General features: G+C 37.3%; 2 protein-coding genes across 6 annotated transcripts in view; one reads left to right on the top strand and one right to left on the bottom strand.

Moving 5' to 3' along the window:
• The window catches only part of Hibch (3-hydroxyisobutyryl-CoA hydrolase), a 77,095-nt gene extending 70,307 nt beyond the window's left edge, over nt 1-6,788 (bottom strand). Inside the window, exon 1 of the mRNA XM_048808976.1 lies at nt 6,597-6,788. Coding sequence (XP_048664933.1) covers nt 6,597-6,631 — 35 coding nt within the window. The 5' untranslated portion in view covers nt 6,632-6,788. The remainder of the gene's footprint in view (nt 1-6,596) is intronic.
• Nucleotides 6,789-17,141: 10,353 nt separating this feature from the next.
• Inpp1 (inositol polyphosphate-1-phosphatase) lies at nt 17,142-50,345 on the top strand. Of its 5 annotated transcripts, none has more exons than XM_015481153.2 (6): nt 17,142-17,358; nt 39,157-39,424; nt 42,179-42,239; nt 45,223-45,423; nt 47,374-47,548; nt 49,541-50,345. In XM_015481153.2, exons 2-6 carry the CDS (start codon nt 39,221-39,223, stop codon nt 50,097-50,099), a joined length of 1,200 nt encoding a protein of 399 aa, XP_015336639.1. In that variant the 5' UTR covers nt 17,142-17,358; nt 39,157-39,220; the 3' UTR covers nt 50,100-50,345. The 5 variants fall into 5 exon arrangements, with proteins under 5 accessions (XP_015336639.1, XP_048664137.1, XP_015336640.1 ...); XM_048808180.1 differs by lacking the exon at nt 17,142-17,358 and adding an exon at nt 24,369-24,807; XM_015481154.2 differs by lacking the exon at nt 17,142-17,358 and adding an exon at nt 24,371-24,811.
• The last annotated feature ends 21,744 nt before the right edge of the window (nt 50,346-72,089 follow it).

Raw genomic sequence — 72,089 nt, forward strand, 5'->3', positions numbered from 1 at the left:
AGGTGGGGGAAGCTGGAAAGGTGCACGAAGAAACATGTAAAGTTGAAAACTATATCCAGAGGATGATTAGAGAACGACCTACACACATAAAAGTTCACCAAGCTATATACTTCAGAATGGTGCATTTAAGCACCTTATTTAAATCATGATTAAGAAAATATAAAGCAACATGGGGGGAAGGTAGTGACTAGAAGGGCCATGAGACGGGCTTCCAGGATGATGTTGTTAGCTTGTCTCCTGATCCAGGCACCAGGGATTTTTAGAAATGTTTAGTTTGTGAAGATCTCATCAAACTGTATCTTTATCCTTTGGGCCCTTTAAAAAAGTTTCCCCCAAATCACATCTCTTGCCCTTGAAAAACTCACAATGTAGTGACAGTACATATAAAAATACTGAAGTTAGAATGTATTGAGATACATGCTTCTTGTTTAATAAGTTAAATTTAAGATATATGGAGAGAAGTCAAAGCTGGAATCAGCCACAGCAGACTAAGAAGGGTATACGTGCAGATACATACACTATCTAGTGGAATTAATAATTTTCCAGTTTAGTTTTTCAAGGATACTTCGAGATTATAGGAGGAGCAATAGCAATATCCTGAGACTTAAAAAAAAAAGATAATATGATAATTGTTTCCACCTATAACCACATCTGAAGATGCCTGAATATATAAAAAATATTTATAATCTAAATGACTATTCAAAATTTATATTTACTTTCCCTTTATATTATATTCAGTTCAATCAAACCAAAACAGGGGAAACTGCCTATTTGCTCAAATCAGTTACACTTCATACTCCTGGAGTAGCATATTTTGAATTTGCCTTATCACAAATATTCTTATCCTAGTCCAGTGACTCCAGTCTGCTTTCACATTAGAATTTACCTAAAGACTCTTATTCCAAAAAAAAAAAAAAAAAAGTCAGACCAAAAACCACTTAATCAAACTTGAGAGGTGGGTTATAGGTATAGATATGACAACAACATGCAGACAAATTGTCATTAAAATGAACACTTGAGAAAAATTAAACTGAAGTGACAGATCCTAGCTTATTTTTTAAATAGGGTTTTCATACAGACTTAAAATCTGAACCACACTTAGACTAACATAAGCTTTTTTAAATTTGAATCAATTTTATCTTTTTGGAAGTTTTAAATACTAAAAAGTTGAAGAGCTGAATGTACCTAAGCATGCTCAAGGCCTTAGGTTCAATTCCCAGAATCAAAGGAAAATGAAGAGCTATTTTTTTTTCAATGCAGAATGACCTTGAATTCCTTAATGAGGTCAGCACCCAAAGTCAGCTCAAAGTTAAAGAAGGAGTTTCCATAGCAAATCTAAGTAACAGTTTAAATATTACCTGTGACAAAAGAAGAAATAGGTAAACACAGGCCCATCTTCAAGTCTCAGTTTTATTTGAGATAGAATCTTATTTCACTCATAGAAAAGTTAATCTAAACCTACCAAATCCAAGTGCAAAAGCACTCTGTACAGCATTTATGGGTCACAAAAATCCCTGGACCAATTATTACAGGAAATCAACAAAAAACTAAGTATTACTAAATTCCATGCCAGATTATTTTTAATCATATTGTTTCCATCTAGTCCAATTTATATTCAAAATACTTAAAATCTGGTTTTGGGACTGGGGATGTAGTTCAGTGGTACAGCACTTGCCTAGCATGAGTGAGACCTTGGGTTCAATCCCCAGCGCTGCAAAAACATAAAATAAAATTTGGTATTAGCTTTTATATCTCAAAGTAAGTACTTGAAAAGTTAGAGTCTCCAAGTAATTCTGAATTTATGGTTTTCTCTTTTCCTTCTATTGGTTCCCAAACTGCCATCTGGTGGATAGGAAGAGGCCATGCACATCTCAGAGACTGCTAATTTAATTCTATGAACAGGTGTATTTCAATTCTTTCAGGTGATGTCAAATTGTGTCACTCTACACTGGTAATTTATTAGAAATGCAAAATATCTGTCCCAATACAGACCTATTGAATAAGAAATTGTGGGAGTGGGACCCAGAAATCTGCTTAATAAACTCTTCAGGTGATTATGTTGCATGCTAAAGTATAAAAACGATTGTCTTAGAAGAACGGGAACTTAATCATTCACATGATTAAGCCAATGAATCAAAAATAGGTTTACAAAATTAAACAACACCACATGAAACTATCCAAACAAGAATATCATTATATAAGTAATTACACCAGAATTAAGATTATTACACCAGAAGTAGGCAAGATGTAAATAGGGCAGAAAATCAGGTCCAGAAGACCAAGTAATTCAAGCAGTAGCTGATGAAGGAGAGCAGCTGTAGAAATAGAAAGGAATGATTTACTGAGTTATGAAGTAAAAACACAGTGAAAAATAAAAGACTTATTTCAAAAATGACTCCAAGATTTCAAATAAAGATAGTTAGAAGAATATATTGAAAAGATTGGAAAGGAAAACAACTGGTTTGTAGGATAAAATGTGAACTTGATTTTTTTATTTCAATTTGTACTGATAATAAGTAGAAACATTCAAAATCAAATGGAGAAAAGAGACTGGAGCCTCAAAGAAAAGTTAAGACTAGAGGCAGGAACTCACATATACAGACAATTGTGGAAGTATCAAGTTTTGGTAAGAAATAAAAAGAGAGCTGCAATTGGAAATTAGTGGCCAGAAGTTGCTACCTAGGTCTGAAAATGTGCTTCTTTGTCATTATCATTGTTGTTGTTTTTCCATTCAGCAGTGTTTCAAAATTATGCATATTTAAAAACCAAAAGATTTCACATAAACATGCAGTTTCCAGCTTTTTCAGAAAAACCAAAAGTAGATATAGAAACACTGTATCTAAATTCTGGAATGACAACAATGTCGGGGGCTAAGGAACTGCCTCCTTTAGACAGAGCATTCTCCCTAGCTTACCAGCCCCCAACTGCTATCATCTAGAATCACTAAACACATATTTTCAGCCTCTGCACTTGGACATGTGCCTCCTAGAACACTGGGGTGGGGAGAGATGGAACACATAATTGAGCTTCTGGACACCTAAGTAGAAGAAAAAAGAAAAGAAGCAGCCAAAGAGCAAGAACCCAAACAATTTAATTAAGCAGAACAGATGGAAAAAAAAACAATGAGTTCTATTAACAACTTAAAGATCAATCCATTTAAGAGACTGACTTTGACTTCCTCTATCTAAATCTGGCTCTTTCATATCTGAGCCTTTCCTTTAAGATGCTTACCAGATTTGGTAACTAAATACCACTTTTGTCCAATTATCTGTCTCATATATGCTATTCTTACAGACTTTAAGGGACTTGGATAAGGAACAGTAAGAATACCAAGTAGTCCAGATAGCTATAGGATAATAGAATTGCCTAGAACAGTATCTCCCTGCAGCTAGAATCACTGTAAAATATTGTATTCGTGAAATAAATTGAAGCCAAATCCTTGCAATCCAGGCCAGTAAATTTTATTCAAGTCCATGAACACAAGGGTACCTCTGAGAGCTTTTGAGCAGAAGAATGGCAGGCACTAAAGTAAAATTTAGTAAGATGACTCTAACAGTCTTGTATGAACCTACTCAAACTGGGATGAGGGTAAATTCATCAATCAACTCTTTGCAAAATTAGCAAGTGATAATTAAATTTGAGTCAGCAGGAAGAGATAAGGTTTGGAAGTATGGGAGAACTTACATAATTTTAGATATCTAGAAGACTGACAGTGCCAAGAGAAACAAATGAGTTGTAAAGGTTGCAATTATGAGCAAACATATTCGAAGGGCAATCAAAACATTCAGATAGTTGTAACTAGCACAAGAGCTCAGGAAAAATCAGGTTAAACAAATGTAAGTTATTGTTAAAGATGATTTGGAGACGAAAAAATGTACAAGGAACTGACACTGAATCAAGAAAAGTAGTGGAAGAGTGGTAGCAGGAACATAAGACAATGCTAGAGAAGCCAAAGGAGGCCATAGTTCAAGTAGGATTGCCCAACAATATCAACCATGGCACACAGGCCCTTTTTTTTTTTTTTTTTTTTTAACATATTTTACCTTTTTATTTTTATTTTATTTTTTATTGGTTGTTCAAAACATTATAAAGCTCTTGACATATCATATTTCATACATTAGATTCAAGTTGGTTATGAACTCCCAATTTTACCCCAAATACAGATTGCAGAATCACATCGGTTACACATCCACATTTTTACATAATGCCCTATTAGTAACTGTTGTATTCTGCTACCTTTCCTATCCTCTACCATCCCCCCTCCCTCCCCTCCCATCTTCTCTCTCTACCCCATCCACTGTAATTCATATTTCTCCTTGTTTATTTTCCCATTCCCCTCACAACCTCTTATATGTAATTTTGTATAACAATGAGGGTCTCCCTCCATTACCATGCAATTTCCCTTTTCTCTCCCTTTCCATCCCACCTCATGTATCTGTTTAATGTTAATCTTTTCTTCCTGCTCTTCCTCCCTGCTCCGTTCTTAGTTGCTCTCATTATATCAAAGAAGACATTTGGTATTTGTTTTTTAGGGATTGGCTAGCTTCACTAAGCATAATCTGCTCTAGTGCCATCCATTTCCCTGCAAATTCTATGATTTTGTCATTTTTTAGTGCTGCGTAATACTCCATGGTGTATAAATGCCACATTTTTTTTATCCATTCATCTATTGAAGGGCATCTGGGTTGGTTCCACAGTCTAGCAATTGTGAATTGTGCTGCTATGAACATCGATGTAGCAGTATCCCTGTAGTACGCTCTTTTAAGGTCTTCAGGGAAAAGTCCAAGAAGGGCAATAGCTGGGTCAAATGGTGGTTCCATTCCCAGCTTTCCCAGGAATCTCCATACTGCTTTCCAGATTGGCCGCACCAGTTTGCAGTCCCACCAGCAATGTACAAGAGTACCCTTTTCCCCACATCCTCTCCAGCACTTGTTGTTGTTTGACTTCATAATGGCTGCCAATCTTACTGGAGTGAGATGGTATCTTAGGGTGGTTTTGATTTGCATTTCTCTGACTGCTAGAGATGGTGAGCATTTTTTCATGTACTTGTTGATTGATCGTATGTCCTCCTCTGAGAAGTGTCTGTTCAGGTCTTTGGCCCATTTGTTGATTGGGTTATTTGTTTTCTTATTGTTTAATTTTTTGAGTTCTTTGTATACTCTGGATATTAGGGCTCTATCTGAAGTGTGAGGAGTAAAAATTTGTTCCCATGATGTAGGCTCCCTATTTACCTCTTTTATTGTTTCTCTTGCTGAGAGAAAACTTTTCAGTTTAAGTAAGTCCCATTTGTTGATTTTTGTTATCAACTTTTGTGCTATGGGTGTCCTATTAAGGAATTTGCACACAGGCCCTTTTTACCTCTCAAAAACACTCTGGGGCATCCTATTCCCTTATACATTTGTGGATTAGGCAACCTTAGACTGGATGACCCAACCTCAGGTCCTGTTTTGTTAGTATAATACCCACTTCAGAGCTGGATCTGGAAAAGGCATATCTAAACAAAATCTCCCTGGCTTCCCCTAATCCAGTCTGCATCTTGAAATGTGGGGGGAATAAACCCAAGATGAACAGTGGGAATATATTCTTACCCAACTAAGTTAATGTCAATAAACGTGTGTTTATCAAATAATTTGGTATTTGCTGACATCAAAAAAGCAGAGGCAATGAGATATGTACTGATATTCTTAGTATTTACTAAGTTTCTCCATGAGGTGATTAGAAGTACAGGGAGGAATTTTAAGATACCAAGAAAACAAAATGTAGCCCTTCAAAGTGTAACAAACATTTGAGAATCAGGTCAATGGATACAATGTCAGACCAAAAGACACTTTTTACTGAAACAATAACTATTCTTCAAAGAAACGCTATGAATCCCTTAGCAGAAAACCCCTAAAGCAAATCCTTAAGCAGAAATAACTTGTGGAGGAAATAATAAATCCCCCTTCAAGGAGGCACAGCTGCTACGTGGTATTATTTAAGGGCAGGCAGTAGGCCTTAAAACTGATGCAGCCTAATTTCCTATCATTAAAATGATTGCTACCACAGTTGCTGTGCTGAGCCCAACCTGCAGTGAAGAGCACTTTTAAAAAGTTAACGTCTTCACACATTCCCCACTAAGTCACGTCAAATATCCTCAACACTATTCCCTAAGTTCCAGGCCCCTGTAACAACGCTGGAATCATCTAATAAAGCCAACCAAGGCACACACCACCAGCACAGGTGCAACAACTAGCAAAGCACGTCTGTTAGCTGCATAAAACGTGACACATGTTAATTTACTCTAACTTGAATCCCTACATGACCCAAAACTGTACCCCACCTTTAATAAATGAAAGAAATAGATGCCAAAAGGAAAAAACGCCGTGGCTTATGATTAGGAGCCAGTGACAGAAAATGGAGGTAATGCTGCAAAGATGTTGCTGAAGGAAGAGAAGCGGAAAGCTGGGCAGAGGGAGTGGGGGCATCAGAGCATGCAAGCCGGGTTTGAAGGCTGTGCCTACAAGTGGGACTCGAAACTTGGAAGCCAAACAGTCGGCCACCCAGGACCATTTTCTCACCTGGGCGAGAGTAGGTGATGAGCTGCCCTTGGCACTTACCTCGACATTAGCCTCCACACGTTCTGATATCCCATCGCCAAAAAACATCCGGAGCTAAAGCAGCTAGAAAGACGTACCGGACTTGCACCTCACGACAGACCGGAACAACCCCACGCCGCCCGACACAGAGGACAAGTCCTCCAAGATGCCAGAGCGGCCCACGGCGTCTTTTCCTCTACGCTACGCTAAGGGGCGGGGCAAGAGCAATCACAGGAGGAAATGGATTGAGCTACAGGCTGGGGCGGGGCCAGGGTCGTGGGCGGGGCCAAAGCGAGAGCAGAGAGAAAGAGCTGAGGTCCGGCCGCGGGAGAGGGTGGAGTTGACTCTGTCGGATTAGCAGGAAAGAAGATTGCCCTCCAGAGGCGGTTTTGGGAAAAGCCCAAACAGTCTTGGCCAGTTGGGATTGATGTCAATGACTTTTCTGAAATTTTAATGATTTTAAATTTAAAATGTTATTTAATATTCTTTGAGAATAAAGCAGATGAAATATCGATATAGTTTATTTGTAACCCAATATAGTTGAAATCCTTTCATGCTAGAATTGGAACATTTGCAATTTTCTTGGAATAAATTATACATCCCCCAATCTTTCTCAATGACAGACAAGAATATCTGATTCAGAGGTGATAGGTCAGGAGCGGTGGCACGCCCATGTAACCCCAGCGGATGGAAAGGCTGAGTCTGGAGGATAAAGAATTCAAAGCCAGACTCAGCAACTTAATGAGGCCCTAAGAAACTTTGAAAGGCGAGGGACGCTATGGATGTGTCTTGGTGGTTAAGAGCCTCTGGGTTCAATCCCTGGTACAAAAAAAAAAAAAAAAAAGGATATTTATGTCCTCATTAACTAAACTAAAAATTACTGCTATCAGTGAAAGAGTAAATTATATTCCAAAAGTAACTTAAAACAAGATTTAACTAAACCACTAAAATACACTGTAGAGTTGCTCTCAGATCCACCCAAAAGTCTAGCAGCCAACATTTCATCACCAATCAAGTATTTGTATTTATGAGAAATAAAAAATTCAGTGAAGAGTTTAAGAGGGGAAATTAAAGGAGTTTTGTTTCTTCAGTGCTGGGGATTGAAGCCTCGGCAAACTCTACTACTCCCACGTTCTCCGCAAACTCTACTACTGAGCTGTACCCCCCAGCCCTAAAGGAGTTATTTTTAGCTCCTCTGTATTTAAGGAGATACACTATCAAATCTTTTAAAAAAAATTACCTTCTGACCTATGTCAAATATAATAACTAAATTCCCACTAAACAAAGGAAAAACAACAGACAACAAATTCCTGAACTGCGATTCAGTCTCTAGCTACAGGCAATCACCATCATCTTGCTTCCTTACTTGGTCACAAAAATGAATGGATCATCTTATCCAGCATAGTATACTGGCAAGACATGGATTTCCTGTTATGACCTGAGATTCAAAGTTTTCTTGTCCCTCTAGCTTCTGTGTCTCACAATGCTACCTGTGTCTCACAAGGTCCCTTGCTTGGTTTAATGTTCTGCTGTTAATTTTTTAATAAAGGACCCCACATTTTCATTTTGCACTAGGCCAGCAAACTATGTAATCAGTCCTGGCTCTAGCATCACTATGAATTTCAAAATATTTTTATTATTCCACAAAGAAAGTCTGTAATTTTAGCTGTCACCCTCTAGTCTTCCATCTCCTGGGCAACCCCTGGTGTGCTTTCTGTCTACATATTTGCTTATATAGACACTCATATAAATGGAATCATATAATATGTGGTCTTTGTGACCAGCTTCTTCCACTCAGCATTACTCATTCATGTGGTAACACATATCAGTACTTCATTTCTTTTTCTTGTTCAATAATACTTCATTGTATGGATGTACAACTTTTTTTAAAATATCTCTTTGTCAGTGCATGGACAAGATTGTTTCCACTCTCTGGCTATTAAAAATAGTGATGCTGTGATTATCCATGTACAAGTTTTTATGTGGGCTCTGTTTTCCTTTCTCTTAGGCATATGCCTATGAGTGGCATTGTTGGGCCAGATGGAAACTGTTTTACCATTTGAGAAAGAGTGCTAGTGACGGGACTGATTACACTTAACAGTATACTTTAAATGGATGAATTATATGGTATGTTAATTATATCTGCTTTTTAAAAAAAGAATTCAGGTTTCTCCATATACTCATCATCATTTTGTGATTTTTTTTTAGTTGTAGATGGAAAGATTACCTTTATTTTGTTTATTTTTATATGGTACTGAGGATCAAACCCAGTGCCTCACACATGCCAGGCAAGTGCTTTACCACTGAGCCACAACCCCAGCCCCTTTGAAATCTTTTTAATTTTAGTCATGCTAGTATATGTGGAGTGCTGTCAAGTTGTGGTTTTCATTTCATTTTCCTAGTGTCTAAGATGTTGAGCACTTTTTCATGTTTACTACTTTATTTTGTAAAAATACCTATTCAATTTTATTGCCTATTTTTAGGTTTGATTTTCTTTTTACTATTGTTTGATATGCAATCATCAATTACTGTAACACATTACCTCCAAATTTATAAATCAATAAACATTATCTCCACAGGTTGTGTAAGCCAGGGAGAGGCTTAGCCAGGTGTTCTGGCTCAGCTTCTCATGAGGTTGCAAAGTGGTAGCTGGGACTGCAGTTATCTAAATATTCACCTGGGAAGGGAGGGACCACTTCCAAACTCATGACACTGGCAAGCCTCAAGTCCTCGCCACCTGGGCCTTTCCAGAGGACTGCTTACAGTTTAACTCCTGGCTTCCTCCAGAGCTAGGGATCCTAGAGAGAGAACCAACAATGCAGAAGCCACAGTGTCTTTTATAACCTAATCTTGGAAGTGACGTGCCATAACTACTGCTTATTTCATTAACCACACACACACAAAAAAAAATCACCCCTGGGTTAGCATGGAAGGGAATGAATACCAGGAGGCAAAGATCTTTAAGGATTGTTTGAAGGCTGGCTATCACACTTGATTTCTTTTTAATTGCCAATTAATCATCAAAGCATATCTATTTTTTCTTTGACATATTTCTCAGATTTGCCCTATTCTTTCAACTCCCCACTGCTACCATTCTAGTACCCATGTTGAACTCATTCCAGATCTAACTTATCTTCTCCCCCAACCATGACACCTTTAAATTCATTCCTATATTACGGACAACAAATCTTCCTAAGGTACCATTTTTTATTATTCTGAAAATAAACAATCTCACATTTATCGATAGCTATGCTGTTCAATGCTTATACAAGGCTATTGAGTTATTGAAATGCAGCTATTATAATTGAAGAACTGAAGTTCTTAAAAATTTTTTTTTGACAGTGATCAATTTTATTTTATTTTATTTTTTAATTTTTTATTGTTGGCTGTTCAAAACATTACATAGAAAATTTAAATTAAAACACTAGAGTAGTCTAAAATTTTATGTTTAATATATGATAAAATTACAGTATTTTGAATACTCTGAATTAGAAAAACTACATTGTTAAAAATTAACTTCACCTGTTTCTTTTCACATTTTAAGTGGCCACTGGAAATTTTTAAATTATACACATGACTTACATTGCATCTACATTAGACAACAGTTGTCTATAACATTCAGTTCAAACTGACTGAATTTTGAGGTAACAAAACCTTACAACTTTCCAACCTTTTTTTCCTGTTTACTTGCTCCAATTACAGTCACACATATCCTGTATGTCACTGAGAACATGATATTAATGTTCTGCCTTTGTGCCTTAACTCATGTTATTCTTCATACCACAAAGCCATTCATTCTCTTTTTATCTTCTTCTAAACTTTCTTCATTCCAAAGGCTTAAGTCTAATCTTCCTGCAATAATCTTTTATTCAACTTGTATTGAACTTGCCTTTCCTGAATTCAAACTACACTTCAAATCAATACTATAATTCATCACTTATTTCTTCCCTAATTATTTGCTGAATGCTAATTTTCTCATACAAGCAAACTGTGCATTCCTTGAGGATAGGAACTCTTAATATTTTGTCTGAATCTTTTAAAAACCTATCACTGGGATATGGTAAGTAGTCTTGCAAATTTGGTATTCTAATTAACCACAAAGGAAATTTTATATATAAATAACTCTAATATTTTGTATGGTATGGAAATAACTCTCATATGCTGGCATTGGTATTAAAAATAAGGTTGCAAATTTTATTTGTCAAAATGCAAGTACTCTTTGGGGCTGGGGATGTGGCTCAAGCGGTAGCGCGCTCGCCTGGCATGCGTGCGGCCTGGGTTCGATCCTCAGCACCACATACAAACAAAGATGTTGTGTCCGCCAAGAACTAAAAAAATAAATAAATAAATACTAAAGTTTCTCTCTCTCTCTCTCTCTCTCTCTCTTAAAAAAAATGCAAGTACTCCTTGAATTAATTCTACAACATGTCAAATATTATCCAGAACCAACTCTAGGACTGAAGGTCAGAAAAGGGGTTCTCTCCTACTTTCCCCCATTGGAAATCAGTGATTGGAAACCAATGAAGAGCCCTGGAGAGCCTGCCAGTCACCATCATTGAATTAGGCATCCTCAACACACCCATCCCTGCCCTTTCCCTCAAGCTCCTCTGCAGATCAAGGATGTCTGCCAAAGCCAGAAATGAGATGCTTATTCTGTCATAAAAACCCACTCTTTTTAAAATTTTTTTTAGTTGCAAACAGATACAACCCCTTCATTTTTTTATTTATTTGTTTTTATGTGGTGCTGAGGATCAAACCCAATGCCTCACACATGCTAGGCAAGCACTCTACCACTAAGCTACAACCGCAGCCCCACCAAAACCCACTTCTGAAAGAAGCTTCAGGGCCTACCCTTTCTTAACTGTAACCTGCCTGGGGTTGTCTTACCTGCTCAGCTCTATCTTGATTTCTTACTCATAGTTTAAGTAGGAAGTCTCAATTGTTTACCTTCTATCCCTTTCTAAAAAACTTTTGTAAATGTACTGAAACCTGATTTTTCCCCTTTCTTTTCACTGTTTCCCAAAATTTGCAAAGTGGTCATTTGGGAAAACAGCATTTTTTATTTTTATTTATTTATTTATTTATTTTGCGTGGATGGAGGTGGGGTGCTGGGGATTAAACTCAGGGGCACTTGACCACTGAGCCACACCCCCAGCCCTATTTTATATTTTATTTAGAGACAGAGTCTCACTGAGTTACTTAGCACCAGCATTGCTAATGCTGGCTTTGAATTCACTATCCTCCTCCCTCTACCTCCCCAGTCACTGAAATTACAGGCATATGCCAGCACACTTAGCTGGAAACAGCATTTTTGATTACAATGTTCTTTGCCAAGCCACAGGGCAAATTCCTGACCTATAATGATCATTAATTCTAACTCAAGGCTGTGAGTGTGATGGTCTCAGTGTACCTCTTAGGCCAAGGCTGACCACAGGATGCCCAGATGGGAATACCTGCATGAAATTTCATGTGTCTTTAAACAAGGGGATCTGGGTCATTTGATTAGAGTCCAAGAAGTAAGGACATTTTACAGCTCTTAAAGACAAGAATTATAGAAAAGATACCTTGTTTCAGTGACTAGACAACAATGTTGATTTCAACTTATTGATATAACCCTCTTATATGTCACAGGATGAGTGGTATGGAATACTGTGGTACCTGTGACACACCACTCCTCTTGAGGTACCTGTTATTTTCTGTCTTATACCATTAGCATGGATTGTCACTTAATGGATTCCAAGGTTTTAGTGCTAAGTGAGGTTGAGTAAGGAAATCTTCTGATCTCTTTCCTCTTGCTCAGTATCCAAAGAAAGTTAAATATTCCTTTCTGCAGGGCTCATATTTACCAAGTAAGCATCAGTATAGCCATATGATTATCAATACATTGAAATGCTTTTCACACTGATTAATAAAGAGTTAGTGCCAACTGCCAGGCAATTCAGTCACCCTGGCTCCAAGAAGCCTCAAAGTGGCCATGGCTGAAGAAACCATGTGGCATCTGCTAGCTGGCCGGATACAACTGTCTATTCTCGATCCCATCTCTGTGTACTCAAAGTAGACCCAGATTCCTTGGGGGGAGATGGCACCCCTGGCAGTGGTACATGGTGTACCAGAAGGTCTGGGTGTGTGCTCATCTTTCCAAGGCTGAGACTGCCTGCTGCAGGCCAGCATGCACAGAGTTGTTGTCAAGGCAATAACTTGAATATTTTGAAGATCACTCTGGCTCTTATATATGCCCTTTTATTTTGTATAACACAAGGACCAGGACCAGATCATATGCACTGTGGTGGAGCTATTGAAAGGATCACATAGACCAAAACTGTATGAAAACTTCAGATGGAGTGCCCCTCTGGAGGGCCTCTGATCTATACTTCCTTCTCTCCTTGGCAGTACAGGTTCTTATCCAAACTTGTGGAATGTTTCTCTTTTAATGCTCTGTCTAGTCATAAAAGGACTATTACAATCCAGCTGTTATGTTAGGAGCTGGTCCCTGGAGTTTACATGGTGCTATGGAAGCACATAGTAGGCTTACTTGTCATAAGCTAAGAATCAGAGAAAACTTCCCAGAACAAGTGAGTGTTTTACATGGAGAAACTCTTTACTACTGGAGCATAACAGGTAGCTCCAACATTCTGACAGTGACGCTGGAGATATTTCTTTTGGGGAGGAGAAATAAAGAGATGGAGTAGGTCACCAAGGATCTGTGAGCCACCATAAGAGAATTTGAGCAGAAATATGACACAACCAGATTTTAATTCTATTCTATCAGTATCACTTTGAAGCATGTCCAGTGGATCAGAGGAAACACATCTGGCTCTCCAAACTCCTCCCTGTATGTTTTCTTTACCTTCATATGAATTTGACTTGCAAAGGATTTTGACTTGCTTTGCTTTGTCTGATTTTAACTCTACCTTATTACATTATCCCATAAATTACTTTTAAATAGCTACTCATTTACATATTTTTGTCATACCTGATAACTGGCCAATCTGTTTCCCATTTTTTGGACTTAGCAAAATGATCTTAAAATTTTTTGAGCTATGAATGGGCCACATTGGGTCAAAAGGCCTTGAGATTTAATTGTCTGTTTGGATCATGGTTTCCAAGATTGTGGGAGTGCAACAGGCAATGATGGCTTATTTCTCAGATCATCAATCAATATTCATGCTCCTAACAGCGATTCAAATAGCAGCTCTAAGATAGAGACATTAATAAAGTGGGAAGTTTTTTTAAAAAAATAAGATTGTTTCTATTAGGTGAAATGTGTGTGTAAGTATGCAGAAATATTCTAGAGAAAGCATACTCGAAATGTCAACAGTGGTTATTGTTGGGTGGTGGTGGAAATATGTATGACTCACTTCTTATCTTGAGTCATTTCTATTTCCTATTGTTTTACATGAGAATAGATAGCTGTTTTGTAACAAAAATAAATGTGATTTTTTTTAAAGGATATAGGGTGATTACATGTAATATGATGTATTTTTCATTATGGGTAATTCCCCAAATAACTTTGGGTACATTTTTTTATTTCCTATATGTACTTGATTGCCACTGAGTTGCTGGCAAGAGGTAAATATGTCAAATAAAAGAAGACTGAAATGCTTGTCTTTTTCCTGCAAGATAGTCCCTCCAAATCAGATTTCTTAGGAAAAAACATTAATACTTCACTTGATTTTGATATATGACATTCCAGGTACGGTGGCTGATGACTGTAATCCCAGTGGCTCAGTAGGCTGAAACAGGAAGATGGCAAATTCAAGGCCAGCCTCAGCAATTTAGTGAGGCCCTATACAACTTTTATGTCTCAAAATAAAAAATAAAAATAATTTTTAAAGTGTCTGGAATGTTGCTCAATGGTTAAGCATCCCTGGGTTCAATTCCTTCCTGGTACTAAAAAAAAAAAAAAAAAGACAATTTGATTATATGACATGCCATATTATTCCCCTTATAATTAAAACTAAAACATACATAATACATTTACAACATAAGATCAATACTGACATTTGCATTGTAATATTAAAGAACATAAGCCTTGGTATAAAATAACAGTATAATATCTATTTGTAGATTTTTAATAATTTGCATGTTATATCAACTCATCTTCAATATTACAAATATATATTATACAGATACAGTTTTGAGAATTTCAATTTAGCAATAAATATTTAAAATTACCACTAAGACATACTCAAGTAAGTAAATAAACTGACTTGTTCTACAAGTTTGTTAAGTTCATTTACAAATTCTGTAATGTTAGCCGGTCCCACAGGGAACTGGGAAAATAAGAAGATCCTCTGTAATAATTATGGCACTAAGATCTTCTGATTCCCTGGACTTATTTGTAGGTGTGTATACACAACAATAGTACATAAGTAGCATAATATATTTTTATAGTATGCATATACTTCCCTCTGATAAATATTAGATTTCCAAATATTTGATATTTCTTTTGGGGAGGAGAAATAACATCAAATGAGTGTTGAAACGATATGCTTTTCCACTCATGAGAAAGTTTCTTTTCAGAGTGTCTTTTATTTTGTTCTGCTATTGGGTATTTGAAGACCTTCTACTATTCATAATAATACTTTATTCTTCTTCCCTATTGAAAATAAAGAAAGAGGCAAGCAAAGAGAAAATTGTTAATATTAATATTATGTTTCTGATATTCAGCTACTGTGCTCAGAAACTCTCGACTGAAACTCTTCAAATCCTAAGTTAAAACATAAAAATTGACTAAAACCACAATACTAATAGTAAATTTTATTTAAATGTATATAGATACATACAGATATCCATGTACATATATATGTAATTTCTGCCTGTGTTTAGGAAAAAAAGAGTCACTGAGAGAAAAAAATGAAAGGCAGGACAGCTATGTTTGGTATGTATTTTTAAGATTCAGAATGGGGGGCTGGAGTTGTGTGGCTCAGTGGTAGAGCACTTGCCTAGCATGCATGAGGCACCGAGTTCAATCCCTGGCATCACATAAAAATAAATAAAATAAAGGTATTGTGTCCATCTACATCTAAAAGAATTTTTAAAAGTTCAGAATGGATGGAGTAGAAAATAATTTGCAACTAGTAAGAGATTTATGGTAAATGATAACATCAAAGTTTTTCTTCAAGTTTTGAGTTTTGACTTTGATAATTATGACAAGGTAGAGACGGTTATTTCTGTACACAGATCTCCTTCTATAGTATATTAAGGTAAAAACTCATCTAAAGGGATGGGGATTAGGACCCCAGAGATGGCAACAGAGAAGTAAGTGGTGGCTGGGTATCAGCTTTTTCTTTTTTCTTTTCTTTTCTTTTTTTTTTTTTTTTTAGATCATATGGTAGTTTTATTTTTCATTTTTTGAGGAACCTCCACACTGCTTTCCATATGACTATACTGTTATCTCTTTTCTTTTTTTATTATTATTAGTCGTTCAAAACATTACATAGCTTTTTCTGATTATGGTGTCAAGAAATGATCTGCAACTTTCATTTAATCCACTGGTCCTCACAGAAACATCTAATGACTGTATTTGTTGTATTTCCAAGACAAAATTTACTGCATATAACAAGTAATATATTTAATTTTTCTTTACAAGTTTGTGGAAAGAGTAAAGAAAGGAAAAAATATGAAGAGGAGGAAAAGTGTTTAGGAAAAAAGGAACTATGTGAAGTAAGTTCAAAAATAACAGGAGTCGAATGTGTGTTCTTTCTGATTTTCCAATGTTTTCTTTCTATTTATAACAGTTAATTTGTGGAAACACTAGGTTATTCACACTGAGCAAACATTTCAGTGTCAGTACTATTGAAAGACTTGCAAAAAAGCATTTAGGATCAAATAGTCAATATGTGTGAAAGCATTTTGAAAATTAAAATTATTTTTAAGTTGTGAGGTGTTAGAAGTAATAGTGCAGGACCCAGATATTTACTATTTCTTCAACAATGATCTAAATAATGAGGCACTTCAGATCACAGAAGGAGTTATTACAAACACATTTAAGAGTATAATTAGCATATAATTCTTGTCTCCTCTTGCCTTTCCAGTTTCTTCTTGGCTTAGGTTTTTAGCAGAATGATTTGGTAACAAGAGGTGTGGAGGAGATATGATGGTGTGGTATAGGAAAAGAATTTGACTATATGCACTAGACTTTTTAAAGAAGTTTCTTAAAGTTCTGTTTTTAATGGTTAAGAAATGTAATTATTTTAATGCATTCTTCTCTAAGAAGTAAATTTATATTCAGACTTCCCACAAAATATCAAAAGATAGGTTACCAAACTACTTACAGTTCTAAAAATAAAATCAAGCAAACCTGTTCAAAGCCAAATGCACAAAGAGATAACCAGTGAGGATGTAAATATTCAAGATAACAAAGTATGCAGTAAACTGATTTTATGAACTAAAGTGCATTAGGAAGGATAGAACAATGAGTTCATCTTAGAGTCATTTGTGAAAAGCTAAAGTAAACTAGAAAATATCCAGGGAAATTTAAGAATTGAAGGAAATGAATGGCCGATATGTGTGTGCTCCAGAGGATAACCTTTGTACTGGATAGCAGAGAACTCTTCACCTAATCAGCAGAGGCTGGGCTTGGTGGTTTAGTAAGCATGTTCAGATGGAGCAAAAGGAAGGGAAATACAATGTCCCTTTCCTGAGTTTTTACTCTCAGGTTCCAGCCATTAATTCCCTGAGAAAGGAAGAAACTCAAATCCTAAGGATCCATATACTTCAAAGTTTTAGCATGTACTGTATTTTACATCTGGGGATTCAGTAAGCAACTCTTCTGTGTAAGGTAAGTGGTGGGGGAAAAAAGAGTTTTTATTAAATAACTTCCTTCTGTGATCTAATGTGCCTCATTATTTAGGTAATAATTGGAGGCATAGTAAATATATTTGGGCACTGTACTATTATTTTGAACCTCACAATTTTAAAAAATAAATACTCAAGGCCCAGTGAAACATTGCTAGATAGAGGCCTATATTCCTGTGTATTGAAAAGTAACTATAAATATATCTACCATGACTTATTCTAGAAATTTATTCTGTTTTTGATATCTTGGCTACTTGTAGCTTAATATCATGTTTGATTGCCTGTAGTTTATATAGTTTAGCAAACTTGCACTGTATTTGAAAAAAACAACTCAGACTTTTAAGTATTCTATCACAAATATTAAAGGTAACTCTGAAATCTTTTAACAATCATAGATATACTTTGCTTTCATGAGAGTTAGTCAATCTTTCCTAAGAATTTGAGAGTTATTTAATCTCTTCTAAGGTTGAATAACTAAGATTGATTTATATTAGTTAATGATTTAAAGGGAACACAAAAATAAGATTGTGCAATATGAAGCTAAGGATCTCTTACAACCAAACAAATTCTAGCCTGTTCCTTGTTGTAACTCACATTTTATTAGCTACCTAACATCCTGTGATTGAGTCACTTTGACATAAAAGAGATGCAGGTGGCAAATACTGAAAAACTCATTATGATACAGTAAACTACAGCCAAAAACCAATTTCAAGTTTACAGCAGCTGATTTCAAGTTACGAGGTGCAGCAGTGGCAAGCACACAATGCTGATCTGTGTAACAACAATTGGTAACATCAGTGCTAGTTCAAGTAAAAGAGATGACTGAGTCCAGAAAGGCTAAGAGTTTTACTGACACTGCTTCTATTGACTCTTATCAAAATTGGCTAATGTGCCATTGAAGATCATATTTCAAAAGAATATTTAATGACATGGCGAAATACTTGTATGTGATTAAAGAACCATTTATAAAACAATATTTGGTAATATTTGTAAAAATAATATATACCTACATGCACAGAGGACTAGAAAGTTATACTCCAAAATGTCAATAGTTATAGGGAAGTGGGGTTTTTGGTTTCCTTTTACTCTTTCACGTTTTCCCACAAACTTTTCTTCATAATGCATTACTTCTATAACAGAGAAAGTCATTCAAAACAATAAACAAGTTTCACCTGAAAGTATAAATATTAAGAATATTTTTTTAAAAAATGAATTATAGCATAGTTACCTTATCACTATTACAAAGCTAAGCCATGAGCACAATATTCCAAAGGAGGAAGGATGAAGCAAAATAGAACAAAATTTTGCATAAAAGAACAATATTTTGTTCATCATGATTGAATGAAAAGGGGATGTTTATCCAATAACAATGTCAGGAAATTTGGTGAACTATTTGGGGGCAGGGGATCAGTTTGAGTTCCTAAAAAAACAAAAAAATTCAAGATTATTAAAAACTTAAACTTTAATGATAAAATAGTATAAAAATTAGAGGAAATATAAATGAACACCGATCTGATCTTTGGTTTAAAGTGAATTCTAATCGTATAAACAAAGAAAATATTCATAAATTGAGTAAAATTTTTTGGCATTGTGTATTTATTGATAGAAGCAGCATTGAGATAGGGAACATCATTCACTGTGACTAGGGTCTTAAAGGGTAATTGGTAAAATCCTATTGTTGATCATGTAATACTAGAAATTTAATCAAAAGAAATACAATAGACACTTGACATTTATAAATCATGTATCTTCTAGCTTCTGGTACTCTCCAAATCTGTTTTCAAACTGTGTTATAAGGTCCCCTGAGGTTTTTCAGAGGTTCCTAAGGTGTGCTTCAAAGGTAGGGAAAATGTTACTCCCAACCGTGTCTCCTGGAGCAATTCAATTTTGATCTAATCTATATGTTAGGAAATTTTTTTTCTTGTTGTAACTCACATTTTATTAGCTACCTAACATCCTGTGATTGAGTCACTTTGACATAAAAGAGATGCAGGTGGCAAATGCTGCACTGAAAATATCAAAATGTGAATACCACCATACTTAGTATATGATTTCTTCACTAAAATGCAAGTGTTACTTTTCAAAAACTACTGGAGAAGTGAGGAATGATAGTGTTACATTCACACACACTGGCCTCACAGTAGTGATTCAAATTCCTGCTCAGGAAACATATAAATCATTCTATAATTACCTTGGATGTAAAATCTGAGAATTTCCAGGGCTTGTTGCAATAAAGAATAAAAGATTTGTGTTCTGTGATGATCAACAGAGTTCCTTAATATATGTCAGCCTGTCATAACAGGAACTGACTTCCGCTCAGATGTTTCAACCAAAGAGATTTTATTGTACAGACTATTTACAGAAGTTATATTAGATTTAGGGTTAGTGTTGGGGGAAAAGGAAACAAGGGTCATAGAGTACTCAGGCACTTGCAAGAGTAAGAAGCTGTTAGGCTTGGCCTGAGTGTCTAGGGGTAGGAAATCACATTGGCAGAGCCCAGTGGAAGCTGGGAATTTGGGGAAGAGAGATATAGAGAAGGTATAAATCTAGTCCATTTCTTACTAGGAGGGGGTTCTGCCTTTGTGGGAGCCTTAGAATTTCAAAGCCTTGCAGAACCCCTCCAGAAGCAGGAAAAGAGATGAGAAGCAATACCCCCAATGTTTCTCCTTTTCTGTACTTTAATCTACGTGGTATCTCATTGGTGTCACCCATCAGTGAATACCAGCTGGTAAGACAGCCCAGAGGAAATAGTTAATGAAAGTTTGTCTTTAAAAGCACAGAGTCCAGCAGAGAGAGGTAAGTGGACCAGGCACAGAACAAGTGGGAGAATCATCAGCATACTTTTAAAAAATAGAAGAGTATTTGGAACTCCAATGCCTAAGAACAGAGAAAAGCTTAACTAGATGACGGTATTAACCATTCTGCAATTAAGTAAATAATGGTGCTCAAAAGACCATTATGTAATCAAGGAACATAGAAGAGAGCAACCAGCTTCATCTGGAGGAGTGGATTTGGGAAAGTTGTTCTCAAATTGACACCTGAGGTGCTTTGTTGTCCCACAAGCAAACTTTCTTATAGTTTGTTTATTATAAAAACAGTACACATTCACTAGGGGAAACACACTCATAAAACAAAAAACTAGCTGGGCTCAGTGGCATATGCCTGGTATTCCAGCAGCTTTTGGGAGGCTGAGGTAGGAGGATCACAAGTTCAAAGCTAGCCTCAGCAAAAGTGAGGTGCTAAGCAATTCAGCAATACCCTGTCCCTAAATAAAATACAAAATAGGGCTGGAAATATGGTTCAGTGGTCAAGTGCCCCTGAGTTCAATCCCTCTAACCCCAAAAAACCTAAATAGTATATATACGATTCCATCCTTCCTCCCAGACCACTGCAAACATATTAATGTGTTTCGATCTTTCCTGATCTTTTTCCATGCAAATATATACATATGATTATTTTGTATTGGGATACATATTCTTTTGTATACTATAATTTCCACTTAAATCATAAATACTATTTCACACAATAGATACCATTTTGCAACATTTTAAACTTGTAAAACCTTGTCCAAATTGTCTGTTTGTATCTGATTATAACAACTACATAAACATTCACAGACATTTAGTTTGGTTTCTCTTGTGGCTGTTACCAAATACACATGACAAACTTTCCTGTAGGTTACTTTTTTCACATACTACTTTTCTCATGGTGATTTCAAGCCACTACTGGTTTTTCTACAACTCTCAAACTAATAGCTTGTACATTTTTAGATTGTTTTTTAGAAGCGTGTGTGTGAAAGAAAAATAATGGAGGCAAATGCAGCCTTCAAAGTTTGAAGTACTTACAGTCTGACCTTTTACAGAAAATGTTTGCAAACCTCCGTTATAGAGTATTTCTTTATTAGAAATTCCCAGAAATGTAATTTTGTAGTCAAAGGGTGTGAACATTTTGAGGCTTTTTAACTACATTCTGCCAAACTTACCCTCAGAATATTTGAGCTGATTCACGTACTTCTTCTCAGAAATTCATGAGCTTGGTCATTTGCCACCCATTCTGCCCCAAGGGTTGCTGGCTCAAATCAATAGCTATGAGTATTATTTTATTCTCAGCTAAATTGACGGTGCATCGTTTTAAGTTTTCAATTTCCTTAAAAATGTTTCACCATTATTCATATTTTTCTTTCACAATTTAACTGATTTGCATATTTGTTCATTTTTCTTTGAATAGGATATTTTTATTTTGCTTATAAGACATCTTTGTTTAATAAAAGATGCTATTTCCTTATTGTTCACATATATTACATATTTTGATAATTTTTATTTGTCTTTTAATTTTATTCTATGGATATTTTAGATGAAAGAAATTAAAGTTCAGTAGTCAACTCTGTCACTTTACCTTTGTAATTTCAATATTTGCTCCATACTTACTTTGAGGTTAAAGCAATTCACTCATATATTCTCCTTGCCCTTTTAAGACTTTTTAAATCTTTCAATCCTGCCCAAATTTAGTACCTAAAAAACAGTTTTAAAGGGATAAGTAGGTAATATTATGTGAATCCTGGAGTCAAATTGCTGGGTTCAGATTTAGCTTCAACACATACCACATATTTTAGTAAATTACTTAACCTCTCTAAGTTTCAGTTTTCTTGTTTATAAAATGGAGATAACAACAATACCTACCATAGGACTGATGCAAAAATTAACAGCTATAAAACATGCCAAGCACTTAGCACAGTGTCATTAGTACTTACTGTAGCAGCAAGAGAATGCTTTAAGGTAAAAGCAATAACGTGTATAAATGTGCAAAGGTATGGAATCAATTTGTGGGTTTAGGAAACTAGATGAGTTATGGTAAAATAGGGCATGAAATGTGAGGGGCAGGATGGACAGATGAGAGGAGAAAATGGGCCTTGAATGCCATGTCCACAGAAGCTTTTTGTTTGTTTGTTTGTTTGGTTGGTTGGTTTTTGAGATGGGGATTCTTACTTAAGTGGTGCATTCTGGCCTGGAACTTACTATCCTCCTGTATCAGCCTGCTGATTAGCTGAGATTACAGCAATGTGTCACTGTGCCTGGGAAGAAGTTTGATACAACCAGAGATGGGGAGGAGGGCAATGAAAGCTTTTAAACAAGCAAGAAACTGCATTGAGATGTGTGGTATAAAATGATCACTGCAGTAGCCAGGGGAGAAATGGACTAGATTTATGTCCCTCCTCCGCTCTCTCCTGCCCAAATCTTACTCCCTAGAGGTAAATTCTTTCCACTTCTAACTACTTCTTCAGGTACTTATCTCTTTACTTCTAAATATGGTGCTTAAACTATTTCTTGATTTTTGCCATCAGGGATATAATTAATAAACAGTAGCAGCAGGGATGGATCTAGGGGTCCCTAAGAGATGCATCTGAGAAAGTAAAATCAACTGAATCTGCTAGTGAGTGAAAGTGTTATGGGCCAGACAAATAAAAATTATCAAAACAGACTCCATTTTGCCCTGAGATTCCACCTCATGTAAGAAATGCTTCTCCAGGAGAAAGCCCACCTCTGTAACCATCAACAGTTGCTTAACATAGCATGTTTGCCAACACAAAATGGCAATTCTTTTACAATGTAAAAGTGTCCTCTCTTTGGTTCCATTTTTTTGGACATTGTACCCTGTCAGAGATTGATTGCCTAGATGTTAGTAACCATTCTTTTAACTTGTATACAACTAGGGATGTTTTGGCCCACTCCCTTTTCTGTTTTTAGATATGATGACGTTTGTTTATGGTTTTGAATCATAGCAACAGACACTTATGCTTTAATATGGTTTTGGACTATAAAAGATGTACTCAAACCTCAGGAGGGGGTCGAAGGGTGTAGACTTGCAGCCTACCCCTTGGCCTGCTGGCTGGTGGATCCAGACCACCAGCTGGTGAATCAAGATTCCATCTCCTGCTTTAAGATTGATTCAGTGATTTATTGCAATCTCACCTTTACAAAAGTTGGGGAGTGGATGGATGAGAGAAAAGCTGTTTCACAAACTACAGGAGCAGAGAAATGAGTTATTTGAGAGATGTATAAGTTTTAAGCACCATTTTCTGGAGTATGTCAGCATTGCCCCAGGCTCTTGTCTGGTTGTTCCTGACTGTTCTGAGGACCAAGTGGTGACAACATAGTGAGGTAGTCTTGAGTGGTTGGGAAAGTGTAGAAAAGAAACCATGCTAGCTACAACTTTAAAACAGAGTTTCCCCAATTTTTGCTATGGACTGAGTTACAGATATATGGATGCTGGTCTTCTCAGCCCTCTAGGTGGAAGGGCCTAGGCACCTCCTGCAAGAGCAACCTCTTCTAATGACCCATTTGGGACTTTGCAATATTATCCTTTCCTAGTTTTCTCATGAAGTATAAGCACTGCTTTAGGAAGCTCAATGCACTCAGAAACATCAGCCTCTGTGAGGCCCCTTATACTCAAAAGTGTTATGTTGCCCTTTTAAAATTTCTACCCTGGTCTCCCTCTGCCACCCATTCCTATTCCAACCTACCATTCAAAAAAGCCTTCCTTAAGGTACACTAACTACCACAGTTTACAGGATTGAAGGTGAGTTCTCTGCCCATGATACTTTTGGCATAGGTGGCCCTGGGCCCAAACTTCAAGAGGCATGCGCCCACAACAGACTGCTATGGCTTCAAGAACATCCAGATCATCCTGACATTGCTATTAGAAGAATGAGACCTGAATACCACGGGCAGGAAGTCCATCTTCACAGCTGCTAACCCATCTGTCAAACCCATCATCCCCCAAGAGAATGAATGATGAAAGGGGAAGATTTTTAAAGTGAATTTGTGGGCGGTTACAAGGAAACAACAAAAACGGCCAACGAGGTGACCCCGGGAGTCCTTTTCTTCCTGGCCCTCCTATTCGAATCATCACGCTCCACTTGTGTGACGTGGTGGACGCCTGGCTCTGGCAGGCGTGGGATGCCCTAGCCCTCGGCAGAAGCCCGCAGGCGTCACCGCGCCTTTCCACGCCACAGTTCCAGGGGAAACGAGGGGGCGGCGACCTGGCGGATGCTGAGCACTGCAATCCGAGGCCAAGCTAGGCAGCGCGTCGGCCTGGCTTAACCCTCCCTTCCCGTGACCTCCGCCGTCCTCCCCGCCCCTCGTCCTCCAGCTGAGCCTGCGGCCGGACGCCTGGCGCCCCTCTCCTAGCCTCCTACACCCGGGCCACCTCCTCCTCCCCGGGATCATTTTCCTCCTCCTCCTTTTCTCCTCCCCCGCCTCTTCCGTTTCTCAAGAGAAAGGCTGTAGCCTCCTTCTCGGCTCCTCATCCCCGGCTTAGGTAATACGTTTTCCTCCTTACGCCAGCCACCGGCTCCCCCGCCACCATCTCTCTCCTCCCCGGATCTGGGGCTGGGGCTGGCTGAGCGGCGCGCGTTCCATCGCCTCTCCGGAGGGTAGGTGAGTCAATCTGGGCCGGGAGGACTCCTTGCCTATGCGCCCCGGCCTGTGAGGTCCTCCGTCCCTGCAGCGAGGCTGCCCCCGGCCTGGCGCTGCCCACCCAGGCAACGCCGCTGCAGCCAGCCGAGCAGAGGAGCTCGCGGTCTCGCGGCGCCCTTGGTTCTGCTGTAGCGACCGAAAAGTAATCAGAGACGGGAAGGCAGAGCAGCAAGCAACTTTATTATTATTTTTAATCCAATCATTAGCATTTCTAGGTCGAATAAGCTGATTTAGCCGATTTGACAGTCGTGGAGAGCAGTAGCCCAGGTTCAACAGGTAGATGGCATAACTGTCATGCGCCCCTTGGTCGCAGCGTGTACATTTGAGAGATGCTTCTAAGTGCTGATAGCTGTTGGCTGCCTCTCGTGACCTACTTGATGAGTGTAAAATAAACATGATGGAACTATATTTAGAAAAAAATCTTTACCTCCTTGATTTAAATTTTCTCCGCATTTTGAGAGGCGGTTTTGTGAGACGCGCAGTTAGTTGGTATGGACAGAGCATAAGTGGAAATAATTAAACCCAGTTTGGCCTAATCATGTAGAAGGTAAGACACAAAGCGTGAAAGAAACTCTCTACATTATTTAGTACATCCACGAAAACAGTTATAAACAATCACATGTGTTTCTTGGAGACTTCCAGTTTTAAAGCTAGTTCTCAGGTGTTGAATAAAGAGATGTGTTCCCACTGGGTGGATGGTGTTTACTTGAAAAGCATAGTGGATTATGGCCTTGTGGACAGACCACTTAAATGCATACCATATGATGAATAAAACATATTTTGGCCCTTTCCCCTTAATTCCTGGGTTTGAAACCAAAGTAGATAAGAATTGGCTTTGCCCAGCCTGATAATAATATAAAAGGTGAAAATAATCCACTCAACTACTATTGACTAATGAATTAGCTAAGTGATCTCATTCTGAACTTTAAAAATATCCCTATGAGGAGAAAAATAAAGGCAATAGAAGAAACACTTTTCCCCATACAAGTATTTTTTGTAGTCTTATTCAGAACATACTTTAAGTTTTTGAGAATTTTTATGCTACTTTTGAAGTTAACTCTTAGTCATATGGTTTACATAAGATGCATATAAGTTACACTTTACTTTTTGCACAGAATAAACTACCTCTTCAAGCTTTTGAACTAAACCACCACCTGCACCACCTGCGAATTACAAATTTAAATTATGACTATATTTGTTGTAACACTTTTAAAAAAATGTAATTTCTTACTGGGCATAGAAGGCAGGAAAAACAAGTTATAAATGGTAATTTATCCTACAGGCATTTCCCTTTTTATTTCTATCTCTAAAAACAATTAGAAAATGTCTTATTCTATTTTGTGTTTTACAGACATTGCTTAAAAGATAATTATATTATATAAAGTGATCAATAAAAACAAACATCTTCATTTTTAAAGGTGGGGATGGTGTATATGAGAACTTTTTCCAGATGTAAGTCCTTATTAATGTCCTTGTTAAAATACCTTGAATTTAATTAATGCAAATACCTTGAATTCATTATAAGTAATGAAGCTAATGGAACTCCTCTCTCTCTTCCTGTTGATATTCCTGTTTGGCTCAGAGTTTGGAAATAAATGCTTTGCTTCCCATCTCCCGCAATTAGTGTAGTGTTTCACAAATGTGTTTGATTTTTAAAATTACCTAGGAGTATGGGCAAGTGAGGGGGAGGGGTTTAAAAAGATTCCCAGGTTGCAACTTGGTGCTTCCTGATTCAGAATTTCTAAGGGAGAGGGAATACTTAAACTAGGCAAAGATGATAAAATTTTAAGTTTTTCTTTTTTTAAAAAAAGATAGATTTGGAAAACAGGTAAGAAATGACTGTTGCTGGAATGAAAACCTATTAAGATTCCTGTACATAAAATATTCTTAAATGAAAGATGATTCTCTTAATATGATGATATCACTAATTTAGGAAACCTCAAACTTTTATATCCTTTTGTAGTCAAGCCTCTGGTGGTTGAGTTTGGTAAACATATTTTCGTATAAATTTAGTTTCCTTTATGTGGTATGCAGGGTTAATTTAAGTTCTGTCACATTCTAAGAACATTGTATTAATGAATGTTTAATGCAGATTACTGTGACTTGTAATCCACAGGAAAATAAAGTATTGTGCCTGATAATTTCTTCCATGTAGCAGATTTACTTGTGCTCCTGATTAAATAAAGGGAAGGAAAGCATGCAACTTTAAGTAACTTAATTGTAGTTTTTATTAAAATGACTCCCCAATCCATTAAAAAAAAAAAAAAACTTGACCATAAGAAAATAGTAGTTGTACATAAAAACAAATTGACAACATAGAGGATTAAACATATTTCCCTTTTTTCTTTCTCTTTGCCTTTCTTTATTTTTTATTTCCTTTTTCCCTTTTAGGGGAATGTAGTTATTAGCTTGTTTTAATGTTAATCAACTAAATATTTAAAATCTCCTAAATTATCCAAGTTTAAATTAATTTAAATATTTGCTAACTTTACCAATAGATATTTAAACATGTACCTTTCTTAGGTGACAATGGTAAATTTCCCTCAATGCAAATGAGAGCAACAATTAACACCAAAGGAGTTAAATTCAAGTGAACACAGGAAATTGTTCTTTTGATATTGCTCAAGGAAAACAGATCAAAGTTAAAGTGATGCCCTAAGTTTTCATTACTAGTGTTTTTTAAGTGAAGATTTGATCTTCAAAATTCCAGAAAACCCCTCTAGTTAATTCCTCCCTGGAATTTGCAAGAATCTGTATAATCCCAGTTTGATCTGGGAATAATTAAAAGTCTGCATTTAAAATCTGTATTTGTAAGCCTTATGAATATCAAAGAGTGGGGGATATAAAAATAAGACTAAGAAAATTAAATATTAACCCGCTTATATATTTATTTAGGTTGCAGAATCAGCAAGAATGCACAAGCAATTAGTATATTTATATATTACTGTGGCTTTAGTGAGCTATTCATATCTTTTTAGTACTTTGAACTTTTCCAATAAAAGATTCTACAATTTTTTTAATCAGTTCATGTTCCTTTAAAAGCAAATATCACATTTAGTATTCTGTATTGCTCTAATCAACATTTTGTAAACATCTGTTAAAGACAAACATTTTCTTCCACAAAATGAAAAAGTAAATAGAATGCTAGGAGAGATGTGAAGCATATAAAGGATACATAATCTGTGATCTCTGCTTGGAACTTTAACATTCTGGGGATTTTTAGGTCCAGTTATTTATCATTGCAGATGTAAGTAATAATATCTTCTAGAAAGTTCTACAAAAAAATATTTGGACTCATGTTTTCTAATAGTTGTAATACTAAATTTGCATAATGAATAATCCTTTATATTTAGTTTTGGTTTGAGAAAATCCTTTTAAATATGTTTAATGAAATGAAAATCAGACAATTGATAGAACTCCCACTGTGTGTCATGGAGAGATGGAATGTGTACCTACTCTGAAGGCACTCACAGCAGTAGATTGTGCCATGGAGCCCCAATTGGTGACTTGGTGGGAGCATGAGACCCTCTCACTATGTTTATTAACTGCTTCATCCATACCCAAACCACTGTGTATAAGCATACAGTATAAATATTAAAAACATTGTGATTATGGTGCAAAATCAGCATCAAGAGTAATAGTGCCTTTCTTTCAACCTAATTTTCATACTCTAACCCCAACCTTTTTTTATTCAATTAACGTATATTTATTATGCTCATTATTTAGATGATAAATGTCAAATGCTTTTGAAAACATGCATTTCCTTTAACCTGTAATTTTTCTGTAAAATCTGTATTATATTAAATTTACCATTTTAACATTTTTTTTCTTGTGGTGCAGGGGATTGAACCCAGGGCCTTGCACATGCTATGCAAGTGCTCTACCACTGAGCCACATCCCCAGCCCTTAACCATTTACTAGTGCACAATTCAGCAGCACTAATTATATGCACATTGTTGTGCAACCATCACCAGTGTCCATCTCTAAAACTTTTTCATCATTCCAAACTGAAACAGTATACTCATTAAACAGCAGCTCTCCATTACCTTCTCCTCCCAGACAGGTAACTACTATTGTACTTTCTGTCTTTGTGAATGTGACTATTCTGAGTACCTCATATGTAACTGGAATCATTAAATATTTGTATTTTTGAGGCTGCTTTATTTTACTTAGCATGGTATCTTTTATAGGAAAAGTAGATATAAAAAACAGAGAAGTTTTTAAGTGGAACAGACCATTGAAATCATCCTATCCAACTGTTTTCTCTTTTATATTTGTAAAATCTAAAGCAATAATTAAAATGATAAAAATGAATGGTAAATTAATATTAAATAATAAACAATAATGTAATAAACAAATTAATTAATATATTTTATTAGTTTTTATGTATAACTGACCATTTTCTTATGGCCAAGTTTCATTTTTATGGGGGGGGGTGTTGGGGAGTCATTTTAATAAAATTTATAAATAAGTTACTCCAGTTTGCAAGCTTTCATATGTTTAATCAGGAACACAGAAGAGGTGACAAGTAAATTTGTTATATAAAATTTTCAGGCACAATACTATATTTTTCTGTGGATTACAAGTCACAGTATAACCTGCATTAACCATTCATTAATATGATGTTCTTAGAATGTGACAGAACTTGAATAAACATTTCATACAAGTTCCCCAAAGCCTAAGTCACATGGCTAAGGTTATACACTCAGTAGGTGAAGGACAAAGCAGAGCCTAGGAACCAGCTCTCCTGCAGCCTAAGTAAGAGTTTTTTTTTTTTTTTTTTTTTTTCTTCTTACCACACATTCCTCTGGCCTCTACAGAAAATAAAAAGCAAATGTTAAATGAGTTGGTACATTCAGTAAATGTTGCAAGAGTTTAGAAGGAAAGATAAATTGACTTGGGAATCCCTTGAAGACCTAGAAAGTTACATTCAGAAAGAAACATTCAAATTGACTCAAAGATTGATCAAAACTATAAATTATATTTTACTGGAAGAGGTTCTTTCTACAAGGAATACTTCTTGTCTTTTTTTTTCCCTCTCACTGCCTTGAGTTGTCTTTAAAAAGTCTTTTCTTTCCTATAGTTAACAAAGTTATCCTGAATCTACTTTTATTTTTCATATTCCATCCTATTTCAGATTTCATTTACAACACCATAGTTGTTCTAAAAACATGTTAGCATAGAAAAGTTTAAGGATGTAGTTGAAATACAGCAGATAGAAAAAACCCCAAATCAATAAAGTTTCTAGGCAGAAAATGTTCCAAACTATGGAAAAGAAGGGAAAAAAAATGGATCACTATCAGTTTAAAACTATTTCTAAATGGAATACTTTTTGATAATTTTCAAATGAGTTCTGGGAAGTCTGAAATGCCTGCTTTTCCCAAGTGTTTTGCTAATGTAGAAGAGTTATTATGTAGACCAACTTGTTCCCCTGCCACCTAGCATTTAATTTCTGTTACAAAAAGCAGGGTAAGTCAACTTAGCCTGAGGACAAGGCTGTCCTCATTGCAGTAGCCATCGGAGTCCCTGTTCTGCATCTAAGTAACCAATGATGGACAGGGTGGACTCATGTCATACCTGGTGTTTCCTTAAGTTGTCGTATAAAAATCAGCTGAGGGACTTTTTTCAACCCAGATTTATTGAAACAATGCCTACTGAAGAAAATGCAAAAATCTGTATTTTTAATGTGTCCCAATTAATTCTCGATCTCACTTATTTGTAAAATACTACTTTAGCACAAGCTCTCATTTAGAAGCTACCAGAACAATATTTGAGAACATCAGTCATCTCTGTGTAGCTTATTGCTTTGAGCAGCATCCGTGAGCAAAAATGTTGACTAATGTAGTTCATTAGTAACCTCAACAAAGCTAGAGTGAGTTAAACTAACCACATTAGAAATGGTATGTGTCTTCTTTTGAAGGTTAGAGAGGATAGAGTGAGAAATGTTAAGGAAATGTCTGTTCTAACAAACCAAACTAAACTCACTCTTTTACATGATTTAATTAACAAAAAATTAGTTTTGTTAAGGATAGATCACCTTTAGCTGAGATGCTATAATTTCAGAATCTCATTCAGTGCTCAAAAAATGCAGTTCTGTTGCTAGTCATCCAGATACAGTTGTGGATTTAAAAAAAAATGAATTTAGAATATACATAGACTTTTATGTAACAAATATAGGTCCATGTGCCTAATAGCACTTGGGTAATGCTGATAAAATCCAAGTATAGTAAACATTATGACAAAAATTCTGTATTTACAAAGCTAAGAGAAAATATTATCAGCTGGCATTTATTGAACACTTCTGAAATATGTGTTAAGAGTCCTAAGAAACCACACGTTTGAATCTCTTGCCAGACAGAGAATAGACACGTAAACCAGTGTATAGTATTATGGAGAGCTGGGATAGAGATTTGGCCTGCTTCTAGTCTCCTGTGGTCCAGGAGCCCAAGATGGAGGGATCTGGAATGGCATTCCTGCAGGAGCCAACAATTGAACTGATTCTCATCCTTCTACACATACACTAAACATACACGTGTGCACGCATATGCACACAAACACGTGTGTTGAGTTAGAAATACATACTTGAAAGTATAGAATTTCTCAAAATATGCTTAATTAATTCACTCAAAGTCAGTGCACCCACTCAGATCCAGAACATTACCAGGGCCTGAAAGTCCCTTTACATCCCCCCACCAATAACCCCTCCTTATTTTCCAAAGGTAACCACCATAGTGACATCTAACACCATGAACTAATTTCGCCCATTTTTTAACTGTGAATAAATTAAACAGCACAGTGTATATCTTCTGAATTCTTTCAGAACAGTGTGCTTTTGTGAGATGCATCCATGTTGTTGCCTAATTGCAGTGGTTCATTAATTTTTAGTGCTGTATGAATGTGTTTATGCTACAGTTTCATTTGTTATTTATGGTTACTTGGGTTATTATCAGTGCTAGATTATTAGAATAATGCTGCTAATAAATACCCTTGAATGTATCTCTTGATACACACTTGCATGAACTTCTGTTGGGTATATGTGTCCAGAGGAAATTGCTGGCTCACAGATTTACTTGCATTCAACAAATTACAAATGGTTTTCCAAAATGGTTATGCCAATTTCATGCCAGCACTGTGTAAGAGTTCCCATTGCTCTGTATATCACTAAACCTTGAAAGTTTTAGACTTTTTAATTTTAACTATTCTATTGGTTAAGTGGGGGTATCCTGTTGAAATTTTAAGTAGCATTTTCCTCATTATTAATAAAGTAGGCTGCCTGTTCATATGTTCTTTGACTTTTTGGATACCCTCTTTAAGGCAGTAAGTTTCTTGCCCCTGAACTGATTCTGAGAGGGTGAGTGACCATTAAGTAGACAAAACAAGAGGAATGTCCCATCAACCAGCGGGAACAGCAAGTGCAAATATATAGTATCCTCAGAGCAGGAGAGTAAGTGAGTAGAAAATGGGAAATCAGCTGTTAAAAGGTAAAACTTAATCAGCCCTAGGGTGCAATGATGGCAGTTCCACCCACATCAAAGTAATATAACACCAAAAATGTATTGGCGGTCCCATACTAGAAGACTCACTGGCTTCTGAGAAACATTGGACAGTCAAGTATCTAAAAGTTAAACAAAGCTTGTATACTAGAAAGACAGTTTAGTTTCCAATGAACTCAAGAGTTGCATTGAATGCTTGTAGTCCACTTTCCCCTGGCCGAGGTAACCGGGTGGGTAGATGAGCAGTCACAGGGCTATCGGACGAGGTGACTGTTAGTAAGCTGTACAACAAATTGAGGCCTATGCTGTCTTTGGGGGCTGCTTCTATTCCCTTCCCTTTTGCCATGATGGCCTCTAGTCTTTACTCCCTGAAGGTAAAGTATGGAACAAAGGAGAGATGGAATGAAATCTGCTTCCCCTACTTACTTGTGTGACTTTGTTAGAGTTAGGTGTACAAGGAATATTTCTGGATCACAGCAATTCAAACTAAGTAGAGCGCTACTTCACATGTGTCCATCTAGGAGACTCCTAGACAGCTGAGCCTCTTTGAAAGAGGTCAGGACAAGCACCTTCTTATAAGACTTGCATGTACTTTGTGGAAGCCAGGCCTTTTGCCCCAGCAGCCATGGCTGTCAGGCAGGGCCATGCATAATGCCTACCGATTGCCATTGCTGAGAGAGAATGAGTGATGGGCAGTGGGGCAAAAATGTGGGCTCTGTAGAAAGAAGAGTTGGATCGTCTGCTGGAAGTAGGGAATGTCAACAAAATACTTTGATTCACTTGCCATTTGTTAGAGAGTACTTCATTTTGTTGAGGGCCTTTATCTCTGTGTCACATTTCTATCACTGTGGACAACAAAAAGGCACAGACAGTGCACAGAAGAATAGACTCCCAGGGCCCTAGAATCCTCACAAATTCCCCTGACAAAATATCCCCCTGACAGAAAAGTGTCTCCCCGCAGATGGTCTGCCATGAAGCTAGAGCAATCCCCCAGCCTCCAAGAGCCAAAGTTTCCACCCAGATGCCCAGAAGGCAAAGCAATCAGGTCTGGCCTACATAAAGGAACCTCATTCAGGGTTATTCAGAGAATTACAAGTAGTTCCCAGGCTTTTGATTTAATGGACTAGTACATTTTCAGAAAAGATTTCAGTGACCCATATAAACTTGCCAACCTCTTATTTTTTTTTCAAGTAAGGACATGTGACTATGGTTTTTGTGAGGTTGTGTTTAATTGTCATAGATGCCTTTTATTATTATCTACAATAGCTCATTAGATCTTCATGACATCACTGCATGGTATTATCTTCATATTATGATGAAGAGAGGCTCAGAGAAACTAAGTAAATTTCCTGAAAAATCATCTCAAAGATAATTTCCATGTAAGGGCAGGTAGTGGCAGAACTAGGTCTTGAGTCAGGTCCACTTGAAACCTTTATCCTTCCCACTATGTTAATTATCACCTCTGAAATATGCATCAACTATTCAGATAAGATATAATCTCTCTCTCTTTTTTCTCTCTCCCCCCATTTCCCTCCCTCCCTCTTTCTCTCCCCCTCTCCCCTCACCATCTTTCTCCCTCTCTCCTCTTTTTCCTCTTATGTTGCTAGGGATCCACCCAGGGCTTGTGCATGGTAGACAAGCACTCTACCACTGATTTACTCTCCTAGTCCCAGATATGATTTTTTTTTTGGCAGTACTAGGGATTGAACCCAGAATTCATGCATGCTGGGCAAGCACTCTACCTACCACTGAGCTTTATTATTATTTTTTGAGATAAAGTCTCACTCAGTTGCCCAGTTGGCCTTGAACTTGTGATCCTCCTGCCTCAGCTTTCCAAGTAACTAACTGAGGTTAGAGGTGTACACCAATGTGCCCAGCCCCAGATGTGACTTTTAAACCTCTGATGTTACAATGAGATGATAGAATGGCTACAAATTAAGGTTGAATTTTATCTTTGTAGAGATATTTTGATTTTTTTTCTGAAATGCTTTAATTTTTTCAATATTTCTCCAACTACTGTAACAAGAACACAAAAACTAGAGACCAACCCTGACATTATGACACAATTTAATATTAATATATAGATATACATTGGGTGTGAGATGGTGAAGAATGAAATTTCGTTAAGCCTGTTTTGCTGAAATGTGACTGAAAATAGGATGTTACAAATCATGGCTTATGAGAGAATTCGTTTCAATGCTCACTGCATAGTGTGGTATTTTGCTGTTAAAGTGAAGAGCTCTGGGAAGAAAGTTTATCTCACAAAATTAAACTGTTGACCACTTAAGTGGGGAATAAAACTCTAATTTTTATTATTTGACCAGAACACAAAAGAGAAAGACATAGATTGTGTTGGCATTGGCTAAAATCATTGAGGCCTCTCTATCAGGAGAGGTATTGCAAGCTGAATTGTGTTCCTCTGACATTCTTACATTGAAGCCCTGAAAGCATACAGGAGGACGTGCATAGGTTATATGCAAATAAATATTATGCCATTTTTATTTAAGGGACTTGAACATGCACATATTTTAGTACCTAAAGGGATCCTAGACCTAGTCCACCAAGGCTACCAGGAAATAAGTATATTTGGAGAAAGAACATTTAAAGGCTACATGAGATCAGATGGATGGGCCCTAATCTAATCTGACTGGGATCCTTATAAGAGGGAGTGACCAGAGATTTGTGCCCAGAGAGGAAAGACTGGGAGAGGCCATAATGAGAAGAAACTGTCTGCAAGCCAAGGAAAACCTCAGGAACTAATCATGTTAACATCTTGATCTTGGACTTGCAGTCTCCAGAACTATGAGAAAATAAATCTGTTCCTTAAATTCCTCTTAGGCCCCTACCACTAGTTATATGAAGATGGTTAAGGGAGACATCAGTGGAACTGATGGATGAACTTTTATTACTCAGTAGGGTACTTTACAGTGAGTCTAAGGATCAGCTGAAGAAAGGGTTTTTCTGAGAGTAAAAGGAAAGTAAAGTGTCAATTAGTGAGCTCTAATGCTCTGACTCGTGACAGACATTAGTTATGTGCATTTTTTGCTGTATATTGTACATCATAATAATGTGCTTAGGATTATTATATAATAATCATTAATTTCTTAAACAATTGACAATTTGTGGAGAACAATTTCATTGGCTAGAGTAATGCTTAACAGCATAGGCTTCATCAGCTTGCAGGGCTTGAATCCTGTCCTGCTACTTCCTAGCTGTGTGATTTGGGGGCAAATTCCTTAACCTCCTTATACCTCAGTTTCTTAATCTGTAAAGTGGAGATAATACATATTTCATAGGGTTGTGTGAGAATTAAGTGTGCTAATATATTTGAAGTGCTTAGAAGATGCCTGACATATATTAAGCACCTAGTAAATGTTTCAACTTTGGCCTATCCATGCACGTGAATAGCTACTAATAGAACCACAAGCATCTATTATACCTACAACTAATAATAGAACTTTAGGTTTCCACCAGGATACCTGCCACTCTTGAAATGACGGCCAAAATAAGTGTGTAAAGTGAAAACCTTTCTTTTTAAAATCATCTCAAAGATAATTTCCATGTAAAGCTGGAGAAATCCTGTATTGGATGTGGTCCTCAATTTCTCTATAGACAATCTCAAGTATTCAAGGTCAGGATGAATTGTTCAGTGTTCCCTTCTTCCTTTTTCTTTCTTTCTTTTCTTTTTTTTTTTTTTTTCCCCTCCAGGGCTCCCTTCTTGCTTGCATGAACTGAATTGAGAATAGATGGAGAGAGCTATGAGGAAACAGCTTACAGAGAAGTATAGTAGGATGATTTGATTTGATTGGAAGAAATGGTTTGTTTAATCAGAAAGTAGTAGGTCAGCTGTGCAAATTAGTAAGTCTTTTTTTTTTTTATGTTTTGGGACAGGGTCTTGTTATGTCATCTATCTGGTCTCAAATGCCTGTGCTCAAGTGATCCTCATGCTTCAGGCTCCCAAGTAGTGGGAGTGGGGACTACAAGCATGCATCACTGTATTGGTTACCTGGAAAGTCTTGTGTTGGGGCTGTAGGATATATATATAATTTTTTTTTTTTTTGAGAGAGAGAGAGAGAGAAAGCTGGGGAACTAGAGAAGGAAAAATATCTGAAGAAGTGCTAGGTTGGTTCAGATGACTGGAGAAAGTGTAGTGTCAACCTGAACCTGGATAGTTCCTCTTGGAGTTTGACAAAATATAGTGATCCCTCAGTTCGGAATAAACAGTGGTTAAGGTTGAACTTTGGGATATCTTTGGACTTGAAAAACATGATTATTATGCTAAGAATTTATAAAATATGTAATCTATTCATTACAGGACTACAGTCTGTGGCTGATAGTTCTCCCCCATTGGTCAAGTGGCCGGGCTTGCTAAGCAGCAACTGCTCAGGTGGGAACAACAGTCACTGAGGAAATAAAGGTCGGGTCCAAAGAGGAAGAACTCAATTCCTGGGGGCAGGAAATGTGTCAGAGGCTACCTAACGGTGTAGTTGGTACAGTGCATCTTTTCAGAAAAATATTGATTGGTTTTAACAAAGTTGAGTATAATAGCCAGTTCTGATATTGTTTATCTTGAAAGCTTGCAAATTGGACTCCTTAACATCTTCATCCTTTTAAGATAAAAAGTTAATTGGATACTGTTGCTTCTTTGGTTCTTGTTCCTTAACTTATATAACTGCAAAATATTTATTAAGAAATTATAATTTATCTCTCAGGGCTTATGATATACTGGGAATATGTATGCATATTTCCATGTGTTTATTATACATCATTTTAATTTGTGCCATATACATGTCATATATGCCATAAAATTATTTCTCAAAAGTGCCTTAGCTTACTAATGAAACTCTTTTTCTTAATGTGTAGGTTCAAGTCAACTGAAGTGAATCTTCCAACATATCATTCATTCCTGAAAGAAAAAAACATTTAAAGTTGGAAGATGTTTTTTAGTTTTAAATACATCTCTCTACCTCCTAGGAGCTTTTTGTGTTGTTACCACAAAGTGTTGTTGTGTTTTATTTGGACAGTTACCTTAAGATACTTTAAATGTCATTGCTTATTATAAAAGCATTATATGTTTACTACAGAATATTTGAAAATTATACAAAAGCCTAATGAAAAAAAGTCATATGCAATTCACTATTCAGCAAAAACTATCATTCAACCACCACCTACTATTCTCTCTTCTTTCTCACTCTTTCAGTGTAAACAAATATTGATAATATACTGTTACTCTACATATAATCATAGATGGTTTTCCATTTGACACTGTAGCATTAGCACATTTCCACATTATTCAGTATTCCTCATAAACATGATTTTTCTGGCCTCATAGTATTTTATCTGATATTTTACCAATGCTGAATATTATTTTCAACTTTTTCTTATTGCAAATAATATTAACTTACTGTGTGCAGAAATACTTTAACTCAACTCATTTCCTTAACCCAAATTAAGGAAAGATTGGAGTTACAGACTAAAAAAGTGCTGTCTTCTGTAGGGAGCTTGATACCCTTCTGTCGATTGCCCTCTGGACACCTGCTTGTTTGTGAGCATGCGTGCATCAGTGCCTTCTCCAAGGGTGAATGTTAACTTTAAAACATATAAAACCAGAAAGAAGATGTCTCATTGTTTTATCCACTGCTCTTTTATTACTGTCTAGGTTGGACACATTTTCTCATGCTGGTTAACCCATAATCTTACAACGATGAGAACATATTTTGTTTGCAAACTTAAGATGAACTAACTGTGACAATTCACAGTTAACCCTGTTGCAATAATATCTTTATATTTGTTCTAATTTTCAGTCTCTGGGAGTCCATTCAGGAAATTTCTTTCTATGAAGGAAACTGTCTCCTATGATGATAAAGAGCCCAAGTGTCAGTATGACCACTGCAGAGCCCTGTACAGTTAGTCTTTTGTAACCCTGAAGAAGTGACTTCACCTCCCGAAGCTTCCGTTTCTCAAACTGTAGAACAGGGAAGGAAATCCTCATAATAATTCCTACAAAAAGAAACTGGGACTTATTCAAGCTTTTAATACGAGGTAGCTACTATTAAGGGGTGAAAAATTTTCTCTAATTGCAAGATAGGCCCAAGAGATAGATCAAGGCGTAGTAGCCTGAAACTTTAGAAGCCAGGATTTTTCAAGTTCCAACAAGTTGCAAGTCTCAATGTTTTGCTGTTTAGACTTTCAGTTGGTAAGAGGAGTCTACAGATAATAGGATTTTTTTTTTTTTTAATGGGGCAGGGATAAGTTGGCTAGGAGATGGCTTGTGCTGCTAGCCCAGCAGTGGCCTTAGAGTCTTGCAGGACACAACAATGCTTGCTGCCTTGCTACTTAATACTTGAGAAAGTTGCCCTGGAACTGAGAGCATAAGTCTGTCCTACTTCTCTCTTCTTCCTTCAGGGTGAGAAAAAGAATACTGCTTTAGTCCTACTGCTGAGTCTCTGTGATCAGACTAGGGTCATTGCAAGAATCTGGCTTTCCTTTAACACTGTGCTCTGTCTACCTGTCTGTGTGGGACTCTGTAAAGATAATATAGATTCTCATTCAAGGATTTTTCTCAGACTGATAATTCAGTTCTTTGTATAATGTATTTTTGAGAATGCAATCATTTTTTTTCAAGATTTTAAACACTAAGTTTTAAATTTCAGCTTATAGGTACAGCCTTCCACTCTGAGGCTGTGATTATGTTATATACTAGCTGTTCAGCAATGCTGACCAGGTTGACTGCCTGCCAAGTGGCTGGTAGTGTGAGGCACCCTGACATCACTCTCTGAACTGCTTTCTCTTTCACATTCTTGCACTTTACAGCTGACAGCCCAGAGAGTGGGAGCCGATTCCACCAGAAGCTGCCACTGAAAACCAAAGTTCAGAAATGTCAGAGATCCTCCAGGAACTGCTCCGTGTCTCAGAGAAAGCTGCCAACATCGCCCGGGCATGCAGGCAGCAGGAAGCTCTCTTCCAGCTGCTCATTGAAGAAAAGAAGGAGGGAGAAAAGAACAAGAAGTTCACAGTTGATTTCAAGACCCTGGCTGATGTACTGGTGCAGGAAGTTATAAAACAGAATATGGAGAACAAGGTAAGAAAGGTCATGGCCAAGGTAATTGTAAATACTTGCCTCTGTGGCTCCCCCACCACCATAGAATAGCATGACTTTTATTCCTTTTCAGAATATTAGCATCTTGGATTCAATAAATATCTTGGGTTCCCCTGTCCCTTGATAGGATTATAATGCTGAAAAAAAATGTTCACTGCAGAAAATCTTTAAAGTACAGAAAAGAAAATAATAATCACAAAAACCTTTCTTTTATTAATGAGTTTCTTCTTAGTGAATAATACATGTTCTCTGAAACACAAACAAAATTGAGCTCTCTTAACCCTGCAACTAGAAAAAACCACAACTATGTTTTGCTAAATATTATTAGAATGTTTCCTTTCTTTGTGTATGTGTGCACGTGACTCCTATCATTCATCTCATCAGAAATGAAAGCACATTGTTTTGTAGCCTGTGTTTTGGTTTACTTTTAAACTTGGTATAGTAAGTCTCATCTTTTGGACTTACTCATGTATCTAATATTTGCCTTGGTTATGGGGTTTGTAGCTCAATGAAGTCTTCCTTTGTTCTACTACTAGAAAAACATTGTCATAACTAACAGTGATTATGATTCTGGGTATCTTGAGCTGAATCACAAAACAGTATTCATAAGTAGAAGTGGTAATAGTAGTAGTGGTAGCAGTAGTAGTAATAGTAGTAGTAGAGATAATACTAATGATGATAACAGACACTTATAAATGCTAAGTGTGTGACAGGCATTATTTTAAGGGCTTTGAGAAGGGTAACTTATTTAGCTCTTGTAACAATTTTATGGCTTAAGAGCAATTATCCCAATGTAGTGAATGAAAAAAGGGACCACAGAGAGCTTAAGTAACTTGCCTAAGGTTACACAGAAAATGAATGGCAAGTCAAGTTTTTGAACACAGGCAAACTGGCTCCAGAGTCTACATCCTTTTTCTTTTTTCTTTTTCTGGTAACAGAGATTGAACTCAGGGACACTTAACCACTGAGCCACATCCCCACCCTTTTTAATATTTTACTTGGGGCCTCGCTAAGTAGGTGAGGCTCACTTTGAACTCATGATCCTCCTGCCACAGCCTCTGGAGCCACTATGATTACAGGTGTGTGCCACTGCACCCAACTTCCAATGTCTATGTTCAATAGTAATATTGCCTTTTAAATGATAATCTAATAATTCTGTTTAGCTTGGGGGAGGATAGAACTTTGTGACATAAAACATTTTAAATTATTGGAATATTTTCTAAGAAATGCTTAAAATATGGGGCATCATTTAAGTGAAATCTTAACCACAGGCAGGTGATAAGAATCAATGACCCCACGAAATTTCTGCCAACTTTGATTTTCTTATACCCTGTAATATCTGTTATATCTGGCTTAGATAAAATAAATGAAGCAAACTTATTTTTGTTTATTACTGCTCAAGATAAATTGAGTACAAATGATGGTTGAGCAACTGGATTAGGTATGTTTATGAACTAATATTTTCCACAGAGCATTATAACAAGTTCAGGCAGTCATTCATTCATGAAGTAAATGTCAGAACTTATGAACAAATAGTTTTCCTTTTCAATTATATGAAATATTTTTATTTCATGACCCTTATGCCTTGGTCCCTCAGAAACAGATGTTTAAGCAGGCTTGGAGACTGAGCTTCCATCCTTAAAGAATAGGATGGTTGCCAGCCCTCATTGGCTTGTACCATCTTTCAAAACAGAAAAAAACAAAACAACAACAACAAAAAGCAAAAGCAAAATAAACAAAAAAATAAACCTCCAAGTGGTTCTGGGCATTATTAAAGCTTTTGGCCATCTGCGGATGACTGGGCTTAAGTATTTAAAGCATCTCCTTACTTTTGTTCCCTAAGAACATCATGCATATCACAAGGCAATTTTTATTTTTTAATTTTAATTTTTTTTATACTGGGGATTGAACCTAGGGCTCTCTACGAGTGAACCACATCAGTGTTCTTTTTTTTTTTTTTGTGAGACAAGGTCTTGCTAAGTTGCTTTGGGTCACACTAAGTTGCTGAGACTGACTTTGAACTTGCCATCCTCCTGTCTCAGCCTCCTGAGAATTATAGGCATGCTTCAGCAAATATTTTGAGAAAAGTTATTCTCACTACTGAGGGTCAGAAGAAAAATATATTTGAAAGTTTCCTAATCGTACAGAGATGAGAGAAGATTCTTACTTGACTCCATTTACTCACTTTATATTGATGCACAAATTATCAGTCAATAAAGTTCTACACCACCCCCCCTCCTTCCTTCCTATATCTTCCTAGCCTGAAAACTAACGGTATTTCTAACAGGAGCAGAAACATATTTGAAAATGAAAAACAAAATCTAACATTACCCTCCTATCTCTTCTATCTAGTCTCAATAATTTCAGGCACTTGATCAATAATATTAACTTTTATAAGGTACTAGGGTGCTGTTTAAGATGATAGTTACAGTACCTCCTTTGCAAGCATCCTAGCTTTAGGGCCTTTCTACAGTAGGATAACAAGACATAAGAAAACCAGACTTCAACCACGATTTGGATTTAGAGAGGCAAAGGGACAGGAAAATATTAGAGAACTAAGCACCTGACCAAGCTAGTGTCATTTTTTATACTTGATTTGGTTTATACATTTGGAAATTTCTGAAATTCAGATGTAATTGTGTTTAACTTGAAATGTAAGATGGAAATCTATTGGGAACTGAACGTGTGTAGGTTTTAGTTGTTGTTTTGCTTTTTATCATATTCTGAATCATTCAGTTTCCAGGCTTGGAAAAAAATATTTTTGGAGAAGAATCCAATGAATTTACTAATGATTTGGGTAAGTATGAGAATCTTAATGTATTTTTGTAACTTAGTTATCATACAGTATTCTGATCTCCAACTTACACCATGAAATAAGTGGATGTTTGGAAACCTTTCAATGTCAACAGTATTATATATTTGAATGTAAAGCTTCATTCAATCTCTACCTCATAATATCATGCTATTTAAATTAAGAGAGAGATGTGATCTCTTAGAATAATTTACCATGACCATGCATCATTTTAAATATAAATCTGTAGCATTTAAATAATTAATAAAATTACCTTTTGGGAAAATTCTATGGTCCGTTGGGAACTTAGTGGAGGTTATCAATGCCCCTAGAGCCGGGCGTGGTAATGTATGCCTATAATCCCAGTAGCTCAGGAAGCTTACACAGGAGGATCTCAGATTCAAAGCCAGCCTCATCAAGGCGAGGCGCTAAACAACTCAGTGAGACCCTGTCTCTAAATAAAATACAAAATAGGGTGGGAGATGTGGCTCAATAGTTGAGTTCCCCTGAGTTTAACCCCTGGTATCAAAAAAAAAAAAAAAATGATGCCCCCAGAAAGATGCACAGCTACATGTATGTACAGACAATTTCAGGTCTAAGTCCAATTTCAGGTCTAAGTCCCAAGGGCTCCCTGGGAGCCCTTGACCCTGAAATCCTGGGTGATCTTGAGCCATCATTTCTCAAGGTCTCAGAACTTCTGTAAAGGTACTTGAAGTAACTTAGTTCCACCTGTTTTTTTGTTTGTTTGTTTTTAGTTTGCTTGAGACAGAATCTCAGAGTCCTATCTTGATATGTTGCCCAGACTGGTCTGGAACCCCTGGGTTTAAGTGAGCCTTCTGCTTCAGACTCCAGAATTGCTGGAGATATCAGAGCAGGCCAATGCCAAGATTTTAGTCTTATTTATGTAGTTTCCTATGGGCAGATTCCCCTTCAGTGACCTCCATGTTCTATGGCAGTTTAGGGGAAAATATCATAATCTCTGATTATTTTCAGAGAAATTTTTCATTTTTAGTTTGTTTGGGATTTTTGTTTGTTTAATATTAAAAGACTAAAATAGTGAATCTTATACGTTGATCATGGGACAGATAGTCAAATATTGAGAAACACATTTATAAAGGAAGAACATGAGTTTCTGGATTAGCGTCTGATAATCTTTTTAAGTCTCCTACACGAGCAATATATTAAAATGTCCTTGGTTCTATAATACTGTTTTAGTCAGCTTTTTTTTTTGTCGCTGTGATCAAAAGACATGGCAAGAACAAGGTAGAGTAGGAAGTTTATTTTGGCTATGGTTTCAGAAGCCTGGCTCCATAGACAGCTGACTCCACAGCTCTGGGACCCAGGTGAGGCAAAACATCACAGCAGAAGGCTCCCAGTGACCTACTTCCTCCAGCCACACCCTACCTGCCCACCTTTACCACCCAGTGTATTTTTATCAGTGGATTAATCCAGTGACATAGGTTATATCTCTCACAATCTGTTCCTTTTGCCTCTGAAAATTCTTGCATTATCTCACACATGAGCTTTCAGGGGACACCACCTATCTAAACCATAATAGACATTCAGTAGGAAGAGAGAACTAGCTGAAGGTTAAAAATAACTCCTATGATTAACTCATAAGAATTCCTCATTAAAAATCCTACATTTGACTACTTTACAAAGTTATTTCGATACATGATTTATCCAGAATTATAGGAACACAAAACCATTCCACATCTACTTTCCTGTTTGTTAAAAGGGCAAAGAAATGTAGAGCAGGGAAGAGGAGAGACTGTGGTGGATAGTGTGATTTCAGGCAGGATGCAATCTTGGCAGGAATTCAGGTTGCCCTCAAAGTGTGATGGGGATTCACTAGCCTGTTTTAAGCAAAGGAGTGATATGGTATAATTTACTCATTTGAATGATCCTGTAACTTTTAGTAAGCCCAAAGGTAGTGTTCAGTGTGTGGCACTTATTAGCACTGTTATTCCTCAACTTTAATAGTTTAATTGAATTTGAATTTAAATTTAAGTGTTTCTTGCTGATGCAAAGTCGTCATTATGGGCTGGGGGTATAGGTAGGGGTAGAGTGTTTACCTAGCATGTGTGAGTCCCTGTGTTCAATCACCACCACCACCAAAAAAAAAAAAAAGTCATCATTGTAAATACATTCATACTGTGCTTCCCCAACTTTACTGATTATATCATCAAATGAGTATCTTGTTCAAATCCAGTAGGGCTGGTCTGGTGGAAGGCCTCAGGTTCTGTTTTTTCTTTCTTTCTTTTTTTTTTTTTTATGGTATTCAGTATTGAACCCAAGGGTGCCCTACCACTGAACTACACTCCCAGCCCTTTTTATTTTTTTTTATTTTGAGACAGGATCTTGCTCAATTGCTGAGGCTAGCATTGAATTTGTAATCCTTCTGTCTCAGCCTCCACACCCAGAGAGGTTCTGAATTTCTGACAAGCTCCTGGGTGATAACAGAATCTGCTGGTCCTTAAATCAGATAGGGTTGTGAGGAATATGTGTCTATATATCTAAAAGTGCCATGTTTTCTTAATTTTTTAAATGAGTTTCTTGTTTTCTCCATTGAGGTCTCTTCTTGTACTATTAAATTGCCTTTGTAAAAAATTAAATTTAAAAAAGACCAAAAAAAAAAGGATCAATTATCAAGGATTAAAGGATTTTTAACTGGTCTGTGAACCCCCTTAAAATTGACACAAAATTGTGTCCATGTGGATGTTTTCCTGGGGAGTCAGTCTTTCAATTCCTGTATCCTACCCTGAGATTAAGGACATGAGGCCACTGGGCATCATGACTTTGTGAAGCTCCCTACGTGATTCTGGTGGTCATCAGGCTTAGGAACCACGGGCATGGATATGTTGACCTTACCTAATACAGGTGCATGGGTTTTGCAGCCTCCTCCCTCCTTCTCTCTCTTTCCCCTACCTCTCTGTTCTTTCTCCACCAAAACTCTCAAGATATAATGGTTTTAGTTTGTCCTTTCTAGGGGAAAAGATTATCATAAAGCTGTGTTCGACAGAGGAAGAAACAGCCCAGCTTCTTAGCAAAGTCCTTAATGGTAACAAATCAGCATCTGAAGCACTAGCCAAGGTTGTCCATCAGGATGTCACCTTTGCTGATGCAGCTCTGGATTCCATAGTGATCAACATTCCACAGGACCTTATGGGAATTTGGGTGGATCCCATAGGTAAGTATAGGAGAGTATGTTTGCTCTGTTACCTGTGTATTTGTTCTTGTGTACAATCCTTTTTCTTTCTTTCTTTCTTTTTTTTTTGGCTTGGAAAATAAAAATTATTGAAAGTATAGTTTAATTCTCCTAGAAGATTTAAAATTTTTAAGTTTCAAAATGCTAAGTGAAGAGTTGAGGTACATTATGATGTGTTATGTTATAGATATGTGTATATATACATATAGCTATGTACATATGTACCTTTATACACAAGTCTATAACAGGTGTGTGTATGTACTACACAGGCCCACAGAAGGGCCAGACTGGTAAATAAGTGAGAACATGAAGTGATAGCAGTTATAACAATTGAGAACACATGTTACTTAAAGAGTGCTTAGCTCCAACAGATTGTGGCCGTATGGGAGTACAGGCCAGATCTTCAGATTTTTTGGTGGGAGCAGAATAAGCAAAATCCAGGGTCTTAAATAAAAGTTTGCAGTTCTTAACCATTGATTACTAAACAAATCAACAATCAAAAACAGTATTGATCAAGCATAATAGTCAATGTGTCTCATGAACCATCAGTTTATTGTGGTAGGAAGATAATCTATAGCTCATAGTTTTAAAAATGTGGTCCTTATCTTCAGTGATGCCACTAATACCAAGCTCCAGGTATTGTGCCCCCCATCCTATTTTTTTCCCACCTCCCTGTGATATTCCACCCAATACATTTTACTAAGCAGACAAACTCCTCCACCCTTTCCAGTGTTATAAAAATGGATTTAATTGTCTGGGCTTGGTGGTGCATGCTTTAGTCCTAACCATCGGGGAGACTGAAGCAAGAGGATGACTTGATCCAAGGAGTTCTAGACCAGCCTGGACAACATTGTGTGACCTCATCAAGGAAGAGGAGAGGGAGAGGGAGAGGGGAGAAAGGAGAGGGAGAAATTAGAGAAATAGTGGTTTAATCAGAGAACTACATAACATTCAGTCAATGGATTGTATGTGGAAATGAAGTCTTTCCCAAAATCTTTGATTACTTAAGGATAAACTACATCAATTATGATTTCTGAAGGACAAGGATCTCCTGTTTCTTGTTTTTGTTATGGTTTTGGTACCAGGAATTCAACCCAGGGGCACCTAACTGAGCCACATCCCCAGTCCTTTTTTAATTTTTTTTTTTATTTTGAGATGGGGTCTCACTAAGTTACTTAGGGGCTTGCTGAGTTACTGAGGCTGGCTATGAATTTGCGATCCTTCTGCCTCAGCCTCAGCCTCAGCCTCCTGAGTCCCTGGGGTTACAGGCATGCACCATCACACCTGGTTATTTCTTGGTTCTTGATTCTATTCTCTAGCTCTCTGCATCTTCTGCCAGTCTCACCCTTAGCTGGGTGCTAACCCCCCAGATGCTGGCAGGCAGCTCTCATATCTCTGAAGAGGAAACAGCTCTTCCACTTCTTTTTCACAGGAACATCATTAATTTCTTCCTTTTTATGCCACCATCATTGTCTTTCCTCCTTGGAACTTGAGGAACCAAATAATATTAACAATAATAGATAATTCTGCCTCTGGCATATTGCTGGAAGAAGACTTTTCCATCTCTCATTGTACTAGTCCTCTGATTAATAACAATTCTAAAATAACCTCACCATTATTCTGAGTTGTTAACTTTTAAATGCTTTCCATCTGTGACAAATATTTGTAAAGTGCTATACTAGATGCTGCAGGAATTATAGACAGGTGCTCTCCTTCATTCTCACTAGCCAGGAGAATGAAACATAAGCAGCTTAAGAATGAAATGTAGGAGGCCAAGTAACAATTTGATACAAGTGACATCCAAAAGTTAAAACCTGCTACAGCCAATTAGAAGAAAAGAGAAATTATACAGAGCAAAATTTATAGATGTATTCAGCATTATCTTCTAAATAATCTTTATGTGAACCTTAACACACTTACTTAATTTTCCAGATTCAACTTATCAGTATATTAAAGGTTCTGCTGACATTCAATCCAATCAAGGAATATTCCCCTCTGGACTTCAGTGTGTCACTATTTTAATTGGTGTCTATGACATACACACAGGAGTGCCTCTCATGGGAGTCATCAATCAACCTTTTGTGTCACAAGACCTAAACACTCTCAGGTAAAAAGATGAACATTTATGGTCTAGTACAGTCTTTGGAATTTATTCCCTCAGCTTTGCTTACAGTCAGGATTATCCTTACACGATATTCCCATGATACATTTTGGTGTTTCCACTAAAAGTCTGCAAGTTTGAATTAAAGTTCTTTCTATTTGGGCTGGGGCTGTAGCTCAGTAGCAGAGCATTTAACTAGCACGTGTGAGGCCCTGGGTTCAATCCTTAGCTCCACATAAAGATAGACAACATGCCTTTGTTTTATTTGTTTATCTACAACTACAAAAAAAATTAAAACAAAGACAGTTCTTTCTACTTTTAGTCCTGCATTTGGCATGATTTTATTTGGCCCAAGTACAAAATAGAAATTTTAAAAGAAATATTATCTTAGAAATATCATAGGTCTACATTTGGGATATTGCAACCCTGTTCTACATTTCTAGAAGGTACTCAGAACCAGATTAATAGAATGGTGCTGCTAGCTAGGCACAGTGGCATGCACCTGTCACCTTAGTTACTAGGGAGGCTGAGACAGGAGGGTCACAAGTTAGCAAGACACTGCCACAAAATAAAAAATTTTTAAAGGGCCAAGGATATAGATCAGTGGTATAGCACTTACCTAGCCTGTGTGAAGTCCTGGATTCAATCCCCAGTACCATAAAGTAAATAAATTAGACTGATGCTAAAATTGTTTTCTAATACTTTTGGACCAAGATATATGTCACCTGTTGTAACCATATAGCCAGATGAACTTTTGTATAATTTTAGAAGAAATTTAAAACAAAATGTGAAAAAAAAAATCCAATAAAAAGATTGACAATTGTGGCCAGGCTTAGAACCTACCTCTGGGACATCTCTCCTTATAAATGCTGTCAACATCACTTCCCTTTCTGCCTCCTCTCTCTCTGCCCTTTCCATAGACTCTCCAGCAGAGCATAGAGGATGGCCAGGACACCAGTTACCTCTGACTCATGGCCTGTGCTTTGGGTTGACTCCAGGGCAGGCAGGTTTCAAATACAAGCAGTTTAAGGCTTTTTTTAAAAATTTTTTTCTTGTTGTTTTTTAATTGAAATAGATCATTTTTTTCCATTTATATAGGACTACATATTTTTATTGAATTTTGAGTCACTTCAGGTGAGAATAGTTTGCTCTTTACGACTCTGGAATTTTTATATTTTGCCTTTCCCTTTGCTTTCTTCCAAACCAAAAGTATGTTTGTGTCATCTTTAAAAGGTCATTAGGAAATTAAAAAGAATTGGGGCAGGATGAGACATTCTCATGGCCTAGAAATGGAGGTAGTCAACAAAGTACTTAGTGTCACAGATTCTGCAGTGAGACCACCTGGGTTTGAATGCAGATTGTATCACTTACAATCTGGGTAGGCCACAGCAAGTTATTTATTTTCCCAATTCTCTATTTCCTGGTCTGTAAACAGTGAATTTTTCAACATAGAATATATGTTAAGAACTAATGAATGGAAGGTACTGTCCTTATTGTTGTTGACCAAAATAGTAACATTTTGAGCCCCATCTTTCTGGTGTCAGAAGCCAACATGGAACTGATAAATCAAAGAATAAAAAGGAGTAACCAAAGACCAAAAACATGTTAGACTGTAAGAGATTTGAAGATTGATTTACCTGTTCATCTTTTCCCCTACTGAACTTTAAATGCCAAAAGTGGCCATAAAAGTTTGCAGTGTTTCTGGAGGCTGGAATTCAAATAGTTTGGTGTTGTCCTAGATGGATGTGATAAAGCCATAAAAGTGAAAACATTCCTAACTCTGCCATAACTGCAGGCAGATGCATGCATAAGAGTAACTTTTAAAAATGAATTAGCTACTTGAGATCTATTTCTAAGCTTAGGGGAGGTAAAACTCATGATGCTAGGATGAACTGGGTTTTTGTTTGTTTTCATTTTATTAAAACAATAAAAGGCAATATGAATCATGAAAAACAAATGTGCAAATCGCCTTTATCAACTGAACTTTTTCTTCCATAGGTGGAAAGGACAGTGTTACTGGGGCCTTTCTTACATGGGGACCAACATCCATTCACTTGAGCGGGCCATCTCTAAAAGAAATGGCAGTGAAAAGCGAACTGAGAACTCCAACCCGGAGTCAGAGTCCTCCTCGGCTTTTTCAGCAGTCATCAGCACTAGTGAGAAGGAGACCATCAAGGCCGCGTTAGCCCGAGTGTGCGGAGAGAGGATCTTCCGGGCAGCAGGGGCTGGTTACAAGAGCCTCTGTGTTGTCCAAGGCCTCGTTGACATTTACATCTTTTCAGAAGACACCACGTTCAAGTGGGACTCTTGTGCTGCTCATGCCATCCTGAGGGCCATGGGCGGGGGAATAGTGGACATGAAAGAATGCTTAGAAAGGCATCCAGACTCTGGGCTGGATTTGCCCCAGCTGCTGTACCACCTGGAAAATGAAGGTGCCACTGGGGTGGATCGCTGGGCCAACAAGGGAGGACTCATTGCTTACAGATCCAGGAAGCGGCTGGAGACGTTCCTGAGCCTCCTTGTCCAAAACCTAGCTCCTTTGGAGACACAGGCATAGAGGTCTCTGGCCTCAAAGTACATATAAGCCAAACTGCAACTGTTATTTCTATCTTTTGAAGATAGTTTTGTCCTATTGTTGGCTAACATTCGCCTTCCTCTTTTGAGGAATATTTTTCCATTATGTGTTCATAATGTTAATTTCAGTAAATTAATGACATTCATGCAGTAAATTGATGTATGATATTCTTACAGTGAATATGGTGTTAATGTTGCTTGAAACTTATTCAATAAAATATTGAAGAAAGAGGAAAAATCCTATTCAATTCGCAGAACTACTCTAAACCTCTAAGTTATAGAAGAATGGTCACTGAAATATTAGGGAGAATACAGGAGGGGTTTGCTTGGGTTTTGTTTCCTGTCTTGAAGGCAAAATCTGCCTGTGTGGAACATTCAGAACTGTAAATTTCCATAAATGTAGCAAAATCCATGTACTTTCAAAAGTATCGTTTCTCTTGAGAAGGAAAGGCTAGAGCACTGTGGACCCCCTCCCACCTGCTCAGAGACAGTGAGGGAATTAGAGAAAAGGAATTACATAGAAATCCTCACAGTGAGTGGGAGAGATGCAAGGTGGCAGGGTGCAGAGGAGGGAAGTGTCATTGAGAGAGAAGAGCAAGGACCATAGATGCACAGAGACCCAAGAGAGACATTTCTGCATAAGGGAATGGAGTAGAGATTTCTATGACTTTTGTATATTTACTACACAAGAGATAGCTTTGTGTGTACCAGTTCCCATATTGATTATTCTCTGATATGAACATGAACTGTGGTTATTAGGTTTTTGTTTTTGTCTATGTTAGCTGCCCTGCCAACCCTGTAGTGCCTACCAAAGGGAATAAATCAATGAATCGGCGCTGATCACTGTGTGCCCTCTGGGGGCCAAAGGATGTTCCTCCAAAGTTGTTGTTGTTTTTTTTTTTCTGACCTAAATTAAAAAAAAAATTGACACTAATAGTTGCATATGTTTAATATTGTACAAAATAATGCTTTGGAATATGCATACATCTTGAAATGACTACATCAAGCTATTAATATTTGCATTGTCATTATTTTTGTGTGTATGTTGAGAACACTTAAAATATCCTCCATTAGCAATTTTCAAATATACAATTCATTTTTATTAACTATCTCTTTGAAATTTTTTATCTTTTGACCAATGACCCACCCCAACTATTCCCAACCCTAGTAACCACCATCCTACTATCTGCTTCTATGAGTTGCCTTTTTAAATCCCATATATAAGTGAGATTATTGGGCTTTTTTTTTCTGGTGTCTGGCTTATTTGCCTTCATAATATCTTTCAAGTTCATCCCCGCTGTTGCAAATGACAGAATTTCCTTCTTTTTAAAGGCCAAATAGTATTCCATTGTGTATATATGCACCACATTTTCTTTATTTGTCCATCCAGTGCAGGAATTGATTCCATATCATAAACATTGTGAACATGGGAGTGCAGGTATCCCTTTGACATAAATGAAATTACATTTCCTCAGTAAAACACCTTTTTTGCATATAACAGATTCAACGATTTATTTAATGATTGGTTTTTAGAAGTTGACATTGTGCCCTATGGTTGTGGGCTGTCAAGTTTTATCTTGTCACTGATAGTCTAACTTTAAAGGTTAATTTGAAGTCAAAGTCAGTTGATTCTTCACAAAACTCATTAGAAATAAAAACCCTCATTCCCAAATGCAATCGGCATGGAAACAGAAAATAGTGACGTGGGGTGGGGAGGGCATATGCTGACTCCAACAGCACTGACAGAGCATGTAAATAATCAGGAACACACAGCAGAATAGCCATCTTCAGTGAGGTCCAGACAGTTCCTCAATGAATTGGAAGGGAAAAAGAGCTGAAGAGAAAAGGGAATCAATACCAGAAAAGGAAATCAATATATTCTGTAAGAACCTACTATACGCAATCAGCCTTCCATATTTGTGGCTTCTGTGTCTAAGATTCATTCAATTTTAGATGGAAAATATTTGAAAAAATTATGTACTGAATATGTCCAGTAATCTTGTCATAGTTCTCTAGACAATATTCAAAAAATATTTTCAATCTGTACTGAATATGTCCGGTATTCTTGCCAACATTCCCTACACAATACAGCATAACAATTATTTAAATATCAATTATATTGAATTTAGGTATTATAAGTAACTTGCATTTATATTGAATTTAGGAATATATTAAATATATGAAATATTAAGTATATGCTAGGCTATGGATAGATTATTTGCAAACACTACATTGTTTTATATATGAGATTTGAGCTTCTGTGGATTTGGGCATCCATAGGGGTTTCTGGAATGAATCCCCTTCTGATACTGAGGGACAACTATATGTTCATTGTCAATCTTTGACAGAAAACCACAGCCCTTCCTTGAGCCTGTGTCTGCTGATAGGTCATTGTTTCTCTTGCATAAACCACACCCAGGTAAGCAGGATTTCTAATTTTAATTTGTTTACAAGAAGAACTTAAAAATATTTGCAAAGCAATCTGAGGACATATTCATTCTGTATTTTTGTAATTTTTCCCTCTATTTTTACAGTTGACTCATAAGGTAAATTTGTTAAGTTCCACCTTAGTCAACCCTTACCCAAACCTTCAATTCTTTGCTTTTAAACTCATGTTCCATTATTTTATATTATATTTAATTAACATCTTTAATTGTAAAAAGTAAAATTAGGATATAGAGTTTTGGAAGTCAGCAACTCTTGGTTCAGAGAGAACTCATTTGTTGGGAAGAAGAGTGGTGGAGGGTTGGTGGGGCGGTATTGTAGAGAGGAACCCCTTGGCCACAAGGTCAGGTATCTTGGTGATTATCCATGGGTTTTACAGGAGAATGGATGTAGAGATTAATCTGCCAGGTTACTTTGACGAACAGTGGTAAAATGAGAGCTAAACTGCACATCATATTCAGTCTCTGGGAATACAAGTAAATGTTGTTTCATGTATTGTTCTTAAACTCACAATTGTTCAGGAAACCCTCTTGGTTCCAATTTCAAAGTATACCCAGAATTCCACCACTCCTCACCATCTGCCTACCCCTCACCCTGCTCCAGGCCCCCCTTTTATGCCTCACTTGGATAAACTGCTAACTTGCCACCATACACCTTGTTTTCAAGGCAGAAACCAGAGTGATCTTTTTCAAAAGTATCAGATATGTCTCTGTTCTGTTCAAAACCCACCAAATGGCTCTTCAACTCTCTCAGGTAACAACAGCTCTCTTTACACAGCCCATAATACCCACCATTCACCCTTCTCACTTACCCACAGAGTAGAAGTCAACTGCTCTTACTCTGCTATGGTCTAAATGTTTGTATCCATTGTCAAATTCATATGTTGAAATCCTAACTCCCAAGATGATGGTATTAGAAGGTGAGGCCTGTGGAAAATGCTCAGATCATGAAGCTGATGCCGTCATGAATGGGGTTAGTGCCCTTATAAAAGAGGCCTGACAAATACCTCTCACCCTTTCCACCATGTCAGGACACAAGAAGAAGGTGCAGTATATGAGCCAGAAAGCAGGTGCTCATCCTCCACCGAATCTGCCTTGATCTGGAAATTTCCAGGCTCCAGAGATGTGAGAAAGAAATTTTTGTTGTTTATAAGCTACCCAGTTTATGGTATTTTGTTATAGTAGACCAAACAGACTAAAACACTCTCCCCCTTGCTCACTTTATTCCACCTTCCCAACTCCCAATTCTGAGAGTCAAACCCAAGACCTGGCTTTATGCATGTTAAGCAAATACTCTACTTCGCTCCAGAACTTTTTCATCTTCCCAAACTCCATAATAAAACTCCCCATTTCCTCTTTACCCCAGTCCCTGATACCCACTGTTCTACGTTCTGTCACTATGAATTTGACAACTTTAGGTACTTCTCTCACATAGGTGGAATCCTACATTTGTCCTTTTTGTGAATGGTTTATTTCGCTTAGCATACCGTCTTCAAGGTTCATCTGTGTTGCAGTAGTTTGTGCAGAGGAGGGAAGTGCTACTGGGGCCTTTCTTAAATTAGCTAGTATGCTTTTATTATTCATGCTTAATGTAGTCAACCTAAAAATTATCAAAAACAAAAGCATCATTAAATAAATAGAAAGAACACACCTGATTTAGTCAATAATCAGATAAGTTATTAATAGGCTTAATTATTTTATTGTAATATAATAACAATATTAATAGCTAACATATGGAGCAGTATATTCCAAATGCTGTTAGATATTCAACTGCATTGTATTATTCAAAATAAGAGTCAAAGTATATATCCCTGGCTCCTGTGGAATAATACTATCTCTTTCACCTGACAATATTTTACCTACATTTTTGAAAGCTCTAAATTAATTAACTTTTAACAATTCACATTTTAAAAGAATACTTTTTAGTTGGCAATGGATCTTTATTTTATTTATTTATATGTGGTGCTGAGAATTGAACCCAGTGCCTCACACATGCTAAGCAAGCGCTCTACAACTAAGCCATAACCCCAGGCCCAACAATTCACTTTTTAATACATTGTCTACCCAATCCTTTCACCTGTTATTCTTTGCACCAGCTACCTGCTTTCACTTTACCATCACCTCTAACTCAGCCCAACTCTTCCTAAGCATTGGTTCCTACATTGAGTATGGGACCTGAAGAGCATTATCTTTTAATGTACCTCGTATGTGGCCAATCTTTTGCCCTGACTTCTGACCCCTTTGTTAGAGCCTCCTCCTATGAGACATCGTTGTTGTTGCTACTGCAGTGCTGGGGCCAACCAGGGCCATAAGCATGCTAGGCAAGCACTCTACCCCTGAGCTATACCTATACTGCTGTATGATATTTTGAAGTGCCAAGGGATGAGTATTCTGTAAAGGGTTTTCTGCTGTGTTATAATGTGTTTAAAAAATTTTTTAAAAAATACAGGACACTGAACCTATGTGTATACTCCATAAGATAACCCTTGTGTCAAGAAGGGAACTTGCCAGAATAAGTTTGCAGTAATACTCCATTGCGGTAAGCATTAGGATTAACAATGAGTGGCAGAAATGCCAAAATAGCAATGGCTTAAGAGAGAAGAAATTTCTATCTTCCAAAAGTGAAGTGAAGAGGTTTGTGTTCAACCCTAAGGACCTCAAGCTTCTTTCATCCCACTACTCCCCCTACCCCCAGACTATAACCTTTTTCGGAGCTACCCAAGTGCATCTACATCTCCCATCAAATAGAAGGAAAGACAAAGAAGGGTAAGGAAGGTAATTTTTCATCCCACAACCTAGTCACATGGATTACTCATAGCTCTAAGGGAAATTGGAAAACGTCTCTTTTCTGGGAGCCATGTACCCAGCCAAAAGCCAGAAGTCTTATCTCTAGAAGATGGGAAACAGGTATAAGAGGACAACTAGCAGGTTCTATCAGTCAGGGCAACAGAGCTGTCTGGGCTCAGCCTGACCTCTGATCATACACCCCCCTGGTCTTATGGCTGAGGACTCAAAGCCTTCCAGTAGGGTTATTCCAACTCATAGATAGCCACAATCACTTATCTACTTATGATGCACTTATCCACTTCATCCTCCAAAGAATTAAAGTGCCGTAAACACATACATCCTTCAAGATGACAAAGGGCTTCCCGGCAACAAACACATCATGGAAATAGAAGGCAAATGCCAGTACAGTTACTCCTCTCCTGAGACCTGTGAGGAATTTCTGAGATTCTTGGCCCTGGCAACTCAACTCTGGGCCTGTTGCCTCCTCTTAGCAAGCCACACCCCTGCCTCTGTCTGTCAACTGCTCAGAAGGCAGACAAACTAGCGTCAACTGTGTGCTTTGCATACCTTTTTCAGCCATTCCACTTTAGGAGTCTGTTCACTCAGTCCAGTGCACAGCAGCTGGCCGTCACCCCTTCTCCTGCATCTGCAGCCTAGAGGGTGTCACTGTAACCAGCCTTAAACAATGCTTCCTTACCAAAAATGGCAGAAAAGACAAAATTCATCTGCATGTATTTGCTATTTTCCCAAAAGAAGAAACAAGAAGCAAAAGTTTCTAACAATTCTCTTCTTTGTCCCAAGCTTTGTTTGCATTTTTTTCCCTCTAAGTACTAAGTTTTTAAAAATAAATAAATAAATAAATAAAAATAAATTTTTTTTTTAAAAAGCAGGGAGGTGGAGTAGAAACAGTAAATTGTAAACTTTCCCATCTATAGCTGACAGCTCTACGTGTGTTCGGCTTGGTAGTGAGGGTGAAAATCATGAAAACATGCTCATCAACTGCAAATGTCCCTTTAGATTATCCAGGAACTTGAAGCCTGGTATGCATGCAAATAGATCTGTGAAAAGGGTCCAATGAAGTAGCTATTTCGGTCATTGACACCTTTCTTAAAAGGTTTTATTTGCTTATTATTTCTATCTGATACTCAAGCTAGTCAAAATTCTGGTTCCAATAAAATACCTGTAATTCTAAACAAAGTTTTTCTTTTCTAGGCTGTATTTCAGTGTTCCTAACAGGGCCATGATCATGACTTTTCTCCCTTTACCTAGTAAAGGAAAAAAGAAAACAAAGCAAACCATTCCTGACCTGGTTTCATGGGTTTGTGACCTAGGCAGTTGTACAAAGCTCCCCTTTTAGAAGACCACCAAGCTTGGTCTAATGTTCTGCTATGGCCATGTTGAAATTCTCAAAAATGTTATCTTCAAACCTGTGTTTTTTAAGTTAAGTCAAAGGTACAATGATGGAGGTGTTAGGAAGCTTTGAAATGATTCCAAATGTGGCATGAGTGACACATGTTTTGCTGTGATGAGAACACAGAGCATAATCCTCCTTCACCAGAATGTTACGTTGTATCTATCAGATCACATATATGAGTGATTTTTGCTCATTATTTTTCTCATCCTTTGAACAATGTAAAAAGAAAAAGGATTTCTTTTGATGGCAGCAAATTATGTGATTTGTGAAATTATACTTTGATTATCTCTGTATTATAACCATACAGAAGAGGAGAGCCTCTCCTTGCAATTCCATTCACATTGGGCTCAGAGCACCCCCCCCACCCAAGACCTGTGGTGTGTGTGGGTCAATGAAACTCAGAGCAAGTACATTATAAGTGAGTTCTATTTATGACTAAGTGGAGTCACCAAGAGTCTCAAGAACCAGAATTTGCTTGAAACAAATAGAAGTCAATGGCAGGGGCTGGGGTTATGGCTCAGTGTAGAGTGCTTGGCTAGCATGTGTGAGGTACTGGGTTTGATTCTGAGCAGCACAAATAAATAAATAAATGTCCATGGATAACTAAAACAATTAAAAAAAGGGAGTCAATGGCATCCTAAGAAACATGGACAACCAAGGAACCCTATCTCTTCCTGTTTGTGTCATTTTTCTATAAAGGACAATCATATATGCTAGAAAGGGGAGCACAGAAGGAAAGGGACAGCTAGGACTACTTAGAGCTTCTTTCCTTGTTGGTCCTTGCTTTCCAGTGAACCCAGTGTGGAGAAAGCAGGTGGAAATGAGGGAGGAGTAAAGTGAAAACAGTTGAATTAGTTTTCTGCAGCGTGTTTCCACTGTTCTGACAACAAAACATGTATACATGCATGAGCAGTGAAAAATGAATTGTGGGACTGGAGTGTGGCTCAGCCCAGTACATGTGCAAAGCCCTGGGTTCAATCTCCAGCACCACGAAAACAAAAATAAAAACAACAATCAAAGAAAAGATTTAAAGGGAGGGGAAAAAGTTGTATATTTTTTGATGATTTTATATATAAGTTAAACACTCCTTTATCTGTATTACACAATATAAATATGAGTGATAATAATTTAAATGTTTAATTTCTCTGTTCCCAGAATGACATTAAGTAGCAAAAGCACAAAAACAAAAACAGAAAAATTTTTTAAAAATGGGAAAAACTTTTTACTTTTGTACCTTTAATGGCAACTTTCCTCCTGCTTTTAAAACAAAGGGTCCCACATTTTCACTATGCACTGAGCTCCACAAATTATGTAGCCAGTCCTGAATTAGTTCCATTTCTACTTCTAATCTTACTGTCTTTTGTTCCATCTAAATTTTTGTCATATTTGCTAGTCAGGCCCAAACCCACCCACTGAGGATCTAGGTTCATACCAACTGAAGGTTCTTTTTATTTGTTTGTAAACTGAGATGACAGAGGTATAACTAAACCAGGGTGTGTGTTAGTAGTCACCTGGCAAGAAAGTGGCACATTCAGCACTTTCCACATTTGGTGTCAACTCAACACTGTCCACCAGGTGTCTCCAGCAGATCTGCACAGGCATATGTGACATTACAGGCATGTTGGGGCCAAACTCTTCTCTTATCCTCTTCCCAAGGGTTACTTTTTTTTTTTTTTAATAAGCACCTTCCTGAACACCTCCTTCTTTTCATTATGTTTTCACATGTGCCTGAAAGAACTGGAGAATATGAAGAAGAAGGAAAATTCCACTCCAGACACGACTGCTGTTAATACTATAATTTCTCTAGGGTTATTTTTATTCTAATCATAAGAGAATAAAAAGTTGAGCCATAGAATGGGAGAGATATTTAATGAGAAATATGTAATAAGGGACTTGTATCCACAAGAAATAAAAACCTCCAAATCAACAAGAACAAGACAGAAAGCCCAGTTTTTAAGAAATGACTGCTAGACTCTTTACTTTTGTAAAGAGAGTATTCCAATGGCCAATAAGCATATCACAAGATATAAGAAATAATGCACCTATACTATATAGAGATGCTACTACACCCACCAGAATGACTAAAATTTAACAATTGATATCAAATATTGGTGAGAATTTGGAATAACTAAAATTCTCTTCTACTTGCTAATGGGAGTATAAATTTGCACAACTACTTTAGAAAAATGCTTGGCATGATTTAATAAAGCTAACTATATACTTATTCTATGATTCCCTTCTCTGCATATACTTAATGAAAATGCATGTAAATATATATCAAGAGACGTGTTCAAGAATGTCCATAGCACTGCTACTCAGACCAGCCAGCACTTGAAAACTAATTAAGTTCTTAACTGCAGTAGAATGAGTAAGTGTATTATGATAGGCTAAAAAGGAATGAAAAAATATAGATTCATCTCACATACATGGAATTGACACACACAAGAGTACATACAAAGCAGAACTAATGGAACATACTATCAAAATCCTCCTGAAGGAATGAAGGCCTTCCTGGGAAGTACCTTAGTTGAAGAGAGCTGCCAAGTTCAAGATTACATTCCTAGCCCTGGGGCTGAAAATAAAGGCCCTCATCAGAGTTTGGCAGAACTGTGAAGGACCACCCCAGCTTCAGAGCTCCCTGCAGACCTGTGGAAGAATTTGTTGTGATTCTATTTAGTCCAGTTTATACCTCGCCTTAATTTTACTTTTCTCCTTTCCCTTCTCTTCCTCCTAGTGTTGATCCCAATTGAACAATGATTTTTTCACAGTTTCCCTAAAATTCCTTTGCTACCGCAAAGTCAGAGTAGCAGTTACCTTGGGGGAAATAATGACTGGGAAAGTTCAGGGGGTTCCAATAGTGTTCTATACCTTGATGGCAGATATGTGAGAGTGTTTGTTTTGTAAAAATGATGTATACACTTAACATTTATCTATTTACTATATTTAGTTATTCATCATTAATTTAAAATATAATAAATGAGTCAATGAATATATTAGATGAATGTGCACATTTGAACTCTAATTGTATCATTAAGATGAATTCTTAGAAGTAGAACTACTAAATTAAAAAGGCATATTTTAAAACTTGGGTGCTTAACTGTCAAAGAGTCCTCCAAAAAAGGTGTACTAATTGAATTCATCAACAGATGAGGACTATGCTCTACTTTAGAACTAATTGCATACTGATGAAATTAGTCAATGGTTGATTGAGTTATTAAGGAAGCCTAATGTGTTTCTTAAATTGTACCATTTTCTTACCCATGTCCCTCGTAGGTGATGGAAATGGGGTTCACCTCGGTGGAATGGGCTGGCTGCGAAATAAAAGCTAAGAAAAACAGAACAAGGAAAAAACCACAGGACACAGAAAGTATTTTCAGAAATCGGGGGTGGGACGGGCTAGCTGATAATACAGATCAAGCTTCTCACTAAAAAGCAAAATGGAGCCCACACTTGCTTTATTTATATCAGGGAACATCAAAGGTCTTCCATAGAATGTTCTTCACCAAAAAATGTTATAGGTGGGCTGTCCAGTTTCCAAAGGGTTACACCCATCTTCTGAGCTGTTATGAGAGATCTTCCTAGTAGAGCAGAGATAAAGGTCATGTGCCTTGGGCAATCTATTGCCTGGGAGAGCCATGGATAGTTCCCAAGGTTAAAAATAAAATCTCCCTGGAAGCCAAACTGAGGGAAGACCCTCAAGTAATTCATGGGTGGCTTCCCACACCATTTTATTGTAGAAAATAGATAAAGTTTACAGTATCAAAAGCTTATAGAATCAATTGAGCAAAAATTATGGAGAAGCAAGTACAAGAAGCTGTTGAGGGATATGAAATGCCCAGCTATAGAATGAACTACATTCTAATTACCATCAATCCTTACAGACATTCTACAGAGTCAAGCAAAATCTAGATGATCCTTCTTCTGAGATTCCAGCCATGACATCTAGTTTTCATGGTGAATCTGAGTACCTATATTGGGTTTTCTTTTTCAGCTGTGAAATTCGAACGTGCCATACTTTGTAAAAATTATTTTCTATTTTTTGTGTGCGTGGGGGATAGATACAGGGGATTGAACTCAGGGCCACTCTATCACTGAGCCACATCCCCAGTCCTACTTTGTATTTTATTTAGAGACAGGGTCTCACTGAGTTGCTTAGTGCCTCACTTTTGCTGAGGGTGGCTTTGAGCTCAAGATCCTCCTGTCTCAGTCTCCTGAGCTGCTGAGACTGTAGGCATGCACCACTTTACCTGCATAAAAATTATTTTCTTTATACATTTTTTGCCTAAAGATCCCATCTGTCTCTATAGCTTCAGCTACAGTGTATATCCAATTCTTTAATTTATAAAAGGAAGGAATTAAGGAAGGCATGATTTGAATAGGGAAAAGCCCTAATCTCAGACTCACATTCCAGTGGTCTGCTGGCCATTTCTCCCTCCTTGTGTTGCCAGTCCATGTTCTTAACAGATCGCAAAGTACATACATTTTCTACACCCCCCCCCCAACCCCATTAGACTCCTCTAATCAATCTGGAAGATCTCCTCTTTTGTGTCCTTTCTTGAAGGAAACTCTGGGGCCCCTTTCTCATCCTTGTCTCTTTTTCCCTGCTCTTCCCTATTTCTTGGCTTCCAACAGCCTTCTTTTGCAACATCTGAGTCATCACTTTTGAGCAAACCTCTCCTTGCCTGCTTGGACACACATGGCCAATAGGGCTTTGGGGCACTGGCGGTAGTCTAAGGAAGCCCAGTGTCTTGGCTCTGTTGATGGGGATGATCTGTGACTGTGGGTGGGACACAATCCCTGAGCAGTCTCTTCATTGCAGGACAGTCACAGGAAGCCCTTCTGATGCTAGCATTGTGTATTGATTTTCAGGTCCTCTTTCCCTAAAAACTCTCTGGTGACTTGCAACCAGGCTTTAGTTTGGCACAGAAACCCTTCTTCCTACCTCCCCCACTGCAAAACTACAAACGAAGAAAACAAGAAAACGAGTGAGATTGTCAAAATCAGTCCTTAGATCTAAGCCTCTTAGCAACTCGTTGCTTTATGCTAGGTTTCTCAGCCTTTCACTGTGAGCACATTCAGCTTCTGAATTAGAAAAGTCTTGAAGAGAAATTGTATGCAAAGTGCCAAGTTCACTACTCTGCATTTCTCTTTTTTTCTGAGATTTTAAACCCTCATTTTAGCTGTCCCAAATCTCTAAAGCACAATTTCTCCTCCCCAGCCCAGTGGGACAACTAAAACCTGGAATTTCTCTCTCTCTCACTCTATCTCACTCTCTCTCCCTCTCCCACAGGTAAATTTGAAAATATCATGCACTAGGAAAAGATTTCTTTTTTTTAATATTTATTTTTTAGTTTTAGGTGGACACGATATCTTTATTTTATCTTTATGTGGTGTTGAAGATCGAACCCAGTACCTCGCGCATGCCAGGCGAGTGCGCTACCACTTGAGCCACATCCCCAGCCCAAAATATTTCTTAAACAAGACACTGAAAGCACTAATCATAAAGGAAAAACCAGAAATATCTCCAATGAGTTATCAATAGAATATGGCTGAAATAAATTGTAGTCTGTATGTAGTCTGTATGTTATACAATATAAAGAAATAGATCTAGATGCAAAAGATAATTATGGTATACTGTACTACTAAGAGGAAAAAAAAGCAATTTATGGAAGTGTGATCCAGTTTGTAAATTTTTAAAAGTATTTTTAAAAGTCTAAGTATATATACTGAACTATTCAAGGTAATTATACCAAGGGATAAGATTACAAAATTACATTCATTTTCTATATTATGGTTGTTTGTTTCCAGTATTATTATTATAGCTAAGGAAAACAATGACATAAATGTTGATACCTTTCATTAAGGAAAAAGTAATATTTGGGCTAAAGTTATATACCTTCCAGAATGTAAGCTAGGTGAGGGTAGACCTTATCTGTTTTATATATGGCTTCCCAGCACTAAGAACGGTGTGATTTACTAAATAGCCACTTGACAAATACTATATTGGTTAAATGAATGAGTGAATGGAATATACCCAAATTTTTGACATAAATATTAAGACACTGGAGCTAGTCTCCTATATCTAATTATCTTCAAAGAATTATTGCATGTGGTATTATAGAAGACTATTTTAAAAGTCCTGGATTGTTTGGATATAAACATGTTCTTTTCCTCAAGTAACAAACTTCTGAAATATGCTTTAAATATATTTCTCTGCTGAGGTTGCAGTCTTCTTAATACCCAAGCCTGTTCTTTCTGTGCTCTGAATCATTCCATTTCAATAAGGACTGTACCAGAACTTTGAGTGCCTAATAAATATTAACTGAATAATTACTCAATTATTGATATTTCATTACTTATTCATTATCAATGATAAAAATGATGACATGGTATTTAAAGATGAAAACTTTATTTCTACTTTATTTTAGCAATATTAAATTTAGTAGAGTCAATTTTCAATCAAGCTAGGTGAAGGTGGATAGAATTAGAGTTCCTCTTACATTCTCTATGTGCCATATCATACTATTTTAAATATAGAACATATAGAAGAATGTTGATATAACTGCCAAATTTTCAACAGAACTCACACAAAAAAGTTGTTCACTCTTGAGTTGTGAGAGTTCTTACGTATTCTAGATGCCAAGTCATTTGTTGGATATGTGTTTGAAAATAATTTCTCAGATTTTTGCCTTTTCTTTTTTGTAAACTTGCATTTTGAAAAGCAAAAATTCTTAATTTTTAGTAAGTTCAGTTAATTTATTCTTTTCTTTTATAATTTGTATTTTTCTATCCTACATAAAAAAATCTCGACAAATTAAAGGTAAACATTTCCCATTTCTTCCAGAATTTTTATTGTTTTACCTTTTATAATTAGGTCTTTGATTAATTTTTGAGTTAACTTTTATATATAGTTTGAGGTAAGATTGAAATTCACTTTTGGGGGTGAGGTTTTGGGGGTTGAACTCAAGGGCACTCAACCAGTGAGTCACATCCTCCACCCTATTACATATTTTATTTAGTGACAGGGTCTCACTGAGTTGCTTGGTGCCTCACGGTGACTGAGGCTGGCTTTGAACTAAGGATCCACCTGCCTCCGCCTCTGGAGCCTTTGGGATTACAGGAGTGTGCTTCCATGCCCAGATCCTGAGATTCACTTTTAAAATATAGATATTCAATGCATCTATGTTGGAAAGATGATCCTTCTATTGAATTGCCTTAGTAGCTGCTATGGTTTGGACATGGTTCAAGTGTGCTGCTGTGTTGGAAGCTTCTTCCTCAGTGTGGCAGTGTTGGGAGGTAGCAGAACCTTTAAGAGGTTGGGCCTAGTGAAAGGTAATAAAGTCAGGGAGGGTATTGCCCTTGGAAGTTCTTGTGGGAACCCAGTTAGTTCCTGTGAGAGAAGATTGTTATCAAGTACCAAGACTGGCCCCTGTCCCATCTCTAGCTTCCTGTTTTGCTGTGTGATCTCGTCCATATGCTCCTACAATTGTGATGACATCTGTCATAGACTTATAGCCTTCAAAACTGTGAGTGAAATAATCTCTTTCACATAAAGTATCCAGCCTCAGATATTTTGTTACAGCAACAGAAAACAGACTAAGAAAGTCACTTCATTGAAATTGACTAGCCTATACTTACTGTCTAGTTAACTCATATTGTGGATTAATCCACTGATTAGGTTACACCTCTCATCATCTAATCATTTCACCTCTGAATGTTCTTGTGTTGTCTCACACATAAGCTTTTGGAGGACATCTCATATCTAAGCCATAATATTATAAGAAGTTTTTATAAAATAAAACTGCTTTTTTAAAAAAATTGACTAGCTATGTGTATGAGCCTATTTTTGAACTCACATTTTGTTCCACTGATCTCTATGACAATCTTTACATCAATACTACAGTATCTTGACTATTCTAGATTTATAAGTTTTGAAATCAAATAATGTAAGTCCTCCAATTTTGATCTTTTTCATAGTTGTTTCAAATATTTGAGACCCTTTAAATTATTTAAAATTGGTTTGTCAAATCCTACAAAAGAGCTTGTTAGAACTTTGCGTGTAATTGTGTTTAACCTGTAGATTAGGAAAAAAACTGACATTTTAACAATATTTAGACTTCTAATCTAGTAACATTATTATATATAGACTTCTAATCTCACTTTCATTTATTTAGATTTTTATTAATTTCTATAAGCCATCTTTTGTAGTTTTTAATGTATAGTTCAAAAATGCAATTATCTTACATTTTGATGCTGTGTAAATGGTAATGTTTTATGAATTTAAGTTTTTGGTTTTTCTTTGCCAATACAGAGAAATACAACTGATTTTTAAATTTATTTTTGTACTCTTCAAACTTGACACTCTCACCTATTAGTTCTGTTAGGTCTAGCAGCTTTTATTTTAGATTGTTTAGGATTTTCCACATAAATAAATGTCATTTGAGAATAAAGACAGTTTTACTTCTTCCTTTTCATCTGTATTCTTATTTATTTATTTGCCTTGTTACACTAAATAGACTCTGTAGTAGATTGTTGAATTGATTTGAATTTTGTTAAACATTTATTCTGTTGATGGGGATAGAACCTAGGGCCTTTTACATGCTAGACAAGTATTCTACCACTGAGCTACATCCCCGACCCAAAGTTAAACAAATTTCTTACCATGTGCTCCAATAATCCTGCTCTTAGGTATTTTACTCAAGTGAACGGAAAATTTTTGTTTATACAAAACCTGTGTGCAAATGTTTATGGAAGCTTTGTTAATAATAGCCCGAAACTAGAAGCAACTCAGATGTCCTTCAGTCAATAAGTGGATAAAAACTGTGCTTTATCTATACAATTCAGCAATAAAAAGGACCAAACCATTGATTCATACAATATATACAATAATTCATACCATGATATCAATGAATCTTAAACAGAGAATGCTGTGTGGAAGAAGTCCTACCCAAAAGGCTGCATTTTATATAATTCCATCTATGTAACATTCTGGAAAAGGTAAACTATAGGGACAGAATACCAATAAGTGAACTTGAGGTCTGGTGATGGCATCTCTCTTTTTCAAAGATGACGCCTTTTTGCTGGATACTCTAGAGGGGTCAAAGGCTGAATTCTCACAATGGTGGAAGGGATGAAGAGGGAAAAGGAGGTGGAAGGGGCAAACCCATTCCTTTAAGCTCATCAATGAGGGTGAGGCTATCATGACTTTACCTCCTAAACACTCCACCTCTTAATACTGTTGCAGGAGATTAAGTGTCAACATGAAATTTGAAAGGGATACAAAATTCAAACCAGAGCAGTGACTTTACAGTGGAGAAACCCAGTACATAGAACCCCAATCAGGGGACTTACGATTCATATTGCAAATACTAGGACATATGACAAGTGTGCCCCTAATGTGTGATCTGAGGACACAGTGTCTATGTTATGTTTCTCCAAGAAATGCATGCCTGAGTCTAGCCATGAGAAAGCATCAGTTAACCTAAATTGAGGGTCCTTCTACAAGCCATCTGACCAATATCCTTTATACGATGTCAAGGTCATAGAAGACAGGGGAAGACTAAGGAGCTGTTACAGACTTGGTGAGATTAAAGAGACATACTGCCAATTGGAGTATAATTTTTTGCAAACACCTTGGAAATTGCTTGGTATTAACTAATAATGGTGAAAATCTGCATGCCCTATGATTTAGCAATTACATTTCTGGTACATATGATAGAAATTCATACATGAGTACTAAAAGATCAGAACAAGGATGTTCATGGAAGCATTATTTGTAATTTTCAAGAATGGGAATAATCCAAGTGTTCCTCAGCAGAAAAATGAAAGATAAATAATGTGCAATCTGTGTATTGGAAATGGAATAACTACACATAGCAATGTAATTTTGAACTGAAGAAATCAAGCACAAAGTATTACATACTGTTTGAGTTTATTTATTATACAATTCAAATTTAAGCAAAACTAACCTGTGAGGTTAGAAATAAAAATGAATGTAATTTGGGGCAGGAGAAGGTAGTAATTTGAAGGGAGTACAGGAATCTTTATGGGATATTGGTAATGATCAATTTCTTGCTATTGGAATGATTACACAATGATTAACTCATTGAACTGTGCTCTTTTGATGTGTGCACTTTTCTGAATAGTTATTATACTCTCATTAAAAGTTTTAAAAATTAAAGATACAAGACTGTTTATGTTTTTGTGTTGGATAAATGTGAGACTGGGAATACGAAAGCTGTTATGGAGACTGTCGCATTAAGACCTGAGTTCCATGGGATGTGTGTAAGGATATGTAGGATGGGTGAGATCAAACACATTAGAGAAATGCCAAGAAGATAAAATTGGCAAAGTTAGTGTTTGGTTGAAGATGATTAAAGATTTTGGACTTTATACTTTAGGCTATAATGATCTAATAGATTTCTCTTAGAAGGGGAAGAACATTAAAAAAATGTTATTTTTGTAACATTAGTCTGTGTATCACTCATAAAATATGCCACCTTCTGTTATTATACTAATTATAATTGATTTATTTATAGCCATACCCTTGCTAGTAGCTTATAAGCCTCTCATAAGGGAGGGACCCGGTTTTATATTTCCTTTTGTCTTCAGTGCTTAACTCTCTGTCCTGACATGGTAGATTCATTATCATTAGGATGACCACAATTAGAAGATAAAAAGCATATTATGATATGGAACTGGATTGGAAATAGACAAAAATATTAGAAAATACATGAAGTAGATTATATTAAAACATCTATTATTCATTTTTAAAAACCTTATTAGATCATATGTAGAAAACTTTATTAACCTAATGAAGAATATCTATGCCAAAGCAACAGTCAGGCTCATACTCAATGGAAAAGTAACAGAGGCAGTCAACAAAGAAAGTAACAACACAAGGGACAACTGTTGGCCATTACAAATATTTACCATTATTTTAGCAATGTGATAAAAATTTTAAAATAGATACAAGTATCAAAAGGGATAGCAAATATCATTATGTATGGCTTGATGTGATTGTCTGCCTAGAAAACTCAAGAGAACTAAGTGAAAATAAGTCATAATAATAGATTGAAATAAATTAGCCTTCTTTGTTACTATTTACGTCTTAAGTCATGTTTTGGGCCCAAAGTTAAGTCCTACTTCCTCCACAAGCCAATGCTGAAGAAGGAAGGAAGGGAAGATAGTGGGAATTAAAAGGAACCATCCTCATTACAATTGTCACCACTGAATTTATCCATTTATTATGATCCATTTAGTCAACAAATATTTATAACTCTCCCTCCATGCCCTTTCCATTTCCTCCCACATGTGATAATCAGTGTCAAAAGCTAGTGCTGTCCTTCCACCTTTCTCTATGCTGAAAGAAGCACATTCCAAGAGTCAGGCTCTGTGTGAGGTGAATGATAACCAGAACACTAGAGAAGGGCAGTCAGGCTCTGGGATGCAGTAACAGAGGTGGGTTAGGGCTGTTAGTCACACTTAGTGTCTGTTCCCTTCTCCTTTCATAGCAAAAGTTTTATCTCTGTACATGAATACTCAAAGACTACATTTCTCAGTCGTCATAGCAGAGAGGTGTGGTCATATAAACAAGTTCCCGCACTGAAATTTGAACAGTAATATTTAAGTGATACGTACAATTTCTGTTTATGTTTTTAAGAGAAAGGAATGCTGGGAGCCATCAGCCAAGTAGGTATGACAATTTCCTTGCCAGCGTACCCCATGTTGCTGACATTTTGCAGTGACATTGAATGTAGTTGACCTTGCTCAAGGACCAGGGCGGATTAGGGTGTTCCCGGTTTAACATAATCGGGTTTAGGGCGTTCCCAGTTTAGGTTCCAGGTTTAAGGTTTAAGATTATTCCTGCTGGGAATAGGGCGTATCCTGCTGCCTAAGTTCCCCTTGAGTTCTCACGGGATTCAGACAGTATATTTTGGGAGACAGAAGCCCAGTGAAGGTGAATTTGGGAGAGAACGTGGATTTGGGCAGAGAACGTGGATTTCCCCAGAACGTGATTGTAGACGGCTGGTGTGAGTTCGGGAATAAAGAGTTGCTGTTTGAATCTGCAAGCTGTGTGGTGGCTCGTGATTGTGTGCCCAGCCAGACTGCGGCATGTGTGCCCAGCCAGACTGCGGCATTTGTGCCCAGCCAGACTGCGGCAAAGGAACATGCCTTCCCTTCCCCACATAGCTCAATGGCTAAAGCGTGCACACAGTGGTGAGAGCTGGATGTTGCATTTTAGTGATGCCTCATTGGACTTGGAGATGGAAGCTTTATATTGAAGATGCATCAAGAGACCATAATTCCTGGTTCCCAACACATGGAGCCACCTATTAACCTACAATTTTATATGAGAGAAAAGTATTCTTTTATTCTTGTTTAAACCACTATATGTGGGCTGTTGCAATGGACCATCCTTTAGCTAACTAATAAGAATGATGAACATTCCTACATTCCCTGTATGCAGAGTCCCATTAAGGAATACACAGTCCAACATGGAAGTCAAACAAGCCATTACAATAGCTATGGTAGGTGCCATGATAGAGAAGACGCACAGCAAATGAAGCCACTGAGGGACAACAAGACTAGTCTGTGGAAGATACAATGGTTTATCTGGGATCTGAAAAAGGAGTAGGGTGTTAAACTTCACACTCCTTGAAACACACACACACACACACGCACACCAACAACAACAACAGGCTGCAGGGGCAACATCCTCCTTAATTTCCTCCTATTTTTATCACTGATTATTCTAAATTTCTCCTCATATATCAACTGGTAAAGGTTGACCTTTCTCAGGGTTCCTTCAATATATTTTATCCTTAAGTGGTTTTCTTCATGACTGTAAATATTACCTCAGCACTGATGATTGCCAAATTGAGTCCTTTATTCTGCGCTTTGGAATCTTATATTTAATTGTCTGCTTCACAGCTCCACCTTCAAGTCTCACAGCCATCTCAAACTTATGTCAAATGTGAACTCTTTCTTCCCTCCAACCTGCTCCTCCCACAGTCTCCTCCTTCTCTGTAAAGGTTATCACAATCTACCCAGTTGTTCCAACCAGAAATCTGAGTCATTCTTAACACCTCCTTTTCCTTGCCTCCCACATCCAATGTATCACCAAGTGTGCTCATACGCTTTCAAAAACTCTCTCAAATTCATCTTCTTCCTCTATCCCTACTACTACCACTGTGATCCAAGCCTGTTAGCCATTCTCTCCTCCACTGACTACTTTCTAACTTAGCCTAACCCCCTACCATCTGAGCCCTCTCCAGGCCATGGTGATATTTTAAAAGCACAGATCTCCTAAACATTCTGCAGTGGTTTGCTTTGAATTTAAGCTTAAAATTCCATACGTTTAATAGGATGTACAGGTATTTGCCTCACCTAGCTCCTGCCTATTTACCCAAAGTTATCAAATTTCCCCATAGCTCACTCCTCATTCAGCTCCGGTCAGAGGATCCTAGCTCTCTCTTGCCTCAAGATATGCCTTTTGTGGGGAAAGAACTTTCCAGAACCCTTTACCTGGCTATCTTTTACTTATGCTTTTAGGTCTCAGTTTAGTGTTACTTCCTCATAGAAGTATCCCTTATCCTCCAGTATAAATTACAATCCTCCACTTTTTTCCCCTGTTGAAGATTTCCAGTTGATTCTCAAAATTCATTCTTTCTTTCTTTTGTAGGAATAGAACTTAGCTGGGCATGTAGCCACTCAGCTAAAGCCCATATTTTCTTCCTTTGCACTCAGATGTGGTCATGTGACTAAGTTCCAGCCAATGGAATGTGAATGGGAATGATGTATATAAATGCTAGTGCTTCCCTAACTGATTGAATTTATAGCCAACATGCCTGTGTGCTGGGGATGGTGAGACCTGAAGCAGTTACCCTGGACCAGAGATGGAATTCCTGTGTTATGTGGACTATCTGTCTACTTAAGGAGTGATAAATGAGAAAAAAATCTCTAGTCCTATTTAACTACTGGAACTTTGAGTCTCCTTGTTACAATAAATGAGGTCTGCTGATAGCACATCCCAGACACACCATACAATGTGAAGGGTGCCCCATGGTGTTACACAACCCTGAAGGATGGCAAAGAGATTACATGGTCAGATGTTTTTAAAGATTACTTTGGTTGTGGATGGAAAATTAATTGAATGGATGAGCACAATGAAGCAGATAGGTCAGAGAAGTGGTTGTCAAAAGGAAGAGGTGAGATAACCTCGTGGGTTAGAATAGCACAGGGATAGAGAGAAGAGGATGGGCTCCAGAGATTTCAAAAGATGGATCTGGGAGAGTTTGGCGTTTGACTTGGTGTGGTCAAAGCCCCCAGTGATGTCCAAATCTCAACCTCAGGTACCTATGAATATGCTACCTTCCATGGCGAAAAGGGACTTTGCAGATGTGATTAAGGCTCTGGAAAGGAGGAGATTATCCTGGGTCATTAGGGTGAGCCCAGTGAAATCATGAGGTTCTTAATAAGAGGGTAAAGGGGTCAGAGTCAGAAAAGGCACCATGAAAACTGAAGCAGAAATTAGAATGGTGTGCTTTGGAAGTGGAGGAAGGGGTCATATGAGGCAAGGAATGTGCCTAGCTTCTAGAAGTGGGAAAAGTCTAAGTGATTGATTCTCCTGTATAGTGTACAGAAATGAAGCTATTATTGACTAGATCAGAAATGTCCCCCAAAAGCTTATGTATTAAAGCCTTGGCCCCCAGTGCAGTAATGCTCAGAGGCGGGGCTTTTGGAAAGTGATTGAGGGCTCTAATCTCATCAATGAATTAATCTACCGATGGGTTCATAGTTGGACCGACTATTGGGAGGCAGTGGAAATTGTAGGAGGTGGGCCTAGTTGGAGGAAGTAGGTCACTTGCAGCATATCCCAGGAAGGGCATATCTTAACCCCAGCCCCTTTCTTCTCCTCTCTCCTCTCCACTTCTCTGCCCCCACATTCCCAGCCACCATCTTGAGGTTGTGCCTTCACAAAGGCCCATAGCAATAGGGCCAACTGACCATGGACTGAAACGTCTGAAACCATGAGCTAAAATAATTTTTCTTCCTTTTAAGTTGTTTACCTCCAGTATTTTGTCACAGTGACAAAAAGCTAACTAACACAGCAGTCCTGCAGTCACTAAACATCGATTTTTTTTTTTTTTTGGTACCCAGAATTGAACACAGGGGTGCTTAACCATTGAGCCACATCCCCAGCTTTTACTTTTTGAAACAGGGTCTCACAAAGTTGCTTAGGGCCTCGCAAAGTTGATGAAGCTGGCTTTGTGATCCTCCTGCCTCAGCCTCCCAAGCAGCTGAGATTACAGGCATGCGCCACTGT

The sequence above is a fragment of the Marmota marmota genome, unplaced genomic scaffold (genome assembly GCF_001458135.2).
Source record: "Marmota marmota marmota unplaced genomic scaffold, marMar, whole genome shotgun sequence".
Taxonomy (NCBI): domain Eukaryota; kingdom Metazoa; phylum Chordata; class Mammalia; order Rodentia; family Sciuridae; genus Marmota; species Marmota marmota.

What these genes read in the sequence shown, in the direction of transcription:
- Inpp1 (XM_015481153.2), top strand. Translation starts at nt 39,221, where the DNA reads ATGTCAGAGATCCTCCAGGAACTGCTCCGTGTCTCAGAGAAAGCTGCC. An exon ending in AACAGAATATGGAGAACAAG is followed by an intron (nt 39,425 to 42,178) that starts GTAAGAAAGGTC and finishes TGAATCATTCAG; the next exon opens with TTTCCAGGCTTGGAAAAAAA. An exon ending in AATTTGGGTGGATCCCATAG is followed by an intron (nt 45,424 to 47,373) that starts GTAAGTATAGGA and finishes TTAATTTTCCAG; the next exon opens with ATTCAACTTATCAGTATATT.